We start from the raw sequence: 72,089 nt of genomic DNA, 5'->3' as shown, positions 1-72,089 counted from the left end.
GAGAAATAATGGGACAAAATAAATTTTGATTCTATTTTTTTCTTTCAAATAAATCATCAAAATAAATTTTGATTATATTTTTCTTTTTCAAATAAATTAAAATATAATTAAATAAATCATCAAAATAAATTTTGGATTCTATTTTTCTCTTTCAAATAAATTAAAACATAATTAAATAAATCATCAAAATAAATAAGTCTAACAATGAAGCTCTAATTTTTCTGTAAACCTCACACAGGAAAGATGAGTTTAATGCTATAAGGCCCAGTGTATAATTTCTGAGAGAGGCTGGAAACAAAAATTGAAGAACACTTCTCAAAGAATTTTTCAGAGAATAGATGTGAGTGATTATAGATCAAAGAATATTTTCTAATTTTTTTTTTTAATATGTTTACATTAGAGGCTTTGGTATATATAATGAAACTTATAGTCGTTGTATTTATTTGAATTTATAGTCATTTATAGTCTTTGTATTCATTTGAATATCTTTTACTCCATCATTACTAATTTGAATATCTTCCACTCTATTATTACAAATTTGAATATCTTTCACTTGAACCTTTTGGCCCTTTTGGCTTACTGCTGTGCTGGGCTGTTTAAACTTTTGTTTTGAGCTGTTTGAACTCCTGATTTAATTAAATATTAAATACATTCTAACAACATTTAGAATAAAGGTTTAGGTGAGAAATAATGGGACAAAATAAATTTTGATTTTATTTTTTTCTTTCAAATAAATCATCAAAATAAATTTTGATTCTATTTTTATTTTTCAAATAAATTAAAATATAATTAAATTGATCATCAAAATAAATTTTAGATTATATTTTTCTCTTTCAAATAAGTTAAAACATAATTAAATAAATCATCAAAATAAATAAGTCTAACGATAGATTTTTAAAATTTAAAATTGGATATTGAGAGGCAAAAGAAATGTTTTAACTAAATAAATAAAAATTAAATTTATTAATTTTATCTGTTTGTATATATGATTTTTTTGTTATATTATGCTATAATATATATATATATATATATTTTTTTGAATTGATGAGAGAGATTATGATAGAGAGATTATGAAATATTTTTGTAATCTTCCCATTTGAAATCTATAAATTAAGGGATAATTATTATTTCTAAAATAATTAAATGAATAAATCAACCAATATGTTTTTTTAATCTATTTTACAAATTAAAAAATCAATAATTTTAGAAAATTGATTAATTTGTTTCATTAAGTGATTTAAAATTTTGATAGACATACATCAGAAAAATAGATAATTATATTACTAAATCATAATTCAAGTTTAGATATTGTCATGGTTTTTTGAGATTCATATCTAAATTCTTATCATTTTTATTTTTGTGTGGTTTCTATTTGTTCTTTTTTTTTTTTAATTTATTTAAAATGGAGTTGTGGGTTTCTATTTTTTTTTAATTTAATTTATCTGTGATTTCTATTTGCTTTTAATTATTATTATTTGGGTAAGTTATGATGTGAGTTAGATATGTGATAGACATGTGAGTTTTATTGATTTAAAATATGATAGTGGGAGATATTTTCAAATCAGATTTGTTTAGATAAACTTTATGGATTTTTAAAATTTAAAATTGGATATTGAGAGGCAAAAGAAATATTTTAACTGAATAAATAAAAATCAAATCTATTAATTTTATCTGTTTGTATATCTGATTTTTAATTTTTTTTTTATGTTATAATATAATATATAAAATATAGATAGATACCCACAACTTTCATGAGAAATATTATCTGATTTTTTGGAGGAGAGAAAAAGAATGCAAGTTTAAATTTTTGTTTTTTTGAAAATTTGTTACAACCCTGACCTATGATTAGCCGATTAACCATAATTAATTATGCCTAATGACTAATTAAGAGGAAATTCTGAATTAATTACATGTGCATTGCATTAATTGTGTTTATACCTGTCAGCAGTAGGAATATCTGTTTGTGTTTCTGTTTTGTTCTGCGAATTGAAGGCCTTATCGGTATCCGATCACGAAATTGACTTATGTGTTAGTTGGAATTTTTAAAATTTTATGGTAGGTTTAATTAAAATTCGATTCGGAACGAACTAATTAGAATAAATAAGACCCATTTGCTTAATTTAAGCCAAATTTGTTTAAGTCTTCTTAATTAAACCTATATAAGGCTTCTTTGTACCACCATTCATCTTTTTCTTCATCACATCTTTGAACCTACACAACAAACTAACGTGAGAGAGAGAGAAGAGGAGAAAGTTGAGATTAAACAAAGAATTACTAGCATTTGGGAGGAACCTTAGACATTTGGCCTTCAAGCTCAAAGAATTAGCATTCTAGAGCATAATTGAACATCTAAGGTAAGAATTCAATCTTTAGGTTTGAGTTTAAGTTATTCCCTACATGAATTCTAGAGAAGTAAGCTAAGTTAAGCAAGAATTGAACTAGGAAGTAGAAACGAAGAGCATCTCATGCATGCATATACATTTCATGGAGTTTAGAAGTTATTGTCAAGCTTTTCTCTCTTGCATGTGGTAATTATAACATGGTTTTACTAATTCATAACATTTTTCACCATTGGACCTCATTTGATTATGTTTGGAAGTTTTGAACCCAAGTCAATACATGCATGGTATGTATACACATAATTCACGTTTGAATTCGAAGAATCCACTTACTTTTGGGATTTGATTTCGAGTATTGATTCTTAATCCATGATTTTTTACAAGTTTCCAAGTGTTTTCTCAAATTTTGAGTCCAAATCATGAGTGTTGAGGCTTTGAATTTGAAGTTTGCATTATGTATAGCAATATGGAAATTTCAAATTTTGCTTCTCTGCTCGAGCGACAGAACCTGTGCTCGAGCAACCCCTCTGTGTTTTGCACCTCCGCTCGAGCGACCAAAAGGTGGCTCGAGTGTAAAATCCATGCTCCCAAAAGTTTACATGTTTTGCAGATCGCTCGAGCGACAAGAGTTGCACTCGAGCGAATGCATAAGTCTCACGTTTGAGCGAGCGTCGAGCAGAAAAATCAAGCAACCAGCACTTTTGTAGAGTTTACAGGCTGCTTGAGCGACATAAGTTGCACTAGAGTGACCATTCACATTTTGTATGTCCGCTCGAGCGAAGGAAGTTATGCTCGAGCGGGACCCCTGTTTTCAGCAAATTTTGTTAAGTGTTTCCAAGTGTATTTTAGCATCTTCATTGCATCCTAGGCATTCCTAGGCCGAGATTAAGACATAATAATGAGGATAAAAAGTAGAAACACACCAAAGAACTAAGTTAATGATTTTGGGTGTGTAATTCAGTACGTATTCATTTTGTATCTGTGTAGGTCACACGCCACAAGATTTTTGATTTGCCTACTCCATTTGTTTGCTTTGGAGCCAACTGTGAGTTATAACTTAGTAAAGCTATGTTTAACTTTACTTATTTTCTGTATATGGAGTAAGATCTGTTCAGTGAAATGTTATGTTTGTACTATGAATGATTGTCCAATTTTGACAAGTATTCGTGGCAACAATTCTGTGGTACAAGTATGTTATCTATTCCCGGTTCGAAGGTTTCTTTATGGAATTGACAAGTTATCCGTTCCTAGTTCAGAGGTTCCTTTAAGGAACTGACAAGTTATCTGCACTCGGTTGGAGGTTCCTTTATGGAACTGACAAGCTATCTGCTCTCTGTTCGAAGGTTCCTTTATGGAACTGACAAGTTATCTGTACCCGGTCGGAGGTTCCTCTATGGAACTGACAAGTATGACCTTTGATGCTTTGTATGTGATCTGTAGCGCTAACAGACGTAAAATTAAGCATGAACTCAGATTTCTGTATATGATTTGAACAAGAAAACGAACATGAATTTGTCTTTGATATGAACTGTGATTTCTGAATTGGTTTTGGGACATCATTTATTTAGCCATTTACTCCGTTATTATTCATTGGGCTTTCGCTCACCACTTATTATTATGTATGTAGGTGAGCAGGCACGCGACCAGGCTTAAGGGGATGCCTGAAGAGTTTTGTGTTTGTCAGCCACCCTTGTATGCCTCCCGATGAGGTTCTGGATTAAGTAAAGTCTTGTGGCCACGTTTTATAAATGTTTAAGACTTTGTTTCTTTTGGTGTACGATCAAATTTGTGTTTATTTGTACGTGGGGTGACGTGTAACTACTGTATCTTTATGACGTCACATGTATGCTTTAAAGTTTAAAATTATCTGTCCCATGTAAATCTGCATAGCTCGATGGACTATGTATATTTTATATATATATATTTGCTTCCGTAGCCCCTTATTATGAGATATTTTGTTCAGAGGCCTTTGGTAATCCAATGATTATTGGCCGGTTATGATGCTAAACCTATAGGGGCGGGTTTGGATTGTGACAAAATTAGTGAGAGAGATTATGATATATTTTTGTTATTTTTCCATTTGAAATCTATAAATTAAGGGATAATTATTATTTCTAAAATAATTAAATAAATAAATCAACCAATAGTTTTTTTTAATCTATTTTATAAATTAAAAAATCAATAATTTTAAAATGAGAGTTTGGACCTCTTAAGAGACTTCTTATTAGAAACCCTATTTTCTTTATATAATATACAGATAAAAAGCCAAAGGCCATGTTTTTTCTTCTCTCCTATCTGCTCTCTATTTGTTATTAAAATTACATTTATATTTATTTGTCATACTTAATTTACTATTTTATTTATTATAATAGACTGATAACTGATATAAGTAATGTAATTCATTGAACCAACGAAATTTTATAAACATGAGAGGGTAAATAGAAGATATGTAAATATGATTATGTAACTCATTTAACTAATGAAATTTTGTAATATGAGAGGAAAAATAAAACATGATCTGTAAATGTAGTCATTATATCATTATTCAAACATATTTTTATTTATTATGTTTTGTGGTCATTGTACTATTATTTTACCAAAATATGAAACATTGCATACGATGAAGTTGATCAACAATAGCAATTGATAGTGATCATGAAAATGATCAAATGATGATGGAGATGATTGACATAAATAATTGATTTCACTGAATCTAAATGAAAAGAATTAATGATAAATTTGTTCTTTGATAGAAAATTTTCTTGTTACATGTTTGATACATTTCATGATAAATTTTTTATTTAATTTTATTTCTTTTGATGAAAGTGAAGTGTTTGTGATGTGTTAGGTCACTTTGTAATAAACAAATATAAGATGTGCACCTTTAAAATAATGTTATGAATTTAGTATAAATGTTATGAATTATTTTAGTGCGTAGAGTAATGACTTAGGGTGATGTTTGTTACAAAATATCATAATTATATTATGCATATTATGACACATTTTTTAAAATGCATACCATAACAACTTCATTTAAATTATAATGATTTTGGTGTTCTATAGTTTGCTATGAAGCTGTTAAGTTGTGTTTGTCTATGTTCCCTCCCATGTGAGATATATATATATATATATATATAAATTAATCATATATATACAACTTTTATCCATAAATGGTAGTAGTGGAAGTCCTCTATCAAACAAAACTAAGAACTCACTAGTTTGACGAAAAATGTCAAAGGTATTGAAATCAGCTCTCTTTCAAAATCTCTCATGACGGCGCTCATAAATAATATTGTCATATTCCATATTTTAATAAAAATATAAAAAATGTAATGTTTGAATTTGTTTATGTATTTGAAAGTACTCTTTAAGAATGACAGTTTGGCCCAATAATAAGATTTGCTATTAATGTTTGTGATGGCATGCATTTGAATTACATAAATAGTCTCTCCAAAATAAGAGTGAGACAATGTACATTTTACCATATTTAAGATCCCGCTTTAGCGAAAATGTAACAACCCTCACTTTGCCTTAGTCATGCTCACATACATTTATATGATTTTGTCTTGTTAAGTTGCATTCATGAAATCTTGTTTTGTTTTATCTAAGTGTTGTTGCATGCTTTGTTCCTTGTTTAGTGTGTGTTTAGTCGAGGTCATCTTAAGCCTAGGTCACACCTTTGAATCTCTTATACCTAGGACCATCTTGGAACCACTTTGGTTGACCTCCAGCTTTGCCCTGGCATATTGGCCGAGATGTCGTCATCTAGGCTGAGGTGTTCATCACCTAGGCCGAGATATGCATCATCTAAGCCGAGATGTTATCCTTTAGGTATTAGAGATCTTTGATCCCTGCACCTGGTGATCTTGTTCCTGGACTGGTATGACCTAGACCGAGGTGTGGCACATCTAGGCCGAGGTGTGGCACAGCTAGGCCAAGTGTTGTCCTTCTTAGCCGAGATCATTGAGACCTTACTTGCAGAAGCCTTGTCCCAATCCGAGGTCATTACCCGCCGGAGTGCCCTTGTTACCTTGCTTGTCATACACACTTTGTCATAGCCTTGTCTTTTCACTCAGTCACCTTTTTGAGGAGATCCAATCAGCCGTTGTCACGTGTCCTAACAGAGGGTTAAGTCAGCCGGCAGAGTTAGAAATGTATCATTTTGTGTCATATCTCTTGCATGGTAGAGAGAGAAGCTCTAGGAAGAGAAAGGGAAGTTAGAGTGAGAGAGCTAGATCCCAAGCTTGATCTTTAGAGTTTGAGCCGTTTAATTCGTGTTTTGAGGTTAGAATCTTGATTTACTCTTGTTATTCTTTATGTTGATCCGATTGCATTGCATGATCTAGCATGATTCATGAGCCATGCATTGATTTAAAGTTGTTTTAGAAAGAGAATGATGTTCTTGTGTTCTTGAAGAAAAATCATGTTTTGATCCGAAAGTTTGTATCAAGATCCATGTTTTTGTGTTTGTTTTCTTAAGATCTTCAAGTATGGGTACCAAGGTCCATGTTTTTGAACTCATAGCATGAAATCTCAGATTTTGAATAAAGAAGTTATGATTTTAGCATTCATGTTCTTTATGTTCTTCATGTGCTTCAAGGAAGGAAATCCAGATTTCCAGACTTCACCTTTCCCTAGGTGTGGTCACCAAGACCACTCTTTCCTACATCTCACACTTAGGCCAAGCATCGTATCTCATCTTGGCCTACCTTGCATGATCACTTGCACCATTAGTCTATCTTTCATGAACACCCCGACAGACCGCCGTTCGCCGAAGCCTTGGTAACCACACCTCGGCCAAGAGGTGTGGGACCTCGGCAAAGACCTCGTTGGTACCCAGCATGTTTTCCCCGAGATGAAAAACAGTGTTTTAACTTCCAGCATGTTTTGCTTTGACTTGACCTAGTCTTTTAGGAAATGTCGGGATTATTTGCATTCATGTGAGGCTTGTCTTGAGAGTGCATTTCATATCCATCTTTGAGCATCTCTTCTTGTCTTCTTGAAGTGCATTCAATAGACTTTATTATGTATTTTATAGCGATCCTGGTTTTGCCACTCTTTATTTATTGTATTCCGGATTCGGTTATGTAGATGTGCAGTTGTCTCATTCTCATTTCCATCCTTTACTCTTCGTATTTGAGTCTTGAGTTGTGTTGGGCAGGTTTGAAACATGTTGGTTGTGCTTTGAAACCAACAGTAGTTGTCCAGATTTTGGCCTTCACGCTCGAGCGGGGATTTTGACGCTCGAGCGAGCCCTTTATTGTTGCTTTTCCACTCGAGCGGGAGTTTTGACGCTCGAGTGTAAATTTCCATCTCCTAGTATTTTTCTCTGTAGTGTTTGACGCTCGAGCAGGCGTTTCGACGCTCGAGCGTGAGTTTGTGTGTGACGCTCGAGCGAGGAGTTTTACGCTCGAGCGGGGACCTGGTTCTGCAAAAGTTCTAGAAGCGTGTATTCGGCCCTCGAGCAAGGGTTTGGACGCTCGAGCGTGACTCTGTGTCTGACGCTCGAGCGGGGAGTTCCACGCTTGAGCAGGGAGACGTGTATATCACTCCGAGATTTAGCTTTTTAGATCACTTTTTCAACTCCATCTCTCTCTTACTTTTCAAAACAGCCATTGGAGAGCTTCTCTCACTAAAACCTCCACTTCTCTCTAGGGTTTGATCTAGTTAGAGTAATCTCTCACCCTTTGGCCTTTGTAAAAAGTGTGTTGATCGTCGAGGGCTACATTTTGATCCGAGAATTTAGGGATTTGGAGCATCTTCGTTTTCTTCATCTCCTTCGTTGGGTTTCATCTTTTGAGGTAGGGATTCCTACTCATCTTTATGGGTTTTAACCTAAATGTTGGGCTTTTGTATAAATGGTTTGGTTTTGGGATGTTAAGGTTTGAGATGTATAATGTTTAAAAATGAGTTTTGTTTATTTGGCTCGTACGTATGTGTTTTGATTCTGAAAAAGGGATTATTGTAGTTGTTGATAATATTTGGACCTTTGGGTCAATATTGAGAAGATGGGAAAAAATGCCACATTTGGGTATATTTGGGTCATTAGTGTAATTAATGACATTTGTTATGAAATTGAGTTGGGGTATGTATTATCTGTTTAGAAATAACTGCTTTGGGCTATCGGTGGAGGATAGTCTTGATTGTTGTAAACACTGCATGATGATTAGGAAAATTGAAACTAATCAAGTTGTGTATTTGAATACATGGGTGCCGAGTCCTGCGGACGAAATTTTTGTAAAATGGCAATCCGAAAATATCTATACATGGGTGTTGAGTCCCGCGGATGAAATTTCCGTGAAATGGCCATCTAAACATCTATACATGGGTTCCGAGTTCTGTAGATGAAATTTTCGTAAAATGGCAATCCGAAAATATCTATACATGGGTGCCGAGTCCCGCGGATGAAATTTCCGTAAAATGGCAATTCAAACATAATTATACATGGGTGCCGATCCCGCGGATGAAATTTTCGTGAAATGGTAGTTTGTAGTATTGTTGGTAGAGATGTAGTCTTATTTCAGTTCTTTGGCCAGGTTCTGAGCCATGTTTATAAGTTGAGTTTTTTCAAGCTAAACATTTATCAAATGCTAATGTTTTAGTTATTACTCATGTTATGTTTAGCATATCTCTATTGGGCATTGGCTCACCCTATATGGGACATCATTTTCAAGTACAGGTAGCATGCCACCTCCAAGGACGTAGCTTGAGAGGCTTAGTGGCTGGGACATCTTCTGTGATTACACTTTTGTATTACATGTATATCAAGCCAAAGGCTTCTTTTGTGTAGAGTTAGTACTTTCCTTTTGTAACCAAGTGTTGACTTGGAAAGTTGTAAGCCTATAAGGCATTTACTTTTGTTGTCAACATATAATACAATTTGTAATGAATATTCTGATGAAATGTGATTAGGCTTCATTCTATTATGTTTAAGCATGTCCAGAATGTATGATTTATGGGTTTATTTTGAGGGCGTTACAACTTGGTATCAGAGCGTACCGGGTTCAAATACTTTGGGTACGCGGGAAGTGGTTAGTACCACAATGGGTTCGTCTCGCTTGATAGAGACTTAGATGTAGTGTTATATGCTTATGTGATAACATGTTTATGTGACTATTTGGGTATGAGATTTAGTTTCTAGGATGATTGATTGGATCCTTGGGTTTCTATGAGTCTTGTTGGAAAAGCACTTGATCAATGCTGTTTCTAACCGGAACTCTAGTAACTCATTGGGACCATCATTATCCGAAAATGAAATTAGTAGGTGCTTATGTGATTACGTGCTTACTTGGAGTGAATTACAGTTGTCCATTGCATTAGGACGCGAGTGTTTTAGCTTCGGCACATTTGTGAATGTGCTAATGTTCTTCGTTACCTTTATTAGGATGTCAGGACGAGGACGTGGTGGTAGGTGAGGCAGGCCTAGGAGGCAGGAAATGCCTATACTGGATGATATTCCGACGCAGTAGGAAGGGGTTGGTCAGGCCAATGTGGCCGAGCCAGCAGGACAGCCGGCTATGGGCGCCTTAGCCCGTGGGATAGTAGATGCTTTGAGGGAATCCATGGGTATTCTCAGAGCTGAGGCTCCAGTTCAGGCTCCAGTGTAGGCCCAGGTTGTTGATGCAGGGCCTTCCTTTCAGAAGAGGGAGTTCTTCCGGTCTAATCCGGAGGAGTTTGTTGAGGATCCAAAGGAGCCACTTAAGGCGGATGAGTGGTTAGAGCAGATGACCAAGACGTTTGACATGATTGGTATCGAGGATGGGGTATTAAAGGTGACCTTGGCATCTTTCCAACTTAAGGGAGATGCGGGTCAATGGTGGAAGTTCACGAGGGGCCGTATTGTTGGCACTTGGGAGACTTTGTAGATGCTTTCCAAGAGAAGTATTTAGCCCCAGCTATCAGGGAAAAGTTGAGGGACCAGTTTTGCCAACTCAAGCAGCTAGGTTTATTTGTGGCCGAGTTTGAGGCCACCTTTAGCAGTTTGTCCAGGTTTGTACCTAAGCTAGTGGCGTCGGAGGAACGCCGTTGTATTGAGTTCGAAAGGAAGTTAAGGCATGGCCTCAAGATGAGGGTTGGGGGATCCATGATCCGGGAATATGGGCGTCTTGTGGATGCCGCGACCCATATGGAGTCTATAATGGAGGAGGAGGAAAGGATGAGGGGCTCCAAGAGGAGTCAGAATGGCCAGGGGGATGACAGGAGGCAGAGGGGTTCTAACCTTCAGCAGTCCCAGAGTGCTTTAGCGAGATCTACCTTTCCAGTACCGGGTTCGGTTTCTAGGAGAGGCACCCAGGGAGACTTTACCTGCTTCAAGTGTGGTTAGCTGGGCCACAAGTCTCCAGCTTGCCCATAGAGGGGAGGAGGTTAGGAAGCAACTTCATCTTCAGCTCGACCTCAGAGCCAGAGTCAGGGCAAAGGCCGATCGTCCTCTTGTTGTTAGTGTGGTCAGGCAGGACACCTGAAGAGGTTCTGCCCACAGTTGGGTGGTACACCCGGTGCGTCTGGTTTGAGACAGATGTAGAGTTCACAGCCAGCACAGTCTGTTCAGGCCTCGAGGGGCAATCAAGGGGCTTCATCATCTCAGTTTGTGTATCAGTCCTTTGCTCCGAGAGGAAAGCAGGTGGATCAGGGGTCTACAGGGCGCGTGTATGCTATTACCGCGCAGGATCTTGTATCGGCTCCATCTATTGTGAGAGGTGCCTTTTTGTTTTGCAACTTGGTTGCCAATGTGTTGATTGATACTGGTGCATCTCATTCCTTTTTATCTGCTGCATTTGCATCTGTTTTGGGATTGGAGTTGGCACAGTTAGTATCTCCTATGTGTGTTATATCTCCTGTTGGGGGCGAATTGATTTTGAAACACGGATGTAGAAGTTGTGACATAGAGGTTGCCGGCCGCCGACTTCTATTTCCTTTGGTAGTTATGCCTATGTCGGGTTTTGATGTGATTCTGGGTATGGACTGGCTATCGTCATACCGGGCTGTCATCGATTGTTATTGCCAGAGAGTCACAGTATGTAACTTGAGCGGGAAATGTTTCCATTTCTTGGGGGATCGGGTTGGTAGTGTGTTACCATCGGTGTATGATCTGCGAGGGCGGAGTGAGCTTAGTGGTCTTCTTGCTAGCCTTTTGAGTAGTGAGTGTGATGAGACCGGAGTTGAGTTGCCGAGAGTGGTTTGCAAGTATTCGGATGTCTTTCCCAAGGACCTTGTTAGTTTACCACCTCATCGAGAGATAGAGTTCTCTATTGACTTAGTGCCCGGCACGGCACCGATTTCTATGGCACCTTACCGTTTTGCTCCAGTCGAGTTGAGTGAGTTGAAGATTCAGCTCCAGGAGTTGTTAGATAAGGGTTTTGTTCACCCCAGTGTTTCATCGTGGGGAGCACCGACCCTCTTTGCTAAAAAGAAAGACGGTGCCTTGAGACTTTGTATCAATTACCGAAAATTGAATCGGGCTACGGTTAAGAGTAAGTACCCTATGCCCCGTATAGATGACTTATTTGACCAGTTAAAAGGGTCCCGTTGCTTCTCCAAGATAGACTTGAGATCAGGTTACCATTAGTTGAGAGTCAAAGAGGAGGATATTCCGAAGACGGTATTTCGTACGCGGTATGGCCACTATGAGTTTCTGGTGATGCCATTTGGGCTCACCAATGCACCGACAGTGTTTATGGATTTGATGAACTGGATATTTTGGGAATTCCTAGATCATTTTGTAGTCGTTTTTGTGGACGACATCCTGATTTATTCATATTCTGAGGAGCAGCACGAGGAACACTTGAGAGTGGTGCTTGAGTTGCTTAGAGCCCATAGGCTGTATGCCAAGTTTGGGAAGTGTGAGTTCTGGCTAGGAGAGGTCAAGTTCTTAGGCCATATGATTTTCGGGGAAGGAGTATCTGTTGATACATCCAAGATAGATGCAGTGCAGCGTTGGGCACAACCTAAGAGTGTTTTTGAGATCCGCAGTTTTCTGGAATTAGCTGGGTATTATCGCCGGTTTGTGAAAGATTTCTCCAAGTTAGCTTCATCGTTGACTAGATTGACGCAAAAAGGGGTGAAATTTGTATGGAGTGAGACTTGTGATGAGTCGTTCCAAGAACTGAAGGTTAGATTGACCACCGCTCCGATTTTGATTATTCCGGAGAGAGGTTTGGGTTATGTGGTTTATTGTGATGCCTCACGAGAGGGTTTGGGTTGTGTGCTGATGCAAGAGGGAAAAGTGGTAGCTTATGGCTCACGTCAGTTAAAAACACACGAGAAGAATTACCCTGCACATGACCTAGAATTAGCAGGTGTGATTTTTGCCTTGAAGATTTGGAGGAACTACCTTTACGGTGAGAGGTTCGAGGTATTTTCAGACCATAAGAGTTTGAAGTATCTGTTTACATAGAGAGACTTGAATTTGAGGCAGAGAAGGTGGATGGAGTTCATAGAAGATTATGACTTTGAGTTGCATTATCACCCGGGAAAGGCCAATGTTGTGGCCGATGCCCTTAGTAGGAAATCCATTAGTGATGTTGCCTGTATAGCCATCCGGAAGTGGGAGATGTTAGGTGCACTGGGCGAGTTCGATTTGCTTCTGGGTGAATCCATTGAGGCTGCGGCCTTGTTTTCTGTTGTTGTACAGCCTACACTTGTGAATCGAGTGTTAGAGGCACAGAGAGGTGACCTTGAGGTAGAATCCCTTCGAGATAAGATCTCTAGTGGGAAGGTTGAGAAGGGTTTGACTGTATATCCCGACCAGAGTGTGAGATACCGAGACTGTCTGTTTGTGCCGGAGTCTTGTCGAGAGGACGTACTCCGAGAGTTTCACCATTCGCGCCTTGCGGTACATCCGAGAGGTACCAAGATGTATCGTGATCCAGGTCGTCAGTTTTGGTGGAGGGGTATGAAGAGAGATGTGGCAGTTTTCGTATCGAAGTGCCTTACTTGTCAACAAGTGAAGGCTGAACATCAGAGGCCAACGGGTTTGTTGCAACCCTTGCCTATTGCCGAGTGGAAGTGGGAGCATGTCACCATGGACTTCGTTGTAGGTCTTCCGAGGACTCAGCGGGGTAGTGATGCTATTTGGGTGGTTGTAGACCGGTTGACTAAGTCAGCGCACTTTATTCCTATGCGCGTGAGAGATTTGGTAGATCATCTTGCTGACTTGTATATTCGAGACATAGTGAGGTTACACGGGGTCCCAGTATCGATCGTCTCTGATAGAGATCCTCGTTTTACTGCAAGGTTGTGGCAGAGTTTGCAGAGTGCCTTGGGCACTAAGCTGACCTTTAGCACAGCTTACCATCCTCAGACTGATGGACAGTCCTAACATACAATTCAGATCCTTGAGGATATGCTTCGAGGTTGTGTCCTTGACTTTAGTGGGATGTGAGAGAGGCACTTGTCCTTGATGGAGTTTGCCCACAACAACAGCTTTCAGTCTAGTATCGGTATGGCGCCGTTTGAGGCCTTGTATGGCCGACCGTGTAGGTCTCTGGTTTGTTGGGCCGAAGTGGGTGATGCACCTTTGTTGGGCTCGGAGTTGGTAAGGGAGACGACAGAGAAAATTGAGCTTGTCCGTAAGAGGCTTGTTACAGCTCAGAGTCGCCAAAAGGGTTACGCCGACCGTAGGAGGAGGCCTTTGGCATTTGAGGTGGGTGATCATGTTTTCTTGAAAATATCACCTAGGCGGGGTTTGATGAAGTTTGGGAAGAGTGGGAAGTTGTCCCCTCGATTTATCGGTCCCTTTGAGATCCTTGAGAGGATTGGGGAGATTGCTTACTGTTTAGCTTTGCCGTCGCAGTTGTCCGAAGTGCATGACGTGTTTCATGTTAGTATGCTTCGGAAGTACGAGCTGGATCCATCGCACGTGTTGGATTGGACCGACTTAGAGGTAGACGAGGATGCCTCGTATGAGGAGAGGCCGGTGCGGGTCTTGGATAGGCGGGATCAAGTCTTGCGAGGCAAGACTATCCCCTTGGTAAAGGTTTTTTGGAAACATCACGGAGTGGAGGAAGCCACTTGGGAACGTGAGGTGGATGTCTGTGAGAAATATCCGGACTTGTTTGTAAATGTTTAACCATGTGTTGGGATTTTGTAATATTGATGAACTTTAAGAGCATTAAATATGTCTTAAGTTGTAAAACATTGTGAATGTTTTGGTTTATGGGAATATTGTGGAACTTGCCTTGTAATGGAAGTTTATTTTGACATTGCATATATTAACTCTGTTTTAGAAATGCAAATATAATTTTGGCATTGAATTTGTTTTGTGATGCATGTTGATAATGCATGTTGGAGAATATGTTAGAAGTTTGCTTGTTGAATAGAGATGGAATGACCGGTAATGGGTCAAGTTATTGAATTTTATATTGTAATAATGTTGGTAATCGAGAAAGCATGTTTTTGAAAAACCTGTACTTAATTTCGGGGACAAAATTCTTTAAGGGGGGGAGGTTATAGCGATCTTGGTTTTGCCTCTCTTTATTTATTGTATTCCGGACTCGGTTCCGTGGATGTGTTGTTGTTTCATTCTCATTTCCATCCTTTACTCTTCGTATTTGAGTCTTGGGTTGTGTTGGGCAGGTTTGAAACAGGTTGGTTGTGCTTTGAAACCAATAGTAGTTGTCCAGATTTTGGCCTTCACGCTTGAGCGGGGATTTTGACGCTCGAGCGGGCCCTTTATTGTTGCTTCTCCGCTCGAGCGGGAGTTTTGACGCTCGAGTGGGCCCTTTATTGTTGCCTCTCCGCTCGAGCGGGAGTTTTGACGCTCGAGCATAAATTTCCATCTCCCAGTATTTTCCTCTGCAGTGTTTGATGCTCGAGCGGGCGTTTCGACGCTCGAGCGGGCGTTTCGACGCTCGAGCGTGAGTTTGTGTGTGACGCTCGAGTGGGGAGTTTTACGCTCGAGTGGGGACCTGGTTCTGCAAAAGTTCTGGAAGCGTGTATCCGGCGCTCGAGCGGGGGTTTGGACGCTCGAGCGTGAGTTTGTGTCTGACGCTCGAGCAGGGAATTCCACGCTCGAGCGGGGAGACGTGTATATCACTCCGAGATTTAGCTTTTTGGATCACTTTTTCAACTCCATCTCTCTCTCTTACTTTTCAAAATAGCCATTGGAGAGCTTCTCTCACTAAAACCTCCACTTCTCTCTAGGATTTGATCTAGTTAGAGTAATCTCTCACCCTTTGGCCTTTGTAAAAAGTGTGTTGATCGTCGAGGGCTACATTTTGATCCGAGAATTTAGGAATTTGGAGCATCTTCGTTTTCTTCACCTTCTTCGTTGGGTTTCATCTTTTGAGGTAGGGATTCCTACTCATCTTTATGGGTTTTAACCTAAATGTTGGGCTTTTGTATAAATAGTTTGGTTTTGGGATGTTAGGGTTTGAGATGCATAATGTTTAAAAAGGGGTTTTTGTTTATTTGGCTCATACGCATGTGTTTTGAGTCTAAAAAGGGGATTATTGTAGTTGTTGATAATATTTGGACCTCTGGGTCAATATTGAGAAGATGGGAAAAAATGCCACATTTGGGTATATTTGGGTCATTAGTGTAATTAATGACATTTGTTATGAAATCGAGTTGGGGCATGATTTATCTGTTTAGAAATAACTGCTTTGGGCTATCGGTGGAGGATAGTCTTGATTGTTGTAGACACTGCATGATGGTTAGGAAAATTAAAACTAATCAAGTTGTGTATTTGAATACATAGGTGCCAAGTCCTGTGGACGAAATTTCCATAAAATGGCAATCTGAAAATATCTATACATGGGTGCCGAGTCCCGGGGATGAAATTTTCGTAAAATGGCCATCTAAACATCTATACATGGGTGCTGAGTCCTGCGGACAAAATTTCCGTAAAATGGCAATCCGAAAATATCTATACGTAGGTGCCGAGTCCCGCGGATGAAATTTCCGTAAAATGGCAATTCAAACATAATTATACATGGGTGCCGATCCCGCGGATGAAATTTCCGTGAAATGGTAGTTTATAGTATTGTTGGTAGAGATGTAGTCTTATTTCAGTTCTTTAGCCAGGTTCTGAGCCATGTTTATAAGTTGAGTTTTGTCAAGCTAAACATTTATCAAATGCTAATGTTTTAGTTATTGCTCATGTTATGTTTAGCATATCTCTACTGGGCATTGGCTCACCCTATATGGGACATCATTTTCAGGTACATGTAGCATGCCGCCTCCAATGACGTAGCTTGAGAGACTTAGTGGCTGGGACATCTTCTGTGATTACATTTTTGTATTACATGTATATCAAGTCAAGGGCTTCTTTTGTGTAGAGTTAGTACTCTTCTTTTGTAACCAAGTGTTGACTTGGAAAGTTGTAAGCCTATAGGGCATTTACTTTTGTTGTCAATATATAATACAATTTGTAATGAATATTCTGATGAAATGTGATTAGGCTTCATTCTATTATGTTTAAGCGTGTCCAGAATGTATGATTTATGGGTTTATTTTGAGGGCGTTACATATTTGTAGGTCTTGGATCCTTGCCTTAATCCCTACACCCGAAGAGCTATATGAGTGGTATTTTTAATAAAGCTATGTTATAAAGTTTTGATAAAGCTTTGCTTCGTTTTAGAAAAGTATTTGATTAAGCATGAATGATTATCTCTAGTTTTTTTGTATCAAGTATTATATTTGTTATGATGATATTCTGGAAAAGTCCTTAGTGCTAGGGGATTATAATGCAACTGCACCCTTGTTTTGAAAGTCATTAGTGCCAGGGGACTATAATGCAACTGCACCCTTGTTTTGCCACTGACGGTTTTCCGCGTGGGTTTGTTTGTTCAGAATGTCATCCTTTGGTATTATGTAGATGCTATTAACATCCAAGAAGCTTTGAAAGATTTGATAGATGAACTTGGTTCATCCCTTTGATTTGTAAAGTTATGATATGTATTGTTTTGGAAAAGATCTCGGATATCATTCATTTAAACCTTTATTACTTATACCATTCACTGAGTATCCAAGCTCACCATCTCCTTATATATATGTAGGTGTTGAGCAAGAAGGCGGTGACGCCTAGGTGCATTTTCCAAGCTTGTTTTGGATTCATACTTTTGCTAGCATCTTGAAGATCATGCTTCTTGGCTTGTAGTTTATTTCTTTTGTTTATGTCGGCTTGAGAAGCCTTTTGATCAAGATGTATTATGTATTTATTTTGATTGTATTCAAGTTGTAAAACTATATTAAAATGTATGTCATTTCATTTAATCTATGCACAGCTCTTATGGACTAATTAGATTGAATTTTATTGCTTTCGCACATGTAAGCCCCATATGTATACTCTGATTGTGTGTGAATCCTTGTAAGTTGGCCTTTGGTAATCTCGGATTACTGGCCATCACGGCACCATTCTACTAGGGGCGGAGTGGGGTCGTGACAGAAAATCTCATGCATTGAATGGTTCTTTATTTGGGAGTCCACTTTGGTAATTAAGCACAAACTCTAAAACTTGGAAAAATAGTGATTTGAAGTTTTCTCTAGGCTATTGGTTGTTTAAATAGATTGCTTGTTGGAGCTAATATGGTGCTGAATTTAAATTGATCTGTTACTCTTGTTTGATGCTGATAAGCTGAAATTAGGATCACAATTCTATAAAAATATGAAAGAAAGTTAGTTAGTGGTTCGATCGTTGCACAATGTGAATGTTGTTCATCTACCAACACAAGGTGTAATAACGTGTCATTGAGGGCTTCATTTGGCAAGAACAACATTCTTTTTTTTTAATAGACTCAAACAGTTATATTGCTTCCTCAATGTATCTATTTTTGCAAAGCCCAGCCAGCATATACACGTAAATCTAGAGAGAGGCCAACTCTTCCTATCTGGTATAGTGCTCCGATTAGTGTGCTCATGAGAACTAGGGCTAATGAGGGTGGTAAAGAGAGAACAAGGAAACAGAACATATAAGAATGAGGAGGAGGGATGATTAATTCTAGAGTGATCAAATAATATTGTACCTTTTAGTAGACAATTGTAATCAGCAATTCCTCTTCGTCCAATAATGGAAGAAGCATAAACTCTTCCTGATATCTTCTTCAAGCTGTGTATTACTGTACGGGGAGCAAATATCCGATACCGCCCGTACTCCTCATGTCCAAGCTCCGCTTCGTTCCGACTAACCTGCGAACACAACGGCGGTGAGCTACCTGCCGGTGTGTTGCCAGAAAACCCGTTCAACGGTCAAGTTAACACACACTCAGAAAGAGAGAAGAGAGAGAAAATAATGTGCTAATGTTTCTCTTACTAGAAGATGTTCCATCCCCCAGCATGGGGGGCGCAGTCACGTTTATATACTATCTGCGCGTACCTCTGCGTCCATTCGTCCTTTGACGCGTGGACCTGCTCTCATATCTCACTTTCCTACGTGTTAGCGCAAATACAGCTAAACACCACCTAACCAAACTGCCAAATGGTGTTGGCACGAACGGACAGCCCGGCGACGCTGCCCCATCTCCCCATGACCGTACAACCTCCGAGACAAGCAACGCTCTGAGACAAGCTCCGTTATAATCGAGCTTAGCAGCTCTTCATCATGACCAAGCTCTTGCGCGGTTGGGCCGGTCTGTGGAGGATCTTGCACGCCGATTGCAACGATCAAACAACGTGAACCGGCCTGGCAGAGAACTTATCCCGGCCAAATCTGAGATGGGCTTTAACCGTGCGCACTGTTCTTGGATTGGCCCAACCCAGCTCGGCCCAAACATGCTCGAACTAATTTTAGCTTGGTCATTACCATGGCCCAAAGCTGGATTATGAAATCTCTCTCTCAATTGCCCCTTAATTCCGTCCGCACTAGCGTGACTGGGATTATATGCTCCGGCCAGGGTCAATCCTCAGCCTGGCCTTACATCGCAAGATGTTCACTGCGCTAAATCCCATGTCGGTCTTTTGACTTGCTCGGTCGGCGCCTCGACTTACCAACCTGTCTTTTTAGTACTGACGCCGCCGTCATTACAGACACGTGTCGTCCATTCAATAGCCTCGAGCAGCCAACCCAGCCGCCTCCCGCTGCCTCTTCATATTCAAATTTTGGTGCTTCTCTTTCCTTCTTATACCCGTCGCCCTTCCTTTTATTTCCCTTCCTGTTCTGTTCATCTTCATTATCAAAACCACCTTGCGAACTAGAGCTCTCGCCCTCGCCAATACTATTAAGATCAGAGCATACTCGCGAGCCCATTCTACACCTTCGCCGTCGTTGGAGGCCCTGTCCCACCACTTCAAGCCACCATCCGTGCCCTAGTCTGTAAGTCCTTAACCCTCCATTGCTCTTCATTTGTTATTTCATGTTTTCGTTGTATAGTTGGGCTTGTGATTGTCATAGTTGAGTTTAGGGCACAATGGCAGTAAGTTTTAGGACTTCGAATAAAGTTAACTTAGGATGTAGCCCCAAAAACCACCTCTGCCCCTTCTCCCTCAACTGTTCATCATCTTCTGTGATGAACACGCGAGGATCTGGGACAGACCGGGCTCCAGGTCTTCATTTGATCCCAAAACATACCAAAACCGAGTAAGTTGCAAGTTTGTGAGACTTGGGTGGGAACCGAGCTAAAAGAATGTGAGGCCGCTTGACTGGGCTAATATTTAGTCCGCTTGAGCGACTGAGCTACCGAGTAATGTCGCACATCCAGTGTCCGGGCTAAAGTCGAGCTCATTTGCGCAACCGTGCTATCACTTATACTTTCCTTTTACTGCAGAGTCCTAGGAGACCAGACACCAACCCCAGGGCTCTCAAAGGCCGAGCAGCCATCGCACGAAACTCTGCCAAACCAACATAGCCGTGCTGAAACCAGCCGGCTTCACATGGGGCGTTACCGCTTCCTCATTAACATGCCGGGCGCACTAGCCGTGTTCTGGGAGGAATATGCCGTTCCTGCAGACGTCCACCTTGAGCTCGATGTAGAGGACACCACCCCATGGGGTAGACTGGACCAATGCCCCTTCACCATGTTGTCTATAGTCGAAGGAGGCTTACATTTCCCGATTTAGCCTCTAATGTGTGAGTTCCTTAGGTGTACTGGGCTAGCGCCAACACAAGTTTCGACAAATACATTTAGAATAATAAACGGGGTAGCCGAGCTGAACAACCGGCTTGGCCTGAACCTAGGATTGGCCGAGATTTTACACCAGTACACCCTTGGGCACACAGCCGATGTGTTTAACTATTATTTGAAGATTAGACCGGGTAAAGAAAAACTGGTAACTGGCACCCCGGATAAAGATATGCATGACAACGACTTCTTTTGGGTATCTGGGAATTATGAGACGGCTGATGTGCCCAGCTGGTACATCAGCAAGAACTTCGGTTCGACATGTAAGCCGTGCTCACTGACCGGTCAAATTACTTTCCTTTACTGTTTTGTACTAATTGCTCTTTTCCTTGCAGCTATCGAAGCCTTGCAAGCGAATTACTTTAACCCAAACGAGGCTGCCATCAAAGCTGTGTTGCGGTATCGTCATCGAGATTGCCATGACCTTCTTGGTTACGTACCAAGCTATCGATACACGGCTCCCCGCAGAAGTAGAGTCACAGACTTTCTACGAACACCAGCCCCACCGCCTGATCTAACACTACCGAATGTGTCCCTAATCTAGCTAACCGAGGAAGAAGAAATGGCCAAACGGAGCCGTATCAAGAATCTCATCACCGCTACATCCACCAAGTTGCCGAGCATCCCCCCCCCCACGCCTCTACTGCCGGTCAAACATCTGGGATTGTGATTGCACTAGAGTCGACCACTACGGCGCAGGCTAGCAAGGAAAGTCGTCGAGCCGAAAAAAGGCCTCAGTCCGCTGATCTAATAGCCGAGCTTGTGGTCGAGTTGAGCACCGAGCAATCGGTGGAGGAATCTGAGCCAACGCCCCCATAGCAACCACAGTTGAAACACTGAGGTAAGGAGATCCCGGCCAACGCCTTAGCCAAGGGCGATAAAGAACACCTCCTGGCTTTTGATCTGACAAAAGCATTGCTTTTGCTGAGTGACGTAACCGGCAGTGACCACGTGCCCGACACCCGCCTTGTGAAGTCCTCGGTTAAATCCATGACCAGGGTAAAAGCTCTGCACGTTTACTCAAATTTGGTCAAGTGTTTTCATGGCTAATCTTCTTATTTGAACTGTAACACGTCCTCTTACAGGCCATCCAGAAATAGCATCTTGTGATGGACCGAATTTATAAACTCCAGCAAAAGGTGACCGATGCCTCCAATCAGGTCAAGCATCTGGAAACCGAGCTAGGGAGGTCTAAGGTTTCGTTGGAGATGGCCAACGCGGACAACACCAAATTGCTCGGCCAACTTGGATCTGCCGAGAAAGAAAGAGACGCTCTCCGGGCCGAGCTGAAAGTGTTAAAGCAATCAAGAAAAGATGAAGTGGACGTGGCAAACAATCTCGATTTCATGGAGGCCGAAGATAGCTATACCAAGCAGGTCGAGGCCACTAAGGACATATTCTTTAAGTCTGATTGGAAGGCTGCTTGTGAATAGCTCAGCTAAGGATCTGGAACAGAGGTGTTTACCTCTCCCTCCGCTGCCTTTCTGCTGACCTACATGGTGCCATACGCGAACAAAGTCTTCAATGCGCTGCAAGAAGAGGCCGAGGAAGAGGTCGGACATGTCGCCAAGGAGGATACCGAGGAAGAAGGCCGCTTAAAGGAGACCGGCCAAATGGAGTCCGGTGTAAGAGAAATTTCCTCCACGGTTGATCTGGAGGTGGCTGCGGAGGGCGCCAGGAACGATTTCACTGATCTCTCCTCCTTGGTTTAATTAAGAGTTCTCTCTTTTTTATTTTTCTTTTTTATATGTAACCGGGCTACTTGTCCCACCATATGTACTACATTTCTCTATCAATGAAAAGTTTGTATTTCACTTATATTTCTGCTAATGTTTGCTGTTGTTCATCTTGCAACCGCACTATTCTTGCCCGGCATGTTACAGACTGATAGAGCCGAGAAAATTACCTCGGTCTTGAAAAACGAAATCTTCTAGGCGTTGTGTAAACAAAGTCACCAATGCATATAGCCGGGATGAACATCTCGGTTAAAATCCCCAAATTGAATAAGTTATAAACTCCACTAGCCGAGATAAAACATCACTGTTAAACAAAATCTCCGCTCTTCTAGCCAGGATAGAACATCACGGCCATAATCCTAGAGTTGAGCAAATCCTCAACTTTTATAGCTGAGATAAGGCACTTCGACTGAAATACCTTAGTTGAACAGATCATAAACTCTTCCAACCGGAATAAAACATCTCGGCTTAAATACTAAAGTTGAGCAAATCATCAACTCTTCTAGCCGGGATAAAGCATCTCGGCCAAAATTCTAGAGTTGAGCAAATCATCAAATCTCTAGCCGGGATCTCGGCTTAAATTCTAGAGTTGAGCAAATCATCAACTTTCTAGCCGGGATAAAACATCTTAGCTAGAATTCTAGAGTTGAGCAAATCATCAACTCTTTTAGCCGGGATAAGGCATCTCGGCTTATATATTAGAGTTGAGCAAATCATAAACTCTCTAGTCGGCATAAAACATCTCGACTAAAATTCTAGAATTGCACAAATCATCAACTCTCTAGCCGGGATAAAACATCTTGGCTAAAATTTTATAGTTGAGCAAATCATCAACTCGTCTAGCTGGAATAAGACATCTCGGCTTATATACTTGAGTTGAGCAAATCATCAACTCTCTAGCCGAGATAAAATATCTCGAGATAAAATATCTTGGCTAAAATTCTAGAATTGTGCAAATCATCAACTCTCTAGCCGGGATAAAACATTTCGACTAAAATTCTAAAGTTAAGTAAATCATCAACTAGTCTAGTAGGGATAAGGTACCTCAGTTTTAATTCTAGAGTTGAGCAAATCATCAACTCGTCTAGCCAGGATAAGGCATCTCGGTTTATATACTACAGTTGAGCAAATCATCAACTCTCTAGCCGGGATAAAACATCTCGGCTAAAATTCTAAAATTGCGCAAATCATCAACTCTCTAGCTGGGACAAAACATCTCTGCTAAAATTCTAGAGTTGAGCAAATTATCAACTCGTCTAGCCGGGATAAGGCACCTCAGCTTTAAAGGTGGTTGCCCCTGGTGCACTACAGTCCTTCAATGACAACATACTTTCTATGTAAAATAATTCATTTCTATTACATATTACAAATGACTGAGGGGATTACATTAGTAGACAGAGGGGAAAACTTGCGCCTTTTACAAAAAATTACACACAAAAGATAAAGACTAAAAATAGTATAGCTTGAGGTTGGCCGCATTCCATGGCCGGGGTACGCTTTTGCCATCCAAAACCTTTAGGTGGTATGCTTCCTTGCCCGCTAGACCGGTTATCCTGTAAGGCCCTTCCCAATTTGCCCCTGGCTTGCCTTCGCCAAACACCAGTGTGTTTCCCATCACCTTCCTTAAAACCCATCCCCGACTTTAAGCGGTCTGGGGTACATTGTTTTTTTGTACTTTCTGGATAATTCTTGTTGATATGCAGCCATGTGGATTAACGCATTTTCTCGGCGTTCGTCAGCGAGGTCCAATTCCAGGGCAATGGCTTCAGAGTTCAGCTCGGGCTCAAAAGTTTCGCTGCGGATGGTAGGCATGCTGATCTCCAATAGAATAACCGCCTCCATGCCGTATGCCAGGGAAAAAGGAGTCTCCTCGGTCGAGCGTCTCGGGGTCGTTCGATATGCCCAGAGGACACTAGGAAGTTCTTCGGCCCACTTGCCTTTGGCTTTCTCTAGTCTTTTCTTCAATCCATCTAGAATGGTCTTGTTCGATGCTTTAGCTTGGCCGTTGGACTGAGGGTAGGCCGGGGTGAAATTATAGAATTCTATTTTCAATCCCTAACAAAATCCTCTAAACAGCCGCCCGTCAAATTGGGTGCCATTATCAGAGATCAAAGCCTTAGGGACACCAAACAGCGTTATCACGTTCTGCTAAACAAACTGTTCGACATCCTTTTCTTTGATGGTCGCTAAGGGCTCGGCTTCAACCCATTTGGTGAAGTAATCTGTTGCCGCAATGAAGAACTTCCGGTTGCCTAGCGCTGTTGGGAGTGGTCCCACTATGTACAGCCTCCACATTGCGAAAAGCCAAGTACTTGTGAGGGGGAGAAGTTCTCTGGCCGGTTGGTGAATTTGGTGGGTGAACTTTTGGCATTTTTCGCATTTTCTAACATATTTTTGCGCATCTGCTTGCATGCACGGCCACCAGTATCCTTGCGAAATATCACGGTAGGCCAAAGATCTCCCCCCGACGTGACTTTTGCAAATGCCTTCGTGGATCTCGTAAAGGAAAGTTTCTACGCTGTTTGGATGAACACACTTGAGGTACAGACCGGCGAATGACTTCTTATATAAATCGCCAGATGGAGAGAGCCAAAACGGCTCTGACTTCACCCGGACTTTATGTGCTTCCTTTTTATTGGCCGGAAGGGTCTGTTCTTTCAAGAAAAGGATGATAGGGTCCATCCAAGAGAGACCAAGCTCGGTACAGAATACTTTTTGTCTGCTCCGAGTCCTCAATACTAGGTCTTGGAAGAAACTTAATCAGGAGAGGATTGGGAGTTAAACCATCGAACATGGAAGCTATACCGGCCAACTCGTTTGCTTGCTGTTTTCTTCACGGCCAATTTGCTGGACTCTTATCGCTTGGAATTCCTTGATGTGTTCTCTTACTAGAGCTTGGTATTTGGCCATTCTGTCATTTTTGGTTTCGTATTCTCCAGACACTTGGTTTACAACGAGTTGAGAGTTGTTGTAAACCATCAGCTCGGATGTGTGCAATTTGAGGGCGCTTTTAAGTCCGGCCAGCAATGCTTCGTACTCAGCCTTGTTTGACACAGGGAATCCGAGCATGATGGTGTGCTCGATGGTTAGATCATCCGGTGAGATCAAGATTACGCCCAGCCTGGCGCCGTGCCGGTTTGAGGCGCCATCTACAAAAAGTTTTCACATTTCTCTAATGAAAAGTTTCCAGCATTCCGAGGGATCCTGGGAGGCTTGTAGGTCGAGGTGATCACGGTGGCTCGACTGCTCGGCTATTTCTACCACAAGCTCACAGCTGACGATTTTAACAGACATATCTTCAACCCCCCTGGGCGGTGTGGTACCGGATCCAACAGGTTGACCTGTTATTCCTAAATCCAACGTCGCACTGCCGGGCTGAAATACACCTCCGTCTGAAGGATTTGTAGACAGGCGTGCAAATTCCACATCGCTGACATCACTCTATTGGGCAATTCCCGTTGCACTTACCTCCTTTACCCCAGCTGCCGCGGTAAAATCCACCGGGCATTCTATGTGAATTCCAAGCGAGAGTTTAGTAACAAAATCGGCTAATGCTTAGGCTTTGATGGCAGTTCAGGGTTGAAACTTGATGTCGAATTGCCCCAATTCGACTGCCCACTTCAGAATTCGGCCGGAAAAATCCGCCCGTTCAAATAGGGCTTTTAGAGGGAATTCGGTCAACACCACGATTGTGTGAGCATGAAAGTAGTGCGCCAATTTCCTAGAGGCCATCATTAGTGCTAAAGCAAGTTTTTCCAATAGCAAGCACCTCGACTTTGTCGATAGTAAGGTTTTGCTCACGTAAAAGATTGGGAGATGTTGGATACCTTCTGCCCGGACGAGCACTGCACTAATTGCATGTTGAGAAGCAACCAGATAAAGGTAGAGTGCTTCACTGAGCTTGGAGGTCACCAAGAGTGGGGCGGAAGACAGATACGTCTTGAGTTCGGTTAAGGCCTTGTCACATTCTTCGTCCCATGCAAATTTGGACTCCAAGGCTCGAAAGAAAGGGCGGCAACGATTTGATGACCGACTTATGAATCGGTTAAGCGTGGCTGCCATACCGGCAAGATGTTGCATGTCCTTCGCCGAGTTGGGCTCCTTCAATTCTTGTATGGTTTTGATTTGTGAAGCGTCCGCTTCGATGCCTTAGTTGGTGACTAGGAAGCCTAGGAATTTCCCTGACCCTACACCAAAGGCACACTTTGACGCATTTAGGCGAAGCTTGTGTTGTTTAAGAATAGCGAACACCTCGGCTAGGTCGGACAAGTGGTCGGCCTGCTACTTGCTTTTGACCACCATGTCGTCGATGTAAGCCTTCATTGTGTGGCCTAGCAAAGGGGCGACCATCTTGGTCACCATCCTCTAGAAAGTCGCCCCGGCGTTTTTCAAACCAAAAGGCATGACTCTATAGCAGAACAATCCCCTTGGCATCGTGAAAGAGGTTATCTCGTGGTCGGGTGCATGCATGGCGATCTAGTGATAACCGCGATAGGCGTCTAAGAAACTGAGCCGGTTGTGTCCGGCTGTAAGATCCACCAGTTGGTCGATTATGGGCAGAGTAAAGCTGTCTTTAGGAAAGCTGTCTTTAGCTACATGCATGGCGATCTCCCTCTCAATTACTATGTATGAAAGGCAAGAAATGAAGAGCATCGTGAAGATTCGAATTGTGTCGTTGATTGGTTATTACTATTACAATTCAATTTTTGACATCATCTTCTTTTTCTTCTTCAAACATATTGTGGTGTGAGCATGAGTTGACTTTCTTTTTTTCACTTTTATTTTAAATTATTATTGTTATTATAATTTTAAAAATAAAATATTTCTAAAAATCTATTTAAAAAATTCAATAAATACACAACAATATGAAAGTGTATATAATTTTTATATTTTTTTGTCTTTAATAATTTTTAATTTTTTTTATAAATATTATATTTTGTAACTGTATCTAAGTTAAGTAAATTTAAAATGTAAAAAATTACTTAAAATATTTAAAGATTCATAAATAACAAAAAAAATCTAATTTTATAAAAAATGAGTTAAAATAAGTAAGGTTATTCTGCTGAGGAACCAAAAATAAAAAATTAAATGTCAGATTTTTTAGTATTTTTAATTTTGTGTTTTCCTTTTTTTTTTTTGGTTCCCATTCTTGATAAATTGCTTCAATAATCTAGCCAAACAAATCAATCAATAAATAAATAATGATGAAATATTTCTTTGATTTGCCATCATTGAAAATACCAAATTGAAAGGATAAGCTAATTTGAGCAAATGAAACTTTAACTCAAAAACCAATTTTTGATGAAAATCTACAAGGTAAACCTGAGGACATTTGGTAGTCTCCGGAATTTTCTTTTTCCTTTTCTTCTTTCGAAAGACATGTCTCGCACAACCATTGTGGTTCATTCTCACACACACATCCAAAATTAACCAAAAAACACACTAAAAAAATGACAGGCAACTTTAAAGTTGAAACAACTTTAAAAAAGTCAAAAAAACATTTCTTTTTTTTTTTTTTTTTGGGTGAATAACAAAAAACATTGAAACATTGAAACAACTTTAAAGTCATGTATTCATCCAATGACATGAGAGTATGTAATCATTTTTCACCCCTTAAAAAAAAAAAGTCAAAATTCACGTCACCACACGTAATTGGATGGATGGATATAATGGCTACACTAAAATTCACCTGATATTTTTTTCCCTCAAGCCACCCTCGGTCAATCAAAAAGGGCGTAGAAGGTTGAGTAGAATTTGTTCGTTAGTAGCAGATAAAGGCTTTAGAATAGGGTTAAGTTTGTTAAGCAAACTAGCTACACTATTTGGCTCTGTTTCCTAAAACAGAGTAAGGGTCAAGGCAATTATTTTGTTAAGAGGAAAGAGTGCTCATTTTTGTATCAGCGAATATAAATAGAAAGTTTTGGAAGTAGAGCTTGCCATCCATCCGAAAACATAACAAAAATTCATTCATAAAGAGAAAATTCTTATAAAAAATAAGAGAAAATCTCACCAAGCATTTGAGAGATCATAATTTGCTGCAAACAGTTTAGGAAAAAGAAACTTGTAATGATATTCCTGGTAACCTGAGTGGTTCAAAGCTTCATTGGGTACCGAGATTGTAAGAATACCAAGTATATAGTGTTTCTACCAAGGAAAATAGTTACATATAGAATCATTGCAAATGCGAAAGGTTTGAGTTACTCCCATGCACCCTGTAAGATAAATTAATAGAGAGAGATACAGAGAATGAATTATGTATATTGATTTATGTATTGAATGTATTTTGTACAATGGTTCAGGAGCTCCTTATAAAGGAGAAGTTTACAAACAATGCACCCAAAAGCAACCAAAAGCAAAGACATTATGATCAGCTAGGACACACTTTACAGCTAATAACAACATAGAATACACTAACAATATAATGCACTAACAGCCCCCCTCAAACTCAAGGAGGATAGGCACAAACCAACTTGAGTTTGAAGAGAGTAACAAAATAGAAAAATAAACTGACAAATAAAATAGGATAGGAGACACTGTATGGTCGTGTCAGACCGTTGTAGAAGACTGTATGGTTATGGCAGACAGTTTATGGGGTCATGTCGGACCGGTGTAGAAGACAGTTTACGGGGTCATGTCGGACCGTTGTAGCAGGACAGTTTACGAGGTCATGCCGGACCGATGTAGCAGGACAGTTTACGAGGTCATGCCGGACTGATTGTAGCAGACACTGTGTGGTCGTGTCAGACCGATGTAGAAGACAGTTTATGGGGTCATGTCGGACCGTTGTAAAAGCTGACCGGGATCAATGTCGGGACAGTTTACGGGGTCATGTCGGACCGATGTAGAAGCTGACCGGAATCAATGTCGGGACAGTTTATGGGGTCATGCCGGACCGTTGTAAAAGCTGACCGGAATCAATGTCGGGACAGTTTACGGGGTCATGCCGGACCGATGTAGAAGCTTGTGGTGGTGCACCAAGGGGGCGACTTAGGGAGTGCGCCATGAGGTGGCTTGAGTGGTTCCCATGGTGTATAACCATGCTCACCAGCTTGGGTGGTTCGCATGGTGTGTAACCATGCTCACCATGATATAGGTGGTGCACCAAGGGGGCGACTTAGGGAGTGCACCATGAGGTGGCTTGAGTGGTTCCCATGGTGTATAACCATGCTCACCAGCTTGGGTGGTTCGCATGGTGTGTAACCATGCTCACCATGATATAGGTATAATCCCCCCTTCAAACTCAAATAGGTGTGAAGATAAAAACCTATTTGAGGTTGAAACAAAGGGATTGAAAAAGTGGAGCAGAGCAACTCAACACAGAGTGGAGATGTTATAAAAAAAAAAAAAAGAATAATAATAAAAATGGTAGAAAGGGTTTTTTTTTTTTTTTTTTTTTTTTTTGGGTGGAAAAGTTTGATCGGGGTGGATTCCCGATATGAATAAAACAAAGGTGTTGTGCAAACCCGAAGGGTAGGAAGGACAGGCAGAAAAAAAAAAAAAAAATCAAGTGGTGAGAATGTTTTTTTTTTTTTTTTTTTGTGGTGATAAAATATATAGATTAGTGGTGGAATGAGGAGGAGTGCCTAAGGTGAAAATATTAAAATATATGTATAATAAAATAATATACAAGTGGATGAGGGGACAAAAGTGATGAATGGTGGTGTCGGCGGTTGTTAATATATATATATATATTCTATAGACCTAGTGGGATGAATGGTGGGTTCTGTGTAGAGAGAGGTTTGGGTTTAAAGTAATGGAATCAGAGAAATGATGAAAGTGGGTCTAGTGGAGAGAAAAACAAGGACCAGAGGTATAATGGGTTGAATGAAAAAAAAAAAAAAATGTTATCATAAAGTGCATGTGGGAGACCACGGGAAGTGAGAGAGAGAGACATTGGATGCATGTCTCAATGTGTGCTGTCCGTGTGTATGGTGTCCCATGTACCTGTGTGTGTATGGCAGCCTTTTTTTTTTTTTTTTTTTTTTGGTACTCCAACCCTCTGCCGAGAGAGAGAGCTAGAGAGAGGGAGTTGCTGCCATGCATATGTGTGTGTATGCCGAGAGGGAGAGGTGATGGGTGTGTGTGTGAGCTGCTGGGTTTGTGTTAGAGAGAGAAGAGAGAGAGAGAGAGCTAGTGCATGTCCGTGTGTAGGTGTGCATGGGTGTCTCTTAATGGTTTCTTCTCCCTCTGCCTAAACCCGTGTGTGCATCTGTGTGTGTGAGTGCTCCGTCTGTCCTCCTCCGACCCCAAAGAGAAGTGTATGTCTGTGTATCAGTGTGTATGCATCTGCTGGGTGTCCCTCTTTGGTGTGTATGGATCTTGAGAGAGAAGAGTGTGAATGGTGTCTATGTGTGGCTGGTCTGTGTTGGGTGTGCTGGGTGTGTTCTGCCATGTGTTGGGTGTGTGATGGGTGTGTCTCGTGAGAGACCCAGCTAAAGAGAGGAAGAGAAGAGAGCTAGTGTATGCATGTATCTGTGTGTGATCAGGGAGAGGATTGAGTTGCGGCTATGTGCAGGGGATTGAAACCAGACGCAAGGAAGGCCGGTGTCGCGACGGAGCTTCGGCAAAGGGACATCGACGTGCAAGTGGCGGCGGTCTCCGGCGACTGAACAGTAGTGCACTCAGCAGGTTGAAGAAAGGAAATTTCAAGGTATGTGTAGAAAATTCGAGAGGACTAGGTTGAGGTCCGGCGGCCGGCCAAGGCGAGGTTGCCGCCCGCCCGCCGGAAGGCGAAGAACACCAAGATCTTTAACCTATAGCTCTGATACCATGTAAGATAAATTGATAGAGAGAGATACAGAGAGAATGAATTATGTATATTGATTTATGTATTGAATGTATTTTGTACAATGGTTCAGGAGCTCCTTATAAAGGAGAAGTTTACAAACAATGCACCCAAAAGCAACCGAAAGCAAAGACATCATGATCAGCTAGGACACACTTTACAGCTAATAACAACATAGAATACACTAACAATATAATGCACTAACACACCCACTGATTGATGGTCAATTAGTTTAGTATCATTCCTTGTTCTCCTATTTGTGTAGAAACCCGGGAACATTTCTTTACAAGACAGAGCTGTTGAAGGATAATGCCATGAAGCATTTATCAACACCAACCTGGAAACATCAATTTCACCTCTCTTACCTGCACAAAATAAATGTATGTTTTCAGGCGTTAGCTGCATCTATATTTAATGAAGTATCAAGTGAGCATTTGCATTGAACATGGCAATCTCGTAGTGGAGAATAAAGAAGAAGACTACCATATTTGCAATTACAAACAAACATACAGGAGTTTAGCATGAAGTCCACTAGCTCTGAGTCAAAAGGGTAGCTAATAAAGATCACTTTTTTATTGTTTGTTTTTTAAGTGGCCAGCAAAGTTATCTTTAAGCCATTCACAACATTATTGCATCACAAAACCTCTATTACGAAGGAAATTCTCACAATTAGACACATATTGACTGGACATTGAAATGAAATCTTAAGGGGTTTTATTCATCTCTAGAACAAACAGGCCATACTTTATGGTCTTTAACACCTATAACTAGTAACATAGTTCAAACCAAAAGCGATACGAAAGATGAGGAAATGCCAAAAAGAGCTAGGATTAAGGAGATCAGAAGGTGCATATTGTTTACAATCCACCACAGGGCTACTAGTTCACAACTAGTCATCAAGTATACCTATCTAAGAATTGCAATAATGGGTTCGTGAAGCTCACTTAATAGATGAGGTATGGCTTTGCTTGTTGAAAATTTTCAAGTAAAGAACAAGTCAGTGTATTTGCTCAACTAGGTGAAAAATAAAAGGGTGATGATACAAAATAGACTAGCCATGAGACTTTCATTTTTACTTTTTCCATTGACAGGTAGTTTTGTGCATTAATCCAAGCTAAAACATATTAAAGTTGGTTTTCTGGAGTGCACATTTGGTTGTTGAGATTGCTTAACATGCAAAGGTCTCACTTCAACAACAAATTCATCAAGACTCAACACAAGTTCATGCAAATATTATACACTAGATTTGATTTCAATCTCTATAGAAAAAACAAGTGGTTGTCTAATTTGATATGCCTTTAGTGTAGCTACAATCAAAATGTCATTACCTTTTTTTTTTTTTTTCCATGTTTTGTTCTTGCACAAGTAGGAAATATCATTTGTCACAGCTAGAGGACCAAGGAAGAAAAACAAGTATATGAATCAAGTGAAAATAGTTCTCCAATGCTATATGCACTGTAGGATGTTCTTGAGGACATTACAATTATCTCTTTAAGAATCAAGTGAAAGAAGTAAATTTTCAGAGTTTGTTGTTGGTTGATCAAAAGGGTAAGCCTGTACATTTCCTTCTTCTACTTTTCCCTTTTTGGTGGGGACAGGTTGCAAACAGGGGGATTTGGGATCAAATATATTCACAAGAATTATCCCTAACAGGGCATACATTTACAATCTCTTATAGCAACCAGTGACTTGTTGAGATAGGAGAATCATTAATACTAATTTGTAAACCACTACTAGGACAGAAACCTATGTTTTTCAAGAAATGTTTTCTCTGTTCTTACCAGTACAAAAAGAGAGAGATCAATTGATGCAACATCTATTGCATGGATAAATAAGTACGATAGGTTGTGGCAGCCCAACATAAAGTCTAAAGGTCTTATGATCGTCAAGAAGCCTTTTTGGTCTAAATAGAAGTGTCCATGGTAGTATTTAGTAGTTAAGGGTAATATAGTAATTTCAATATTGCTGGACATGGGTTGTAGGATTGCCCATGGGTTTTATTTTGGATCAATTTATTAAATGGGTCATTACATGTGTTTTATTATATAGAATAATCTTAGTGGTCATTAAAGTTTCTTATTATGATTGAAGTAGAATTGGAAGTCATAGTTGGCTTAGAATATTAGAAGTTGAGAGTCTTTAGCTTATAAATATATGTATAATCTCAATGATTCAATAAAAGAGTTAATATTATGAAAATTTAATATTGTGTTTGTGTGATTGGCCTACCTCTTGTGAATCTCTAGCAAGGTTATTGTTCACATCACTGTTCACAGTGCTTAGAACAACCACCCAACAACCCTTAAACACTTGTGTTTTCATTCCCAAAACCCTACCATTTTCAAATCCTTAAACTTCTGTTTTTTAAATACTTTTGCAACCACAAAATCCCACTAAATCCAGCCCTATAAGCCTATTATTGCTGCTGTCAGTATACTTAACCCGGTCTTACTACTTGTGGGAAAATAATCTTTACTTGTCCTATATCATCAATTTTCTACATACATGGACTTTTTCTAATAGCACACAAAATTGACTAGAACTGGGTTTCAATCTCTACAAAAAAACAATTATGCCTTTGGTGTATCTACAATCAAAGTGTCAATAGCTTTTTTTTTCTTTTTCTTGTACAAGTAGTAAATATTAGGGACATTTACACACAAATTCTAATTTATGAACTCATACTCCATTAAGTCCTAATTAAGATTTTTGGACCTTCAAGTCTCATTAAATTTTTAATAGTCAAAATTGCCCCATAAACAATAATTGTTCATTATTTATGATTACCTGTAAAAGAATATGATGATTTGACATTTATTTTGATTTTCAAAACTTTAAAATATTAACTTTCAAATTGAAAAAACTTTTTAAAAAAAATGTGCAAAAAATTTAAAAAAAAAATAGAAAAAATTTAATTATTTTTTGGTAAAAAAATGAAAATTTTGTATCTATAAAGGAGCATGATAATGGAACATTGATGTGCAAAACTGAAAGAAAAGAAAAAAAAAACTTTAAAATTGAAAAAACTGATAATATTCTTAGTTTTAAAACTGAAAAAAAAAACTAATAATATTTTCAGTTTTATTAGATAGTTGAATCAATCTAATAAGTAGAATGGCAAAAACGTTTAATCTCATGCTCTGTTTTTTTTCATCAGTTAGTGAAACAATTATCTAAAATATTACTATGTAAAATTGATAATGTTCTTAGTTTTAAAAATTAGAAAAAACTGATAATATTCTCAATTTTACTAAATAAGACTTCTTGATTCAAAAAATCTTAAATAGAATCTGAGCTATCATAATATTTGTAAACAAGACTTTTAAGTTATTAACTCTAAATATTATTTGTCATGCTTAGGACACGGAAAGAAAACAAATGCTTGAACCTATCCTCTCTCTCCAGTGCAACATATACCGCAATTATTTCTTGAAGAATTTAGTGGAAGAAGTGATTTTCAAAGCTTGTCTTCGGTTGATTAATAATGTCAGCCTATACTTTATCTTCTTCCCATAGATCGCATTTGCTTCATTTTAATGAATTAAGGCTCATAATCAAAATTATATAGCTCCTTTGCATCTGTCGCAAAAAACAACAGGTAAAATATGTTCAAAAATTAAAAATTAGTGAGCAACATCATAACAGAATCTATAAATTACTAAGCAACATCCAACTATTAATAAAACTCAAAGGCAATTCCAGAGAAACAAAAAATAAATAAAATGAAGCTTTATGGTGTTGACTAATGAAAAAGGCAGCAATCCCCTATGTTACATGGACTCGGGTATGGGTGCCGGGTGTGGATATATATTTAAATGTCAGACTCATCAAATTATAAATTTAAGGGTATGAAGATTCGGCAAAAAAATATCATATTTTTATATTTTTAATCAAGTATGTGAGATAAAATGATACTATGTAAAACTTACAGCGTCAAAAAGATATTTATAACAATTATATGATAACACGTACATATAATAATAGTGTGATATACCCCCGTACCAGTGGGAGACAGCAAAAGGGCAAACTCCGAGTACATCTGTTATTGTTTGTTGCCCAGCAACAGATGCATGATCCCACCTTCGGTCTCGTTGGATAGGTAAGATGGAAAAGTGGTTTGCTCATCAAGTTGATTACATGCCATTCTAAATGAAAGTTGCACGTTGCCAATTTAACTAGCCAAAGTGTTTCCATTCCTGGGACATCTGTCAAATTTCATGTGGGTCATTGCAACCCTCTCTCTGTCTCTCATCAATCAGTCCAGGAAACATTTGCTAGCAAGACACTATGCAAGCCATGGCCTCTGCAGATTGCAGCCTTGTGTTCTGCAGCATTACAGCCCAACAATTGGACAAATTGTCCACAGGTTGGCCTCCTACAGTTGCATAGCCACTAGCAACTTTGTTAGTGCTTGTGCCTTGATAATTCACTTCCACTCCAGCTATGACACAGTTCAATATCAGTGTCTTTTAAACTAAACAGCCCCAATAGCAAAAGGATACATACCAGGAAACTTTTAAAATCACCCCAAGGGTCATGTGAGAACTACCAAATTTGTAGTTAGCTTAATAAATGCAAGCTATATATAACCGAATCTTATCATAATACCACATAGCAATACTAGAACCCCTTAGTTGCAAACCTATCTTTCCTTCCAAAGAATCCTTGATTGGTAACATCAAAATATGGGCTAATAAACCAAGTAAACTACAAACCCAGTCAATCATTTTAAAGATACACTAGCAAAAATGGTTCACTAAGTTATCTTAATCCATCTTAATATGCATTCCATTAAAAAAGAGCGATGTTTGAAAAGAATGAAACATGTAACTTTGAAAATGGTGACTAGCAAAACTGTATCCATGTTATAGACCTAAAGCAATTTAGGTTAAATGCTTCTGAAGTTGGGTTTTCTGACTTGCACATTGCAAAAAGAATTCAAAGCTAGTAGAAGCCAAGCTTTATGTATATTCGAGTCATTTACTGAAACAAGACAATGGCTCTGTCTTCTATTTCATGCAAAGAGCAACAAATATAGCAATGTAGGAATTACACAAGGAACAATTCCATGATCAATCTTCTTGCTGACAGAGATCAGTGTCAACCCATTTAATTTATAACAATAATTTCATCCTAGTGTAAGAGAAGAGGTACAATAAAACATAATCAATGTCGTTAATATCATACCAGTCAATGTACTGCATTTGTCATTAGTGCAGTACATATCGGTACAGACAAGATTCAACATCTATACATGTATTTAAAAGAGTTTCACCAAATAACAAACATTTTATGAGCATAAAAGGCTATATGTTTTAGTATAATGTACAGCTTAAGAAATTTACTCATTCTCTTGCATTCCATGACTATCTTTGGGCATGAGCTTCTTTATCAGTTCTTGGACAGCAGGATCTTGTCCTTTAGTTGAGAGTATATCAACGATCAAGGGAAAAGTGGATGCATCTGCTGAAAAACCCCTTCGAGCCATTTCCTCAACGAGTATTAATGCCTCATAGCACTTGTGTTGTCTAATAAATCCTCGGATAATAGTGTTGTAAGTGACATCATTTGCCAAGCAACCATTTTGTTCCATTTTAACAAACAACTCTTTAGCTTCATGTAGTAGGCCTTCTTCACAAAGACCTTTTATCATCATAGTGTATGACTTAACATCAGGTTGTAATCCCTTGGAAGGAAGGTTATGGAAAAGGGCCCTTGCAGTATCAAGCTTTTTATCCTTGCAGAATGCATCAATAAGAATATTGTACATAACAACATCAAGATGTAAACCGTTGCTTTCCATCATGTGGAATAAGGACAATGCTTCAGCAATGTTCTGGTTTTTGCACAGCCCATCCAACATGACACCATAAGTTTGAGAATTCGGAATTATGCCTACAGCTTGCATCTCATTAAAAAGTTCTTGAGCAGCCGAACATCTACTTGATCGAAACAAACCCTGTAACATAGCAGTGAACGTTTCAGTGTTAGGATTCAACCCTGTCTGAGGCATTTCTCGAAAGAGATGCATGGCCTCATCTATTTTCATCTTCTTGCAATATCCATTGATTAGAATGTTATAGCTAAAAATATTAGGGTGAATGCCCTTGTCCACCATGTTATTGAACACTCTAATTGCTTCATCCATGTGGCCTTGAAAACAATATCCATCCATTAGAGTATTGTATGTGACTACATCAGGATCCACACCTCTTTGTATCATGACTTCAAGTACCCCCTCTGCCTCGTTCATCATCCCTTCCTTGGTACATGCATTCACCAACACATTAAATGTATGAACATTCGGAGCAATACCACTATCCAACATTTCTCTTAACATTTCTGTAGCCTCCTCCCACCGGCCAAAATTACATAGTCCGTGAATCAAAGAAGTATAAGTGACAACATCTGGGAAAATACCCTTTTCATTCATTTCTGTAAAGAGTTTCACAGCATCATCCACCATTCTATCCTTGCAAAGACTATCAATGATTGTGCTATAGACTACGGTGTCAGGTTTACCACTCCCCTCTTCCATCATCCTAAGCAAACTAACAGCCCTGATAGTGTTCCCGGTTCTGCAGAGCCCATTAACAATGGTTCCATACATAATGACGTCGGGTTCAATTTCTTTAGTTGTGATTAATTTCTTAAATAACTCTACAGCTTCAGGGGTTTTATCTTGCAAAATAAGTCCATTAATCAGAGTGTTGAAGGTAGTTGCATCAGGTGTATAACCACGTTTGAAGAGGGAACCAAACAGAGAGAAGCCGAAATGGACTTGATCAAGGCGGCAGCAACAGTTAATAGCAATGTTGAAGGTGTAGATATCGAGCTGAATGCCCTGGAACTGTTGCAGCTTGTTGAGAATAAGAGAAAGAGAGATGTCGTAATGACCCATCTTCGTAATAGGTCCTAAAGCTTTGTTGAATTGAGAAATGGGGGGCAAAGGTCGCATTTGGAGCATGCGATTGAACGAAATCAAAGCAGATTGCAGATCTTTGGGACCCAAATTGCGTCGTTGTTTGGGTATTACAGCAACAGCAGCAGGAGGAGGAGAAGTAGGGCTAGTAGAGAGAGAACGAAGCAAAGGAAATGAGGATGGAGGATTATTAGTTAGGGGGGAGGAGACAAGTAGCGGCGTACCTTTTAATAGCCAATTATAAGCTATTGCTCTTCTAATAATCACTGATACATCAATTGTTGACATCATCACCATCATCTTCTTCTTCTTCTTCAAGCTCTGTATCTCTGGTGCGCGCGCGCAAGAGAGAAAGAGAGCCCTTTGTAACCAACGCAGTGTGGTGTGAGACTGAGGTGACTTTTTATTTATATAAAATTTATATTTAAAATATTTATATACTTGTAAGAAAATAATTTCTGATTTTTTTTTTATTTTTTATTTTTCAATCTTTTAATCTGTTTTCGATTTGAACTATTTATTTATTTTATTGATCCCAAAACGTGTAGGCTCCTCTGAGGTGAACATGATCACTTCTAGTGATCTTATAGGCTTAAACACAAACCTGTGAAAAGTCCAATCAGCATAATATAAGCAGTAATTGATCCAACAAAAACATTTGCCTCCGTTTGGGGTGTGGGTTGATTTTTTGACTTTTTGATTATTTTTGATTATTTTAGTTTGGGTTAGTTTAGCTTGGTTTGAAAAGGATTTTTTGACTTTTTAGTTTTTTTGACTTTTTTTGTGAGAGATGATTGTAATGATTATGGGTTGAATTTGATGTTTTGTTTTTTTGTAACTAAAATAGTCTATTTTGTTTTTTGTGGCTATTTTAGCCAAAAAAGTCTGGCTTTTTTCTTCCCAAACGGAGCCATGTTTGAGAATTTAGGAGGAAAAAAAAAAATTATGATTTCTCTCTTTTTTATTTGGATAAAGAAGAAATAAAAGAAAAGAAATGATTGTGATTTCTCTCATTCTTGTTCGTTAGATTTCATTAAGAGAAAAAAAAAGAAATTACTTTATGTTATATTACCAAAATAACCTTTTTATATTTTCAATCATTTTATTTCTTTTATTTTTATAGAGACAAAATTAGTATTATGAAAATAATGATTTCTTTTCTCTCCCAATCTCTCCACTTTTGGGAAGATTAAAAATGAGCCTCATAAGAGAAATGAGTTTCTCTCAATTTCTCTTCATTTCTTTCCATTTCTCTCTACTTAAATTATCCAAACAAGTAAGAGAAACACATTTCTCTCTATGAGTAATGATTCATCCCCCTTTCCCCCCACCCCCTTTGACCCCTTCTCTCTCTCATTGGCTACCTTTTCTTTTTCTTTTTCTTTTTCTTTTTTTTCCTGCTCCTCCAATCACCACCTGCCACGTGGCAAGGGGGGTGAGGGGGTGACCCCCAAAAGGGGGTCCCAAGCATTATTCTTCTCTCTATTTCTTTTATTTTCTCTCCAAATCACTTAATCATACATAGGGTTAGAAGAAATGCAAAAGCAGATTCTTTTCTCACACAGAATTTAATTAAAAATTCTGAAGAAGAAAAGTATATTGTGGCCATATGAAGAACCCTCGACTGAACAAATTCTAAAGGCCTGCCTATGTAGAATTGGCTACCAAACCTTTCTGAATATCAGCTATACTACATCAAGGACTATATCCCCTTTCTGATCATGCAGACCACGTGCTTTCTCACTCACCTTAACCCATGTTATTTTCTTGGTGGCCTTTCTCCTGTTCTAATAACAACTTCCTTGCAAATCAGATTACTTCTTATTGCTAGTTTAATCAATGGTTGCACATATAAAGAAAAGAAAAAAAAAAAAAAAAAAAAACATCTGGTTTCTTGTTGATGCAAAGCCTTAATAGAATGTTATTAGAAAGACTTTGATTTCCCAATTTATAATTTCTCATATCGCCAATGCCCATCCTGATATCCTCAATCCAACTACACAGATTATATAGATACCTTGGTTTTCTTTTATGGTTCTTGTTGGTAAATAATTAAATAAAAATTTATGTACGAGTTTTTAACTGGTGTGTAAAAGACAAAATTCTAACATGTATTTTGACGTCATTGAGTTCTTAAAAGAATCTGAGACATACAGAATGGATAGATAGCAAGATCCCCCAATGACTATATTGACAAAATTAGCAGTGGACTTCAGTTCTCCTATTTCAAACATGTTTTGCAACAGTCAGACCACTTGCAAACCTTTTCAGTACATTGATGGCTTGTATTGCACCCAAAACACCAACAACTCCATCGTACTTCCCAGAATAAGGAATTGCATCAATATGAGAACCTGTTGCAACTGCAGCTAGCCGTGGTTCATAGCCCTCCCTGCATAGAAGCAAATGAGACAAAGCGGTTGAGCACTAATGAATATGTTTAGATAAAATCAGCACAACAAAATGAAGAAAAAGTAATTCCTAGAATTAAGGTAACTCAACAGAACGGAAAAGGTTACCTGTTGACTCAAAATTGCATGAAATATACACAAAATCTAAAGATTGATTTGGTGAAAAATTGAATGCTTCAATCCTCACTTAAACATTCCAAGCTTATCCACAAAAACTTCTTTTGTCAAATTTGGTGAAAAATTATAAATTTGGATAAGGTTTGGAGATGCTGTAAGTGTAGACAAATAATAAACATGTTAATATATAATATATAGTACATTGTAGCTGTAATTGTAGCTGTAAAGACTATAAAGGTAGACACCCACAACCACACCTTTAGCTTTAGCTTTATATTGTTTAATGTGCCCTTTATGCTTTCGGTGCTCCATTGTATCCCTCTTCTCTCTATAAAGAGAGCTCATTCTATTTGTAAACTTACACACATAATTAATAGATCAATACAGAGCTATTCAGTTGCTCTCTCTCTCTCTGACTCTCTCAAATTATTATCACATGGTATCAGAGCACAGTAATACATTTCTGGCATTCTTCAATTTTGGTGCTTAGTCCCGTACACGGTGGAACTACACCAAACAGCTCGGAATCTCCTTACGATTCCAACGGCACCAAGCCCGTCACCAGAAACGCTCTCACGCGCTCCCACGCGCCGCCCTTTTGCTCGGTGCGTCTCTGCTTCTGTTGCCACGCTCACACGCGCCTTCCACTCTGCTCTTTCGTGCGCTGCGCCTGCTGTCGTGCACCCGTGTGCGCCATCGTCTACTGTAAGTCGCGCGTGTGCCGTTCCGCTATTGTGCACTCGCGTGCGCCATTCTACTACTGTACGCCGCACGCCCTATCTGCTACCGTGCGCCGCATGCCCTCTCTGCTAACGTGCGCTGCTGACATCATTTTCCATCCTGCTAACATCATCTCTGCACAGCCCACCTTTCCTAACTATTTTCGACCTTTCGGACTCACTGGTACACTCTGTTTTACCTAATTTTGCTCCTACAGGTCTATTCCTATCAATTTAGCCCTACTCAACTATTATTATGGATCGTCATGATGCCTCCCATCCCATTTCCGTTATTTTGAATGGTTCTAACTATGTTCTATGGGCCCAAGCCATGTCTTCCTTTCTCAAAGGAAAGAAGCTTTGGTGAATTATCACCGGGGATATGACCCAACCGGTGAAAGACACTGCTGAAACCACTGTTTCTACTGCTACTCCTACACATGAAGACCGACTTGAGGAATGGGACAGTAAGAATTACCAAATCATTACCTGGTTTCGAAATACTTCTGTTACCTCTATCAGTCTTCAGTTTGGTAGTTTTCAGCTTGACTCTGTCACTACTCCTGCAAAAGACATCTGGGATTTTTTGAAAGAACGATACCAGACTACTGGTCTTGTTCATCAATATCAACTTCAGAGCCAACTTCATCGGATGTGCCAAGAATCTAGTCAGTCCATCAATGACTTCCTTTCTTAAATGTACTCCGTTTGGGACCAGCTTGCTCTTTCTGAACCGACTTGGCCTCATCGAGAAGATGCTGTCTTATTTACTGTTTATCGTAATCAGCAAAGGTTGGTGCACTTTCTCATGGCTCTCACTTCATCTTTTGAGCCCGTACGTGCCTCTCTTCTTCATCGCCATCCCTTGCCTACTCTGGAACAAGCTATTTCTGAGCTGCTATCAGAGGAGACTCGTCTTGGTACTCTCCAAACTCATCATGTGGACTCTGTTCTTGCCACTCCTCCGTACCGGCCATCATTCACCCAGCGGACCACTGCCTGTCTCTACTGTCAGAATCGGGGCCTTCCTTCAACACATCTCCTGGTCAATTGCCCCGTCAGAACCTGCCGATACTGCAACAAACTTAGTCCTGGTCATCTGCAACAGGATTGTTTTCGCAATCCATCCCGCTCATCCTCCAACAACCACTCTTCCCGCGGTGGTTCTTCCCGAGGGAGCTTTCATCGTTCCGGGAATCAGTCTCATTACACTGCTGCTGCTGCCGCTGAGGGTTCTGAGTCTCCTGCTCCGTCTACCCCTCTCTTTTCTCCAACAGATGTAGAGGCCATGTTCAAACACCTTCTCTCCCCTTCTGGTACACCTCCTCCTACTGCTTTGTTTGTGATTCCAGGTAACTCTTCTTGGTATTTTGACTCTGCCTGTTGTAATCATATGACCTCCAGTTCAACTATATTTTCTTCCATCTCTTCATCTCCTCATATTCCCTCAATTCAAACTGTTGATGGTTCTCTCATGACTGTCCGTCATATTGGTACTGTTTCCACATTTTTTTATCTTTACCTCAAGTTTATCATATCCCTGCTCTCACTTTAAACCTTATTTCTATTGGTCAATTATGTAAACTTGGTCTAACTGTCACATTTTCTGCTACTCATTGTTTGGTGCAGGACCCTCAGACGAGGCAGACTATTGGGATCGGCCGTAAGCACGGACGTCTCTATGAGCTCATTCACCTTCATGTTCCTGACTCTCCTCAGATCGCTGTTCCTACATCTGCTTCCTTATTATCTCATTTTCATCTTTGGCATTGTCGCTTGGGGCATATTTCTGTTAATCGCTTAAAGTCTTTGGTTTCTAGTGGACAATTGGGCCATGTAATTCCAGATACTTTCGATTGTATACCCTGTCAACTTGCCAAACAACCTGCTTTATCATTCAATAAAAATACTTTTTTTTCTTGTGCACCTTTTGATCTTATACATTCGGATATTTGGGGCCCCTCCCCTACTACTACTATTGGGGGATCTCTTTATTTTGTTGTTTTTATTGATGATTTTTCACGGTTTACTTGGATTTTTCTCATGAAAACTCGGTCTGAACTCAAAACCCTTTATTATCGATTTGCCCAAATGATCCACACCCAATTTTCCAAATCCATTAAACTTTTTCGCTCTGACAATGTTATGGAATATCGGGATTCAGATTTCCTTTCTTTTCTTCAGAGTCATGGTACACTGCCTCATCGTTCCTGTGCTGGCACGTCCCAGCAAAATGGCCGTGCTGAACGGAAACATAGGCATATTCTTGACACTACTTGCGCGCTCCTTCTTTCTTCTTCTTGCCCTGAAAACTTTTGGGGGGGAGCTGCCCTCACTGTCGTCTACACTATCAATTGTGCTCCTACCCCTGTCATCCATAATCAAACTCCCTTTGAACGTTTGCATGGCACTCCCCCTCCATATACTAATCTTCGGGTTTTTGGCTCTGCCTGCTTTGTTCTTCTTCAATCTCATGAACACACCAAGCTTGAACCTCGTTCTCGTCTTTGTTGCTTTCTTGGGTATGGAATTGAACATAAAGGTTTTCGCTGTTGGGACCCTCTCTCTAAACGTTTTCGTATCTCCCTCCATGTCATTTTTTGGGAGCACCAAATGTTTTCCTTCCTATCCTCCTTTCACTTACCCGCACTTTCCACTAATGTACTGTTTACTAATCCTTCCATAGATCTATTTTCTGATGATTTTGATACAGGTTCCTCCTTCATTGAGACGCCCTTGCTCACTCCGGCTCCCGACCAGACTGCTCTCCCTAAAGGACCACCTCTCCATGCACCACCTCCTTCTCCACTGGTTCTTCCTCCCACCGATCCTCCTACGGGTCGACCACACCGGGTAACTCAACCTCCTATCTACCTTCGTGATTATATTGTTGGGTCTGCTGCCTTTTCTACTTATAAACCTACCTCATATCGTGAGGCTTGTACTAATCCTCTTTGGCAGCAAGCTATGACTGATGAACTCCAAGCTTTGGACAAAACTCATACTTGGGATCTTGTTGATCTTCCTCCTGGCAAAACTACGATTGGCTGCAAATGGGTTTACAAAATCAAGACTCATTCTGATGGCTCTATTGAACGCTACAAAGCTCGTCTTGTTGCCAAGGGTTTCAACTAGGAATATGGGATTGATTATGAGAAAACCTTCTCCCCTGTTGCTCGGCTTACCTCTGTTCGCAGTTTACTGGCTGTTGCTGCTGCTCGCCACTGGGAGCTCTTTCAAATGGATGTCAAAAATGTTTTCCTCAATGGCAATCTTCTTGAGGAGGTCTATATGCGACCTCCACCTGGGTCCACTTTTCCACCTCATAAGGTTTGCAAATTACAGCGTGCCCTCTATGGTCTCAAGCAAGCACCCCGCGTTTGGTTTGCTAAGTTCAGTTCTACCATTCATGACTTCGGGTTCACCTCTAGCTCCTATGACTCTGCTCTTTTTATACGGACTACTCCTCATGGTACCACTCTTCTCCTTCTGTATGTGGATGATATGATTATCACTGGTATGATGCAGCTGGTATTCTCCACCTCAAACGTTTTCTCCACCGTCAGTTTGAGATGAAGGACCTTAGTACTCTTAACTACTTTTTAGGCCTTGAAGTCTCTCATGATTCTACTGGTTCTTATTTATCTCAGGCCAAATATGTATCCGATCTTCTGGCTCGTGCTGGTCTTACTGATTGCAAAACTACATCTACTCCAGTTGATCCTCAGATTCGTCTCACTCCTCTCGATGAGGCTCTCCTTAATGATACTACTCTTTATCGCCAGCTCGTCGGTAGTCTTGTCTATCTCACAGTGACTCGTCCTGACATTGCCTATGCTGTTCACATTGTTAGTCAGTACATGTCAGCTCCTCGCACTCCCCACTATACTGCTTTACTCCACATCCTTCGATACCTCAAAGGCACTCTGTTCCATGGCCTTCACTACTCTGCTTCCTCCTCTCTTGAACTGTGTGCCTTTTCTGATGCTGATTGGGCTGAGGATCCTACGGATCGACGCTCCACCACGGGATTTTGTTTCTTCTTAGGGGATTCTCTTCTTACTTGGCGTAACAAGAAACAATCCCTCGCTGCCCGTTCTAGCACCGAAGCTGAATACCGAGCTCTTGCTGATACTACTCAGGAACTTCTTTGGCTTCGCTGGCTCCTCACTGATATGGGTGTTTCCTCTTCTGGCGCTACCTCTCTTTATTGTGACAATTAGAGTGCTATTCAGATTACTCACAATGATGCTTTTCATGATCGCACAAAGCATATTGAGATTGATTGTCATTTCATTCGACAGCATGTTACACGTGGTACTGTTCATCTTCTCCCTATTGCTTCTGCCGATCAACCTGCTGATATTTTCACCAAGGCTCATCCTCCTGGGCACTTCCGTGATCTTGTTTCCAAACTCAACTTGGTCGATGCCTACCCTCCTTGAGTTTGCGGGGGGCTGTTAATATATAACATATAGTACATTGTAGCTGTAATTGTAGCTGTAAAGACTATAAAGGTAGACACCCACTACCACATCTTTAGCTTTAGCTTTATATTGTTTAATGTACCCTTTATGCTTTCGGTGCTCCATTGTATCCCTCTTCTCTCTATAAAGAGAGCTCATTCTGTTTGTAAACTTACACACATAATTAATAGATCAATACAGAGCTATTCAGTTGCTCTCTCTCTCTCTCTCTCTCTCTCTCTCTCTCTCTCTCTCTCTCTCTCTCTCTCTCTCTCTCTCTCTCTCTCTCTCTCTCTCTCTCTCTCTCTCTCTCAAATTATTATCACAAAACAAACTTGGAATCCAGTAGACTAAATAAAATCTCGTATAAAACAAAATGGATTCGATCAATTTCCGTGAGAGTTTCAAAACACCCATACTGTTAAATTTTTCAAAACAAAACAAAACATCCAGTTCACGAATCATTGGCACAACCAAACCTATATTACAATCAAACTCAATAGTTCGATCGCTAAAACAATCTTTCTGACAAAACCAAGTTCAGAGAATACACACAGAGAGAGAAGCAAAGACAAAGATATAGAGAATTTGTATCAATACCTGTTTCTACAAACTTTGGTTATCCATTGATAGTAAAGATAGTGGATTTTGGGAGTGGGGTTCGTGAATTCGGTATCCAGAGAAATGCTCCATAGTTTTGGTTGTTGGGTCTTCTTCATCTTTGTGAGCTATGATTTCAGAGAAGCAACAGAAGACAAATAGAGGAAAAATAAAGAGAAGATAGAAATTCAGAACCATCTTATTCAATTTGGTATGTTGTTTGGTGTTCGATGGTTCGCTATGAAACTGTGTCTGTCTGTGTCCCCTCACATGTAAGATATATATATATATATATATAAATTAATCATATCCAACTTTTATCCATGAATGGTAGTAGTGGAAGTCCTCTGGCAAACAAAACTAAGAACTCACTAGTTTGGTGAAAAATGTCAAAGGTATTGACATCAGTTCTCTTTGAAAATGTCTCACGATGGGACTCATAAATAATGTTTTCATATATGATGTTTGAATTTGTTTATGTATTTGAAAGTCCTCTTTAAGAATGGTGGTTTGGCCCAATGATAAGATTTGCTATTAATGTTTGTGGTGGCATGGATTTGAATTACAAAAACAGTCTCTCCAAAATAGGAGTGAGACAATGTACATTTTAACATATCTAAAATCCCGCTTTAGCGAAAATCTCATGCATTGAATGGTTCTTTATTTGGGAGTCCACTTTGGTAATTAGCACAAACTTATTTATCCAACAATAGAGTAATCTATTGATTATCATGTATGTGTTATATACATCTAGTGGTATGCAAGTTTTAAAGTTTTAAACTCCAACAGTAATGCCCTACACTTTCTGCAATGTTAATCCCTTTTATTACTACATACTGAATCTTATTCTCTGAAACTTAGAAAAATAATGGTTTGAAATTTTCTCTTGGCTACTGGTCGTTTAAATACATTGCTGGTTTGAGCTAATATGGTGCCGAATCTAGTTTGAGCTGTTACTGTTGTTTAATACTAATAAGCTGAAATCAGGATCACAATTCCATAAAAATATGAAAAAGACAGAACAAATTTACAGAACTAATGGCCAGCTGAACCAGGTTTTGCCAAGTGAAACTACAATACAAGAAACAGTTGAGTGCTCAAACTGAAATACACTATGATGGCTTAGCAGAAAATTCAAGATCTATGATTTTGTGGAAATTAGTTTACAACCACCGTAGCAGACGTGAAAAACTGCTTGGTGAAGTAGTATCCTTCTTTTGGCATACACTACACAGATTTTACACGAAACAAATCCTTTTGGAGAACATTAGGAAGTCGCTCAACCGTTGCACAATGTTATTCATCCACCAACACTAGGTGAAATAACATTTCACTGACCGCTTCATTTGGCAAGAAGTTTCTGTTACGCATTTCTCCAAAAAGATGCATTGCTTTATCGATTTCATTTTCTCTAAGAAAACCTTGAATGATGATATTGAATGAAATGGAGTCCGGTGAACAACCCTTCTCTTCCATTTGCAAGAACAATTCGCAAGCCTCAGATAACATCCCTTTCTTGCATAAGCCATTGATCATTATGTTATATGTTACAACATCAGGGACCAACCCTTTCTTTGATAGCTCATCAAATTGTTTCCTTGCTTCCCGTAGTTTACCATTTCTACACATTCCATTAATGAGAATGCTCACAACTTCAATGTTAGATTCAAGCTCAGTACTTTTTACAGACTCAAACAGACATATTGCTTCCTCAATGTGTCCGTTTTTGCAGAGCCCAGCCAACAGAACAGAATATGCATGTAAATCTGGAGAGGCGCCACAAACTTGCATGTCCTTAAATAGTTTCTGTGCAGTCCTAACTCTTCCTGTCTGGCACAGTGCTCCAACTAGTGTGCTGTAAGTCACACTCGTGGGCTTCAAACTCTTGCAATGCATTTCCTGAAAGAGTCGGAGCGCATCATCAATCATCTGATGTTTGCAATACCCATTAATCAATATGTTGTAGGAAGTAACGTTGTGCTCTCCACCCTCATCAACTATCGATTTGAAAACCTTTTCTGCGTCGTCCAACTTGCCTGACATACAAAACCCATAAATGAGTGAATTATAAGTATAAATATTTGGTTCCTTGCCAAGTTGAATCATCAATTCAACTAGCTTGTAAGCTTCTCCGACCTTGCCCTTTTTGCAGAGACAATCTATCAGTACAGTGAATGTTACAATATCAGGAGAAACACCGTGTCCAACCATATGGTTGAATATTCTTGTAGCTTCTTTCCAGAAATCCAACTGGCAAAAACCATGAATTAAAGAATTATATGTGACGACATCTGCTGAAATTCCTTGGCCTACCATTTTGTTGAAAAAATTCATAGCTTCCATCAATCTGCCTAATTTACACAACCCGTTAATCAAAGAACTATAGACAACAACATCAGGGGAAATGTTTACGCTTTCCATTTCCAAAAACATTTCCAGTGCCTTGGTGATTAACCCGTCTTTGCAAAGCGAATCAATGATCATGCTATAAGTAAGCACATTTGCCTTGCCAATCCTCTTCAACATCTTCCTATGCAACTCAACAGCAAGACCCGTCTCGTGAATTTTACAAAGCCCATTGATAAGAATTCCATATGTGAACACATTCCCTTTAACACCCTTCTCAGTCATTTTATCAAACAGGTGAACTGCACTCAAAACCTCACCCACCATACACACCCCCTTAACCAGAGTACCAATAGTAATCGAGTCAGGCTCGAAACCCCTCTTCAAAATCTCCCCAAACACACAAAACCCACAATCTACATTACTCAAATGGCAACAACAATTGATCAAAATGTTCAGTGTACATAAATTAGGTCCAATTCCTAAAAAACTCAAGTTTCTATGAATTGAAAACACATCTGAATAACATCCGAGTTTCGCCATAGAACCCAATATATGATTGAATGTATCGATTGACAATGTTGATTGAATTTGAACCAACTTACGAAAGTATTGTAAGGCGTCATCAAGCTTAATTTTACCTGATTTACATTGCTCTCTGACGAAGTATTCGAACTGGCTCGGATGACCCAAAAAGTTTTTTCTTCGACAAGTGTTCCTGATTTGGGATTTTGAGATGAAAATCTGAGATGGGTTTGTGAATAGAGAAGCCAAAAGAGTACGAGGATTTACATTTCTGAATTGCATTTCTTGAAAAAAAAACACACCAAAAAAACAAAAGCAAGTATTTTGTAACATCAAAGTTGTCACTCTTTAAGTTGGACATGAAATAAAACATCATGACCATGTGTTTTTTTAAAATTTCCCTCTTATCTCTTTGATTAACTTTTTAAATTTATTTTAAGCACTTTACACTCTTATAAATCAAAATTAGTTAGAAAAATTGCATGTCATTTTAGATCAAAATATAATCATTAACACCATTAATTATAGATATAAAATAATTATAATACTTTGAAATTTTTTTTATTTTTTTCTCTGTCTCTCTCTCATCTCTCATATGCATAATTTATAATTTATAACATTAATTTAATTAGATCACAATTAATTATAAATTTTTAATTATTTATTTTAATTCTTAAATTTTAATTTAATTATATTTTATGTCAAATTAATCCTAAATATTTAATTATTTATTATCATTACTAACTTTTTTAATCTAATTTTAATTTAATATTTTAGATCACAATTAATCTTAAATTCTTAATTATCTATTATAATTCCTAACATGTTATTCTAATTTTAATTTAATTATATTTTAGTTCAATTCTTAATTCTTATTTATTTTATATTTTATTTAATTATATTTTATATTTTAGATCAATTCTTAATTATATTTTAATTTGATTTATTTTATTTTAATTAACATATTAATTTAATTTTAGGATTAGAGAAGATAGAGATAATTTTTTTTTTCTTGTATTAATTTCGCTTTAATTTTTCAGAAAATTAAACCACTCTCAAAAGTGGTGTGTGAAATATCCCTTTGTTAGGTTGGATCGAAAAACTAACGGTAGCACTTAAGTCTAAAATCACATCAGGTCTTTTCGACTATATTTGAATAATTGGGGGTAAAGTGTTCCAACTCCCAACCACAAGGGGATAAAATGAATTTAATTATTTTTTTAATCTCTAATGCTTCACCTTTTTTAATTTTCATCAAATTTAAATTTGTTGAATTCTCAATTTGATGAGGAAAAAAATGACTATTATTTGATTTGATGAACATTTGATAAAATGATTGGAGATGTTTTTTGAGCATTTTTTTTTATCAAATTTAAATTTGATGAGAAAAAAAGGTGAAGGATTGGAGATGGTCTAACCTCATCATTTTAATCTCTTTGTTAATTTTTAAGGATAAACTGAGTTTTTATTTTTTCCAATTTAAATTGTAATTTCTTTTTCAATATAAATCACCTACTTTTTGTTGATTTTTTTCTTCATGAAAACAGACAAAAAATTTGGATTGAAAATAAATCAAAAATTTAAGTTTTAAAAATTTATTTTATTATAATAGTCAGGAATCTTTTTGTAATTACCTCAAATTTTATATGTATTTTTTTAACATATATTTGAGTTTGTTATTCATTTGTTTTTTTAATGGTACTCTTTATTTTATGATACATTGCCAATATTTTAATATCTGAAATGTTATAATTTCTTCAAAGAAATCATTTTCTTTTTATTAAAAAAAAATTAAACTATATTTGATTTATAGATTTAAATAAAAATTTGAAAATAGAAAGGAAAAAAATGTGTGAAAATATAATTATATTTCATTCATATTTCACCTATATTTTTTCTTTTCCTTTCTAAATCCGTTACCAAGTTCATGAACTAAACACAACATTAAAAATTTTAAAATTTAAACACAACATCTTTGATACCTAGACAGAGGAAAATAAAATTACTTATATAACTTACTAAACATTAAAATAAATTTTTTTGACAAATTTATATTCACATCCTTCTCACTTTACAAACATAACCAAAATCAACAGAAAAATAGAAAAAAAAAAAAAAATTATGCTAGAAATCTCTCGACAAATATAATATTCAAACACAATATTAAATACTGTGAGTGAAACCAATCTTTCCAATTACAGCAACTCCTCAGCTTCATCTTGGACTTCAGCAACTTTCGTCTGCTCTGTTCTGACCTGCACTACACAAAAACAAATAGATCAATTTTCAGATACATGGGATTTTTTTTATTAATGGTAACAAAAGCAAAAAAAACATGATATTTTTAGAAAGAAAAATGTTGTGGAGCTCTAATTTTTGAGCTCTAAAGCCACCTCTAATGAGTTGCCAATGGACCCCACCCACTCTGAAGTGATGTTTTGGTCTTGGTTTGTTTGTTTTTTCAACAATGATTCATCCCACTAAAAACATCACCACTAATAGCACTAATGCATTAAAAAAGTAAAAAAAAAAAAAAAAATACAACTCCAAGACCAAAACATCACATCATTAATGGCGGGACCCACTGCCACCTAATTAGTGGGAGCACTAATTAGTGCTCCCAAGCATTTTTCTTGTTTTTTTTTTCTTACCATATCATTAGTGCTCCATTAGAGCACTAAAATTAGTGCACTGAATCATTGTTGTTTCAGAAAATAAAAATGCAATTTATCTGGTAGATCTACACAACAAAAATTGATGAGGGTAACTGGAGCCTCACAGAACATTTGTATTTACAACTTTCTTTATAGCAAAGACTAGAAAACTTCTCTCACAACAAAGACAAATTTTACATCTACCATGACATATATTCCTTAACCCAGCAAGATCCCAGTTGCATAAATCATACATACAAGTAACAAACATGTCACAAGAGCAGGGCCTTCATTAATTCATATACTTACTCCTTCATGCATTTGATTTTATCCCACACACAGAGAGAGAGAGAGAGAGAGAGATTGTGTACTAAGGTTTACCATATTTCATCATATAGAGGAGAAAAGGGAGGAAGGTAGCAAATTGAAGCAGCACTGCAACAAACAAGAAAGAGGAATATGTGAGAGCAATAAGCAAAACAATAAACGATAAACAATAAAATGGAACACAAGGGGTTAAAGGAGGTAAACTAGTGCAATCCATACATAAGGGAAGAGAATGGGTGACAAGCGCAGTCTCTGCAATGTTCTTTGCTGAATAGTTATTCCTGGCAATTAATGCTGATAAGATAATTCAACAATGCAAGGAGATACGGATGAAGAGAAAAGAGATAATAGACTTAAAGTAGTGCATCTCACAATTGGTTGAATGGTGGGCGCCACGGAAAGAAAACAAATACCTGAACCTATCCTCTTTCAACATGTATTGTAGGATATTTTAAGGACATTACAATTATCTCTTGAAGAATTAAGTGGAAGAAGTGATTTTTAGAGCTCGTCTTTGGTTCATCAACAGGGTCAACCTGTACCTTATCTTCTTCCCATAGATTGCATTTGCCTGATTTTAATGAAATAAAGCTCAAAATCAAAATTGTATAGCTCCTTTACAGCCTTCGTGAAATACAACAGGTAAAATACGCTCAAAAATAAAAAATTATTTAGTGAACAACATCATAACAGAATCTATAAATTACTAAACAACATCTGACTACTAATAAAACTCAAATGGCAATTTTTCGAAAACAAAAGAAAGAAAAAAAAAAAAGAAGCTTTAAGGAGCTGACTAATGGAAAAAGGCAGCTATCCCCATACCAGGGGGAGACAACAAAAGGGCAAACTCCCGGTACATCTGTTAGAAGTTACCCAGCGACAGATGCATATATTCCCACCCTCGGCCTCATCGGATAGGTAAGCTGGAAAAGTGGTTTTCTCATCAAGTTGATTACATGCCAACTAAATGAAAGATGAAAGTTGCACGTTGCCAATTTTACCAGCCAAAGGGTTTCCATTCCTGGGACATCTGTCAATTGTCACTCTGTGTGTGGGTCGTCGCAACCCTTTGTGTCTTTCATCAATCAGTCCAGGAAACAGTTGCTAGTTAGACACTATGCAATCCATGGCCTCGCCAGACTGCAGCCTTGTGTTCTGAAGCATTACAACCCAACAATTGGACAAATTGTCCACAGGTTCGCCTCCTACAGTAGAGTAGCCAGTAGCCACTTTGTTAGTACTTATGCCTTGATAATTCACTTACACTCTAGCTATGGTACAGTTCCATATCAGTATCCTTTAGACTCAACAGCCCCAATATCAAAGGGATACATACCAGGAAAATTTTAAAATCACCCCAAGGGTCATATGAGAACTACCAAATCTGTAGTTAGCTTAATAAATACAAGCTATATATAACCAAATCTTATCATAATACCATATAGCAATACTAGAACCCCATTGTTGCAAACCAATCTTTCCTTCCAAAGAGTCCTTAATTGGTAACATCAAAATATGGGCTACTAAACCAAGCAAGCTACAAAACCAGTCAATCATTTTAAAAATACACTAGCAAAAAGGGTTCACTAAGTTATCTTAATCTATCCTAATCCGCATTCCATTAAAAAAGACTGTTGTATGACAAGAATGAAAGATTTAACTTTGAAAATGGTGACTAGCAATAATGTACCCATGTTGTAGACCTAAACTAATTTAGGTTAAATGCCTCTCAAGTTGGGTTTTCTGATTTGCACATTGCAAAAGGAATTCAAAAACTAGTAGAAGCTAGGCTTTATGTATCTTTGAGTCATGTACTGAAACAAGACAATGGCTCTGTTTTCTATTTCATGCAAAGAGCAACTAATATAGCACTGTAGGAATTACAAAAGGAACAATTTCATGATCAATCTTCTTGCTAATAAAGATCAATCGCAACCCATTTAATTTATACCAATAATTTCATCCTAGTGTAAGAGGAGGTATAATAAAGCATAACAAATGTCGTTAATTCGTACTAGTCAATGTACTGCATTTGTCAATAGTGCAGTACATATCCGTATAGGCAAGATGCAACATCTATACATATATTTGAAAGAGTTTCACCAGACATTTTATGAACATAAAAGGCTACACGTTTTAGTATAATATAGCCTTACCTTCACAGCTTCAGAAATTTACTCAATCTCTTGCATTCCATGAATATCTTTGGGCATGAACTTCTTTATCACTTCTTGGAGAGAAGGATCTTGTCCTTTAGTTGAGAGTATATCTACAATCAATGGAAAAGTGGATGCATCTGCTGAAAAACCCCTTTGAACCATTTCCTCAAAGAGTATTAATGCCTCATAGCACTTGTGTTGTCGAATAAATCCTCAGATAATAGTGTTGTGAGTGACATCATTTGCCAAGCAACCACTCTGTTCCATTTTAACAAACAACTCTTTGGCTTCATGTAGTAGGCCTTCTTTACAAAGACCGTGTATCATCATATTGTATGTCTTAACATCAGGATGTAACCCCTTGGAAGAAAGGTTATTGAAAAGGGCCCTTGCAGTATCAAGCTTTTTATCCTTACAGAATGCATCAATGAGAATATTGTACATAACAATATCAAGATCTAAACCGTTCGTTTCCATCATGTGGAATAATGACAATGCTTCAGAAATATGCCCATTTTTGCACAACCCATCCAATAAGATACCATAAGTTTGAGAATTTGGAATTATGCCTACAACTTGCATCTTATTAAAAGTTCCTGAGCAGCTCCACATCTATTTGATCGAAACAAACCTTGTAACATAGTGTTGAACGTTCCTCTGTTGTGTTTCAACCCCCTTCGAGGCAATTCTCGAAAGAGATGCTTGGCCTCATCTATTTTCATCTTCTTGCAATATCCATTGATTAGAATGTTATAGCTAAAAATATTAGGGTGAATGCTCCTATCCACCATGGTATCGAACACTCAGATTGCTTCATCCATGTGGCCTTGAAAACAATATCCATCCATTAGAGTATTGTATGTGACTACATCAGGATCCACACCTCTTTGTATCATGACTTTAAGTAACCCCTCTGCCTTGTTCATCTTCCCTTCCTTGGTACATGCATCCACCAACACATTAAATGTATGAACATTTAGAGCAATACCACTATCAAACATTTCTCTTAACATTTCGGTAGCCTCTTTCCACCGACCAAAATTACATAGGCCATGAATCAAAGAGGTATAAGTGATAACATCTCCACGAATGCCTTGTTCATCCATTTCTGTAAAGAGCTTGACAGCATCATCCACCATTCTATCCTTGCAAAGACTGTTCATAATCGTGCTATACACTACGTTGTTCGGTTTACAACTTCCCTCTTCCATTATCCTAAATACTGTTCCCAGTTCTGCAGAGCCCATTAACAATGGTTCCATACATAACCACGTTGGGTTCAATTTCTCTAGTTTGTGATTAATTTCTCAAATAACTCTACAGCTTCAGGAGTTTTATCTTGCAAAATAAGTCCATTAATCAGAGTGTTGAAGGTAGTTGCATCAGGTGTATAACCACGTTTGAAGAGGGAACCTAACAGAGAGAAGCCAAAATGGACTTGATTAAGGCAGCAGCAACAGTTAATAGCAATGTTGAAGGTGTAGATATTGAGCTGATTGCCCTGGAAGTGTAGCAGCTTGTTGAGAATAAGAGAAAGAGAGATGTCGTAATGACCCATTTTGGTAATACGCCCTAACGCTTTGTTGAATTGAGAAATGGGGGGCAAAGGTCGCATTTGGAGCATGTGATTGAACGAAATCAAAGCAGATTGAAGATCATTGGGACCCAAATTGCATGGTTGTTTGGGTAAGGCTTTAGGTTCGACTCCTTGATTGGGTATTACAGCAGCAGCAACAGGAGGAGAAGTAGGGCTTGTGGATGTGGTGGTGTTAGAGAGAGAATGAAACAGAAGAAATAAGGAGGAGGAGGAGGGATGATTAAATAGAGAGGGAGATATTGAACCTTTTTGACAGTTCTTCGTCCAATTATGGAAGAATCAAAAACTTTTCTTCTTCTTGACGTCTTCTTCAAGCTGTGAAGCAACTGAAAAGGAGCCAACACTCCGTCCCTTTAAGATAAGAGACAAATATCTATCTATCTATACTATTTACTCTCCTAATGTATGTGATAGTATTTTTTATTTTTTAAAAAAAAGTTAAATAAAGAGATGGGTAAGACTTAAATTTATGACCATGAATTTAAGTATGAGGATTTATACACACATTATAATATTAATTTCATTATTATTTTTTTTTCCTACTTATTTAAATTGCACACACATCGTGTGTGCCACCCATTAATATATATATATATATATATATTACCTATAATAAAACAACAATGATTCATCCCCTCAAAAGTCTCTCCCAGGAAAAAAATAAAAAATAAAAAATTAGCCAATCAAATACAAAAGGAGTGAAGGGATGACCCCTAAAGGGGTCTCAATCTTTATTGATAATAAAAACTGGCAACGGTCTTGTTTTCTTCCTCTCCTAATTGCTCATTCATTTGTCATGACTTAGGGTGATGTTTGTTACAAAATATCACAATTTTGTTATGTATATTATGACACATTTTTTAAAATGCATATCATAACAACTTTCTTCAAATTATAATGATTTTAGTGTTCTATAGTTTGTTATGAAGCTGTTAAGTTATGTATGTCTGTGTCCCCTCTCATGTGAAATATATATATATATATATATATAAATTAATTATATATATCCAACTTTTATTCATAAATGGTAGTAGTAAAAGTCATCTGTCAAACAAAATTAAGAACTCACTAGTTTGACGAAAAATGTCAAAGTTATTGAAATCAATTCTCGTTTAAAATCTCTCATGATGGTGCTCATGAATAATATTTTCATATTCCATATTTTAATATTTGAAAGCCCTCCTTAAGAATGACAGTTTGGCCCAATAATAATATTTGCTATTAATGTTTGTGGTGGCATGAATTTGAATTACAGAAACAGTCTCTCCAAAATAAGAGTGAGACAATATACATTTTACCATCTCTAAGATTCCGATTTAGCGAAAATCTCATGCATTGAATGGTTCTTAATTTGGGAGTCCACTTTGGTAATTAAGCACAAACTCTAAAACTTGGAAAAATAGTGATTTGAAGTTTTCTCTTAGCTATTGGTTGTTTAAATGGATTGCTTGTTTGTGCTAATATGGAAGAAACTTTCATTTGGTGGTGTACCTTTTAAAACCCAATTATAAGCTATTGCTCTTCCAACAATGGCAGATGCATCAATTTTTGACATCATCATCATCTTCTTCTTCAAACGCAGTGTGGTGTGAGCCTGAGCTGACTTTCGTTTTTTTACTTTTATTTTAAATTATTATTGTTATTATTATTTTAAAAATAAAATATACGCAAAAGCCAATTTGAAAATTTTAATAAATACACAACAATATGAAAGTGTATATAATTTTTATATTTTTCTGTATTTAATAAATTTTAAAGATTTTTTTTATAAATATTATATTTTTTAAGTGTATCCAAGTTAAGTAGATTTAAAAAGTAAAAAATTACTTAAAATATTTAAAAAATTCATAAAAAATAAAAACAAATCTAATTTTATAAAAAATGAGTTAAACCAAGTAAGGTTATTGCGCTGAGGAACAAAAAATAAAAAAATAAAATGTCAGAATTTCTAATACTTTTAATTTTGTGTTTTCCTTTTCTTTTTTTGTTTTGTTTTGTTCTCATTCTTGATAAATTGCTTCAATACTGTAGACAAATTAATAAATAAATAATGATGAAATATTTCGTTGATTTGCCATCATTGAAAATGCCAAATTGAAAGGATAAGCTAATTTGAGCAAATGAAACTTTAACTCAAAAACCAATTTTTGATGAAAATCTACAAAGTAAACCTGGGGACATTTGGTAGTCTCCAGACTTTTTTTTCTCTTTCTTCTTTCGAAAGACATGTCTGGCACAACCACTATGGTTCAGTCTCACACACACACACAAAATTGAACACACAAAAAAAAAAATGACAGACAACATGTCAACATAGAAGTAAATTTAAAATCATGTATTCATTCAATGACATGGGAATATATAATCATTTTTCATCCCTTAAAAAAAGTCAAAATTCACATGACCAGGCATAATTGGATGGGTGAATATAATGTCTACACTAAAATTCCCGAACCACCTGATAATTTTTTCCTCAAGCCACCCACGGTCAATCAAGAAGGGAATAGAAGGTTGTGTAGAATTTGTTCGTTGGTAGCAGATAAAGGCTTTAGAATAGGGCTGAGTTTGTTAAGCAAACTAGTTATTAGTTGGCTCTGTTTCCTAAAACAGAGCAAGGGTCACGACAATTATTTTGGAAGAGGAAAGAGTGCTCATTCTTGTATCAGCGAATATAAATAGAGAGTTCTGGAAGTAGAGCTTGCCATCCATCCGAAAACATACAAAAATTCATTCATAAAAATAAAATTCTTATCAAAAATAAGAGAAAAGGAATCTCATCAAGCATTTGGGAGATCATAATTTGCTGCAAACAGTTCAGAAAAAAGAAACTTGTAATGATATGCCAGGTAACCTGAGTGGTTCAAAGCTTCATTGGGTTCAAAGACTGTAAGAATACCAAGTATATAGTGTTTCTACCAAGGAAAATAGTTACATATAGAATCATTGCAAATGCAAAAGGTCTGAGTTACTCCCATGCACCCACTGATTGATGGTCAATTAGTTTAGTATCAATCCTTGTTCTCCTATTCGTGTAGAAACTATTGCGGATCTTGGTCACACCAGGGGACACTCACAAGCAAAAACACAAGACTTTTAACGTGGTTCGGCAAACCGGCCTACGTCCACGGGAGCGATGTTGTTATATATCAACAAATGGAGGAGATTACACACTCTCAACTCACTGTCTCTCTATATAACACACTCTCTCACAACTCTTTGGTTCACGGTTTGCTCACTCACTTACACCACCTATTTGGCCTCTCCTCTCACCCTCCATTTATACATATTGGAGTAGGTGGGAGTGCCTTTGGGTAGCCTCCATGCTTGACCCTTGACATGGTTGGTGGCTGCCAAGCTTGACTTGGTTGGTTGCCTTCCATTGTTGACCAAGGTGTGTTCACAAGACAATTTCCCCTTCACATGGGGTGAATTCAACAAATCACCCCCTCAACCCATGTGAGGTGATCCACTGCACACACTGCTGCTAATCTTGTCACGCCCAAATTCAACAAAGTCTGCATCTCTTCACTGAGATGCTTGCACCCCCTTGCCTGGAGTGCCCGGCACCCCCTCACTGGGGTGCCATGCAAAGCTTACTTTGCATCTCTTTGAGATGGCATCTCTCCCTTCCATCCAGTCTTGGAGAGATCCCAATATGTCTCTAATTCAGGAGCAAAAGAAACTTTCTTTCCTGGGACATGCTTTGCTGTCTTGGTCTCTTTGCTCTGAGCTGTCTTTAAAATTGGCCGCAATGGCTCCGTCTTTTGCACCTCCGAACTGCCTCCATGCGTTCTTGTACACTTTGGTTGCCATGTCTGCTGGGCCCTATGTCTCTTCTGTGCATGTCTTGTACGTCTTGCCCGGTAAGTGACAGTAGCTCCGTCTGTCACAACCTTCTCCACAAGCCTGTACAGATTCCCTTCCAGTCGTCCATGTAGCATCACCGTATCTCCATGGATGACTTTGAGATTTCCTTTGCTAGATGTGAAGCTATAACCTTTCATGTCTAGCATACTTAAGGAAATTAGATTCTTCTTCAGTCTTGGCACGTGTCGGACTCCATCCAACGTGAAAATTTTTCCATCTTCCATTCTCAACCGTACTGTTCCCATGCCAACAATCTTACTCACAGTGTTGTTAGCCACTCGAACAATACCTCCATCCTTGGCTTGGTAGGTAGAAAAAAGTTTCTTATCCATGCATATATGATATGTGCTTCCGGAATCTAAGATCCAGTCAGGTTTCGTCATACTCGACGAAACTGTAAATGCATACTCATCCTTAGCATTTATTGCAGCAGCGACATTTGATGAGCTCGCCTGTTCCTTGTGTGCCTTGTCCTCCTTGAGCTTTGCACAGTCTTTTATGAGGTGATCCTCCTGATCACAGTAATAACACTTTCTCCTGAAGCCTGACCTTGATTGCGAACGTCCTCTTGATTTGGATCTACCCTGTCTATCATTGGACCTACCTCTGCCTTGCTCATTTTCTGAGGCAACCATGGCATTTTCTTCTGGGTGTTTGCTACTGCTACCTTCCTGTTTCTTCATCGACTCATGAGAAATGAGCGTAGCAATCACCTCATCCAGTCCAAGAGCATCCTTCCCGTACAATAGAGTTGTCCTGAGATGCTCATATGATGCAGGTAGAGAGACCAGCAAGATCATAGCCCGATCTTCCTCCTGGGTCTTGTCTCCAATGGTGTCCAATTCCATTGTGATCCTATTGAACTCGTCCAGATGTTCTGTGAGGTTCGCACCTTCTGGCATTCTTAGTGTATATAGCTGCCTCTTCAGAGATAGCCGGTTTGTCAAAGACTTTGACTTGTACCTCATCTCTAACTTTGCCCATAGCTCCGCCGGATCTACTTCACTGATGACTTCCCGGAGTGTGTTGTTCCCGAGATACAACTGAATTGTACTGTTTGCCAATTCCCTCAACTCCTCCCACTTGTCATCCTTCATGTCTTCCGGTTTGTTAGACTTTTTGAGAAGAGCTTTCACCAGACCTTCTCGTGTTAAAATGTTTTTCACCCTTTGCTGCCACAGGGTGAAGTCATTACTGCCATTAAAAGGCTCAATCATGAAACTTGCGCCTTTTCCTGCCATTGTAAATTTCTTCCCTTTTTAAAGAAATTCCGATTTAAGAATCTGACCGTACGGATGGGTCCGGAATATTCCAAATAGTTGGAACGCACTATTGGATCGCCAAAAAACGGACTCCAAATGGCCTAGATCTAGCCAAAAGAGTTTGAATGCCTCCGATTCAAAAAACTAACTGTACGGATGTGTCCGGAATACTCCAAATAGTTGGAACTCACTATTGGATCGCCAAAAACGGACTCCGAATGGCCTAGATCTAGCCAAAAATAGTTTCAACAGTTCAGATCTGCTGAATCTGGTGTGCCTGAGAAGCACCAGATAACTCCTCCGGTTCTGCTGACGTCAGGCTGACGTCCTCGGCTCAGTCAGCGGCTTGGTCAGTGGCTCGGTCAGCGGCTCCAGCTCGGTCAACGCGGCTCCGGCTCCGGCGGCTTGGTACGCGCGTGCGGCGCGTGTCGCGCGTGAACTCACCCGTCTTCTTCCTTCGTCCGCGCGTGGAGCGCGTGGGTGAGACTGGGACCACACGCCGGGAGTCTGAACGGCGCGTGTGGGCGCGTGATGAGACTGGGAGTCACGCGCAAACTTCTAGAGGCGCGTGAGGGCGCGTGGAATCTCTTCTGGGCTCTGTTTTTGCTGTTTTGGACTCCTCTCCTCCTGACCTTCCTCCTGGTATGCTCAAAAGTGGATTTCGACCACTTCGAAATCTGGACACTTTCGGAAAAAACTCGATTTTTCTCCACCCGGGCTCTGATACCAATTGTTGCGGATCTTGGTCACACCAGGGGACACTCACAAGCAAAAACACAAGACTTTTAACGTGGTTCGGCAAACCGGCCTACGTCCACGGGAGCGATGTTGTTATATATCAACAAATGGAGGAGATTACACACTCTCAACTCACTGTCTCTCTATATAACACACTCTCTCACAACTCTTTGGTTCACGGTTTGCTCACTCACTTACACCACCTATTTGGCCTCTCTCTCACCCTCCATTTATACACATTGGAGTAGGTGGGAGTGCCTTTGGGTAGCCTCCATGCTTGACCCTTGACATGGTTGGTGGCTGCCAAGCTTGACTTGGTTGGTTGCCTTCCATTGTTGACCAAGGTGTGTTCACAAGACAATTTCCCCTTCACATGGGGTGAATTCAACAGAAACTCGGGAGCATTTCTTTACAAGATAGAGCTGTTGAAGGATAATTCCATAAAGTTTTTATCAACATCAACCCGGAGACATCAATTTCACCTCTCTTACCTGCACAAAACAAATGTATGTTTTCAGGCAGTAGCTGCATCTATATTTAATGAAGTATCAAGTGAGCATTTGCATTGAACATGGCAATCTCCTAGCGGAGAATGAAGAAGAAGACTAGCATATTTGTAATTACAAACAAACATACAGGAGTTTAGCATGAAGTCCACTAGCTCTGAGTCAAAAGGGTAGCTAATAAAGATCACTTTTTCTTCTTTTTTTTGTTTTTTGTTAAGTGGCCAGCAAAGTCATCTTTAAGGCAATCACAACATTATTGCATCACAAAACCTCTACTATGAAGGAAATTCTCACAATTAGACACATATTGACTGGACATTGAAATGAAATCTGAAGGGGTTTTATTCATCTCTAGAACAAACAGGCCATACTTTCTAGTCTTTAACACCTATAACTAGTAACATAGCTCAAACCAAATGCGATACAAAAGATGAGGAAATGCCAAAAAGAGCGAGGATTAAGGAGATTAGAAAGTGCATACTGTAAACAATCAACCACAGGGCTACTAGTTCACAACTAGTCATCAGGTATGACCAATCTAAGAATTGCAATAATGGGTTCATGAAGCTCACTTAATAGATGAGGTATGGCTTTGCTTGTTGAAAATTTTCAAGTAAAGAACAAGTCAGTGTATTTGCTCAACTAGGTGAGAAATAAAAGGGTGATGATACAAAATAGACTAGCCATGAGACTTTGATTTTTACTTTTTCCATTGACAGGTAGTTTTGTGCATCAATCCAAGCTAAAACATATTAAAGTTGGTTTTCTGGATTGCACATTTGGTTGTAGAGACTGCTTAACATGCAAAGGTTTCACTTCAACAACAAATTCATCGAGACTCAACACAAGTTCATCGAGACTCAACACAAGTTCATGCAAATAATATACACTAGGGGATAAAATGAATTTAACTATATTTGAATCAATGGTGGGTCAAGTGTTCCAACTCCCAACCACAAGGGGATAAAATGAATTTAACTATTTTTTTAATCTCCAATGCTTCATCTTTTTAAATTTTCGTCAAATTTAAATTTGTTGAATTCTCAATTTGATGAGAAAAAAAAATGACTCTTCTTTGATTTGATGAAATGATTGGAGATGATTTTTGAGCATTTTTTTTTATCAAATTTAAATTTGATGAGAAAAAAAAGGTGAAGGATTAGAGATGGTCTAACCTCATCATTTTAATCTCTTTCTTAATTTTTAAAGATAAATTCTGAGTTTTTATTTTTGCCAATTTAAATTGTAACTTTTTTTTTCAATATAAATCATTTGTCTATTTTCATTCAATAAAACTAACAAAATAATAATATTTTAACTATTAAACTCAATGTACATGTATTTTGAAATATGTAAAATATAATTTTTTTATTAAATTTTATAATTAAAAATACTACTTTTTGTTGATTTTTTTCTTCATGAAAACAGACAAAGAATTTAGATTGAAAACAAATAAAAAATTTAAGAATTTAAGAATTTATTTTATTATAATAGTTAGGAATCTTTTTGTAATTACCTCAAATTTTATGGAAAAATTAGTCTGAGGTCCCTCCATTTTTAGTAATGGAAGAGATTCACAATATTATTTTTTAATGTCTAAGGTCCCTCAATCCACACCCATCTATCACAGAGAAATTTGATACATCTCACGCTCTCTATCTCTCTCTCCCGCTGCTCTTCTCTCGTCGATCTCATCTACCAGTTCAAAACCCTAGAGAAATTCTCATTCTTCACCATCATTACTTTTCTTCCATTTTCTTTTCCTCCAAACAAGCCTTCCCCATTACCAATACTTAAAATCTAAGCCAAAGTTGGCTTATCCTTCTCTATTCTCACAATCATGTCCCTCTTCTTCACCTCCTTCTCGCACTCCCCGTCCTCACCACCGCATTGACCGTCGCATTCCCTGTAGCAGCCGCCTCGGCCTTCACCATCTTCGACATGTTCTTGTGAAGCTCCGCGTTGAGCAAAGCGAGAGCTACCTCGGTCTCCGACTTTCTCTCTTTCAAAAGCTTCAGCTCCGTCTTCGTCTCTTTGAGCTCCAATTCAAGTCTGTTTAGGGTTTTGCTAAGGTTTTTTGCTCATCTTCGTCTTTTTTAGGTTTTCGCGGGGGAAAAGTTCCATTGTTTGGGAGTTGAGAATGGCTTCGGAGACGAGTAGATTTCGCTAGTAAGGACCTTTCGCCAAAGATGACAACAACTTCTTTGACGGCGGTGAAAGGATGCGAGGTGTCGACAGTGGATGAGTGATTCATTGATTGTTATTCACAAATTTTCATCATATATTGATTGTGATTCATTTTCACTGATCAACTAGAACCTTGTTAGATCAGTAGTGAGAACTTTATTATGGTTGTGTACTATTAGTATATATATTACACTTCTCATTCTTCCTCTTCTATTCAACTAATAAAGGATTTGGAATTTTCTCTGTTACAGGATTTTGAATTTTCTCTGGTAAAGGATTTGAATTTTCTCTAGTTTCATAGAGAAAAGATTCTACAAAAGTAAACAATTTTGTTCAAAGAAATTTCAATTTTCTCTAGTTTGATTCCAGAGTAATTCTCTACACGTAATGAGACTAATTTCTCTGATTTTGGAGAGAATTCTATGTAAAGTCCAGAGAAAATTCAAAATCCTGAGAAATTCTCTGTGAACCAGAATTTCTCTGTGAAGTTCAAAGAAAATTCAACCAGAGAAATTCTCATTGAACCAGAGTTTATCTGAACCAGAATTTCTTTGTGAAGTTTAGAGAAAATTCAACTAGAGAAATTCTTATTGAACCAGAGTTTATTTGAATCAGAATTTCTCTGTGAAGTACAAAGAAAATTCGACCAGAGAAATTCTCTGTGAACCAGAATTTCTCTGTGATTATTTGTTGCGTTGATTGGATTGATTTCTTAATTGGTTGTCAATTGTTTCTGAACCCTTCCAAGTGTTTGGTTTTTTCTTGTTAGATTCATGTAGGTTAGTGTTTATTGGATGATGAGTTTCTGGTTATTAGAGTTTCTTATTGACTGAGTAATAATGTTACTGGATTGGGTTTCTTCAATTGGTCATAATAGCATCAATTTCTCTAGTTTGGAATTTCTTTGGGCAAAGAATTTCTATGGGAAAGGCATAGAATTTTTCTAGGAAGTCTAGAGAAATTCTCTGGATCGGATTTTCTCTGAATCTATGTTGAGGAACCTTAGATATTATAAAAATATTATATATCCTTTATGTTATCCCAGATAGGCAACCCAAGAGGGGGGTGAATTGGATTATTAAAAATTTCACAATATTAAAAATAACACAATATTCAAAATTTTAATAAATAAAAAAATCAGAATAATAATTATCAATATAAAAATAGGAGAGATAGGGAGAGAAAATTAAACACTGCGATTTATAGTGGTTCGGCACGCCAGGCCTACGTCCACTCCCCAAGTAACCTCATTGAGAATTTCTTTACTATCAACTGAATAAATACACCACCAAGCTTGTGGATTTGGCACAGGACTTACTCTTATCTATTGAGTCTCACTCAACAATAAATGCCTTACCCTTACAAAATCTCTTACAAAAATAAGGAATAAGAATAAGTGGTAGTCGAACTCACTTTTACAATAATTCTCTCACAAAGAGTAGATATGAAAGTGTAAGAACAAAGGCTAGACTTAGATCTGAAAGTGAAAGAGCAGAATACAATGTACTCAGAATTTTGGAGCTTAAGAAAATTTTCTCTTCAAGTTCTTGATTTTTTCTCCACACACAACACTTCTATTTATACACAAAAATATACCCATTGGACGCTCCTTGTTGACGTCATGGCTTACATAAGCACGCTCCTAACATCATGGCTTACATAAGCACGCTCTTGATGTCATGGCTTACATAAGCACACTCATTGATTTTAAATAGTCAGCAAATGTTAATAATTAAAAAGATAAAAGTAAGACTAATTTTTTCTTTTCCTTTTGTTTATTTTTTTCAAACATGGAGCCACCGTTTTTGTAGACAATTTAATACAAAGTTCACAACTTTTAAACAAACAAATGATTTACTCTATCTATCTATCTATCTATATATATATACATATATATATATAACTCCATCTTTTTCTTCTTGTTTGATTATAATATGATATAATCAATTTAGTGAAGTGTGATATGATATAATCAATGTACTGTAAAAAGTTTAATAGCGCACGTGATTTATTCTATCTATATTATATGCATTATATATATAATGTTCTAATCAAATATTTGCATACAGAAAAATCTCTTTAATAATATTTATGATGGATCTGAAAATATATGCCCTCTTTAAAATATTGTATATGTTGTAGAGATTTTAAACTAAATATATCCTACCACTACACATTTGGATATATCACTTTTGTCAAAAGAAGACAACTCATTAATATCATATTTGTTAAGATAATACAACCAATCAATCATTTTTGTCAAAATAATATAATTAATCAATTTTAATTTTGTCAAAAAGTAAATAGTGATCAGCCTAAATTTTCAAAAAGTGAATAGTAAAGTTTTCAAAAATATTTTTATTATAATATTTAACAAATATATATATATATATATATATTTTAAAAAGATAATATTTTGTGTCAAATAATATGTATATTAAAAAAATTCAAATTGTTACAAATAATATTTTAGACATCATCAAAATTAAATAATGTGATTAACAATCTCTCCCTTTTTTGATGATGTCAATATTTGTATGGATTTGACACAAAATAAAATTAAAAAATATTTGATAACCCTGCAACATACTACAACATATAATTTTCAAAAGCAAAATCATATTTTTTCTCCCCCTTTGACATCATCAAAATAAAAGATGAAGAGATGAAACAAACACATTTGATAAAATAATCTGAGCGGCCAAAAATAAAATAATTGGCCTTCTATCTTGTCAGAATCATTGTGAGGATTTTGGAGTATTTCGAGCGCAGAAAATATTGACAAACAAAAGAATTGAGCAAATATGCATCGAGTAATGGATCGATGGAGTGTATAAAAAGTGACACAGATCATAGGCAAAGATACAAAATCATCAAGTGTTGGAGAGAAAAATTTGTTTAAGCTTCTTTTGTAATCATGTCATTCCTTACCTTATCTATCAATGAATTGGACCTGCATGAGGTGCCTGTAATGTAGGCAAATGAGAGAGTACCAGTGGTGCAGGCACATGCTATGCCTGTAAATGAGGGTTCTAGTGTTATTGGTAGTTGAAATGATTTCGATGCTATTAATAATACTATGGCTCTTAGTACACAGGCCATGATTGCAGTTTCCAATATGGCGCGACGATTACAAGCAAGAGTACAAGAAAATCAACAATGGAGAGATGAGGTGTGCTTGTTAAAACAACAAGTAGTTAATATGTGTAAGGAGAAGAAAGAGCTAAAAAGGAAAAATGCACAGTTGGAGAAGGTAGTGCATTATTATGCAACGGTGATAATGCCAAGACTCACAGAAATCAAAAATAGAGAGAAGCATATAAAAGAGGCTCGTGAAAAATTGTTGAGACAAGTGAAAAAGAAAAAATCTGTGAAGCCTTCTGAAAATTTACATGTAATCAAGTAATATTTTCTTTTTCTGAAATAAAACTGCGAGCATTTCTTCCTTTTATTTATTTATTTTTTATTATTATTATTATTATTATTATTATTATTATTATTATTATTATTATTATTATTATTATTATTTTATTTTGTCTTTGCACAAAAAAAATTTGTTTGTTGGTGCAGATAAGGAGAAAAAATATGTATATGTACTCCCCCAAAATTATGCACAAAATATACACATGCCCTTTATATATATATATATATATATATTTATAATGATTGTTAATCTCAAAATATATGAGTCTCCCCCTGAATTAATGCATTAAAAATTACATAAATTTAAAGAAACAAATTACCAATCTATAATACCAAGGACCATTAAGATCCGGCCATAAACAACTACACCAAGTGCATTAGCATAACAAGAGAAAATAAAAATAAAAACAATTTCTTCAGACAAGGTAGAAGCAACCATTATTAAATCAAAGAGAATTTGGAGCACATACAACAAGTAAAAAAATAAAACACAGTGTAACAAGAATTTCAACATGTTGATCGGTGATGACCTTGATGATCGGAAGAAATGAAGAAGATTGGGTAGATCGGTGACGAATTTGTGTAGATCGACAATGGATCTTGATGGATCAATTACGGATCTTGATGGATCGGTACTGGAACTTGATGAATCGGTAAAGATGGTGATGCAAATTTCGGGTAGAGAAGTGATGAAGTTCGGAAGATTGGTGAGGGATTTGGGTGGATGGTGATAGTGATGAAAGTGATGGATGATTTTGTGGATGGTGGATGATGGGGCTGGTTATAGGCTATGGTGAGGGTGGAGATGGAGTCGGCTGAGGGTATGAGGAAGAAGGAGAGAGCGAGAGAGCAAGAGCAAGAGCAAGAGAAAGAGAAAAAGAGAGAGTAAAGGAGAGAGCGAGTGAGAGATAGAGACGAAGCGGGTGAGAGAGAGAAAATATATGTATATAATTTTATTATTATTATTAATTTCTTTTTGTAATTATTATTAGAAACATTTTATTTAATTATTTATTATTATTATTATTTTATTTATAGTTTTTTTTTTTAATATAAACACTATATTGGAGTATTCATCATACCAAGTTTAGTTCTAATATAACAAAATTGTTCTTCATTTAGAGGCTTGGTAAAAATGTCAGCTAATTGACGATTTGTAAGCACAAATTCGAGTTCAATGTCACATTTGAGTACATGATCTCTTAGAAAATAATGCCTTATTTCAATATGTTTAGTACGTGAGTGCTGCATAGGATTTTTTGAAAGGTTAATGGCACTTGTGTTATCACATTTTATAGGAATATGATCATAGTGTAGTCCAAAATCTTGAAGTTATTGTTTCATCCAAAGTAATTGTGCACAACACCCAGCGGCTGCAATGTATTTTGCTTCAGCAGTTGACAGAGCCACTGAGTTTTGTTTTTTGCAAAACCAAGAAGTGAGTGAGTGAGTGTCCAAGAAAATGACAAGTGCCATTAGTGCTTTTTCGGTCAAGTCTACATCCCGCAAAGTCGGCATCTGAGTAACCAAAAAGTTCAAATGTGGTTTCCTTAGGATACCATAATCCCAAATTTGGAGTGCCGACAAGATATCTGAAAATGCATTTGACTGCGGTGATATGTGACTCTTTCGGTGCGGATTGAAAACGTGCACACATACAAACACTAAACATTATGTCGGGCCTACTTGCAGTAAGATAGAGTAAAGAACCAATCATACCTCGATATTTCTTTTCATCTACAGGTTTACCTTGCTTATCTTTGTCGATTTTTATCGATGTGCTTATTGGAGTTGCTGCAGGCTTTGAAGATTCCATTTCAAACCTTTTGAGTAGATCTTTGATATATTTCGTTTGATTTAAATGGATTCTATCATTAGTTTGTTTAATTTGTAGACCAAGGAAGTAATTTAATTCCTCCATTATACTCATTTCAAACTTACCTTGCATGTCTTTAGCAAACTCTTTGCACAAATTTTCATTAGGAACACCAAAAATGATATCATCAACATAAATTTGAACAATTAGCATATCTTCTTTTTTTATTTTTATAAAAAGTGTTTTATCAATTTTTCTTCTACAAAAACCTTTGTCAAGTAGAAAATTACTCAATCTTTCTACCATGCTCTAGGAGCTTGTTTCAAGCCATATAAAGCTTTTGAAAGTTTGAAAACATGATTCGGGTATTTATGATTTTCAAAACCAGGAGGTTGTTCAACATAGACTTCCTCCGAAATGTACCCATTTAAAAAAGCACTTTTAACATCCATTTGATATAATTTAAAATCTTTAAAACACGCAAAAGCAAGTAACATTCTAATAGCTTCAAATCTAGCAACTGGTGCAAAAGTTTCATCAAAATCAATTCCCTTTTCTTGATTATAGCCTTGAGCTACTAATCTAGCTTTATTTCTAGTAACAACTCCAGATTCGTCCATTTTATTTCGAAAAACCCATTTTTTACCAATAACGGGATGTTCCTTAGGTTGAGGGGTCAAAAACCAAATTTCATTTCTTTCAAATTGATTTAATTCTTCTTGCATTGCTAAAATCCACTTTTCATCATTTTCAACTTCTAAGAATGATTTTGGTTTAATTTGTGAAACAAACACTAAGTTACCACAAATATTTCTAACAGAGGAACGAGTTTTTATATCTTCCGCCGCATCACCTATGATGAGGTCTTTGGGATGGCCATGATGAGCATACTTTCATTCTTTTGGTAGATTTGAGTCACTTTCTGGAAGAGCATATATTTCTTGAAGTTTTTCCATTGTCATTTCTTCTTCATGTTCGTGTAATGGATTTTCTTCATTTTCCTTTTTGTAAATGCTCTCCATGCTTGGTTGATTTTCTACAATATCATTACTTACAAGATTCTTGGAAATAATATCGTTAGATTCATCAAAAACAACATGCACAGATTCTTCAACAAGTAGAGTTCTTTTATTGAATACTCTATAAGCTTTACTGGACATAGAATAACCAAGAAATATAGCTTCATCCGATTTAACATCAAATTTTCCTAAGTTATCTTTATTGTTATTTAATACAAAGCATTTACAACCAAAAGCACGTAAGTGACTAATATTAGGTTTTCTACATTTCCAAAGTTCATATGGGGTTTTCTTAAGAATAGGTCTAATCATGGCACGGTTTATAACATAGCATGCAGTGTTAACAGCTTCCGTCCAAAAATATTTAGGCAAATTATTTTCATAAAGCATAGTACGGGCCATTTCTTCGAGAGTTCTATTTTTTCTTTCAACCACACCGTTTTGTTAAAGAGTCCTAGGGGCTGAGAAATTATGATTTATTCCTAAGTCATCACAAAACATAATAAAATCATCATTTTCAAATTTTCTACCATGGTCACTTCTAATACTACAAATATTAAGATTTTTCTTATTTTGAATTCTTTTACAAAGTTTTGAAAAATTATAAAAAGCTTTATTTTTGTGTGCTAAAAATAATACCCATGTATATCTAGTATAATCATCAACATAACACAAGGGCATAAGAATTTTCTCCTAAACTTAATGTTCTAGATGGTTCGAATAGATCAATATGCAAGAGTTGAAGCGATCTAGGTGTTGAAACGATATTTTTGGATTTAAAAGAAATTCTAGTTTGTTTTCTGAATTGACATGCATCATAAAGTTTATCTTTTTCAAAAATAATTTTTGGTAAACCTATGACTAACTCATTTTTTGAAAGTTTGGAATTAAATCAAAATGAGCATGTCCCAATCTTCTATGCCAAAGCCAACCATTATCATTTATAGCAGATAAACATTTAATGTTAAAATGAGAAGATAAATCATGTAAATCAAACACATCATGTAAATCAAACACATATACATTCTCATGTCTATAACCTACAAATAAAGTTTTGTTTTCTAGGGTGTTTTCAATAGTGCAATGAGTTTTCTGAAAAATAACTCTATAACTTTTTTCACATAATTGACTAATACCAAGCAAGTTATGTTTTAAACCTTCAACAAATAAAACATTTTCAATAATAGGAGAGAGATTTTTATTAATACTTCCTACACCAATGATTTTACCCTTGCTATTGTCGCCAAAAGTCACATATTCGTCATCCTTTGGTTGAAGTGTGGCGAACATAGCTTTATTTCCAGTCATGTGCCTCGAACATGCACTGTCGAGATATCATCTATCATTACGGGATTTTGTATTGAAACATACCTACAAAAATTTGATTTTTCTATTGGTATCCATTTTTTCTTAGGTCCATAAAAGTTAGAATTTGATACTCTTAAACTGTCCTTAAGGACCCACATCTTTTTTATTTTAGCAAAATGATTTTTTTTAATAGGACATGAAGGT

At 37.8% G+C, this 72,089-nt stretch overlaps 2 protein-coding genes, 1 long non-coding RNA gene and 1 pseudogene across 5 annotated transcripts; all 4 read right to left on the bottom strand.

Annotated features, from left to right (window-relative positions):
* Positions 1–31,114: 31,114 nt before the first annotated feature.
* LOC114272035 (uncharacterized) lies at positions 31,115–38,216 on the bottom strand. 2 transcript variants are annotated; one of them, XM_082875572.1, is made up of 3 exons: positions 38,060–38,216; positions 36,259–37,980; positions 31,123–31,278 (listed from the first exon to the last, which is right to left on the bottom strand). In XM_082875572.1, the coding sequence occupies exons 2-3, from the start codon at positions 37,878–37,880 to the stop codon at positions 31,275–31,277; spliced, it is 1,626 nt and encodes a 541-aa protein (XP_082731698.1). In that variant the 5' UTR covers positions 37,881–37,980; positions 38,060–38,216; the 3' UTR covers positions 31,123–31,274. The 2 variants fall into 2 exon arrangements, with proteins under 2 accessions (XP_082731697.1, XP_082731698.1); XM_082875571.1 differs by having other exon boundaries at positions 31,115–31,278; positions 36,259–38,210.
* A 1,671-nt stretch (positions 38,217–39,887) lies between these two features.
* Positions 39,888–46,284, bottom strand: LOC145793093 (uncharacterized). The gene is made up of 2 exons (XR_014333604.1): positions 46,149–46,284; positions 39,888–40,227 (listed from the first exon to the last, which is right to left on the bottom strand). It is a non-coding gene; the product is annotated as an uncharacterized LOC145793093 (long non-coding RNA).
* Positions 46,285–47,110: 826 nt separating this feature from the next.
* LOC114272036 (uncharacterized) lies at positions 47,111–49,345 on the bottom strand. Its single transcript, XM_028213704.2, has one exon. The coding sequence runs from the start codon at positions 49,299–49,301 to the stop codon at positions 47,445–47,447; it is 1,857 nt and encodes a 618-aa protein (XP_028069505.2). The 5' UTR covers positions 49,302–49,345; the 3' UTR covers positions 47,111–47,444.
* Positions 49,346–50,962: 1,617 nt separating this feature from the next.
* Positions 50,963–56,097, bottom strand: LOC145793092 (uncharacterized; annotated as a pseudogene). Its single transcript, XR_014333603.1, has 2 exons — positions 54,160–56,097; positions 50,963–53,208 (listed from the first exon to the last, which is right to left on the bottom strand). The product of XR_014333603.1 is annotated as an uncharacterized LOC145793092 (transcript).
* Between the last annotated feature and the right edge of the window lie 15,992 nt (positions 56,098–72,089).

This window comes from Camellia sinensis, chromosome 6 (genome assembly GCF_055761805.1).
Source record: "Camellia sinensis isolate YWXY chromosome 6, ASM5576180v1, whole genome shotgun sequence".
NCBI lineage: Eukaryota > Viridiplantae > Streptophyta > Magnoliopsida > Ericales > Theaceae > Camellia > Camellia sinensis.
Note: the sequence above shows the minus strand (reverse complement) of the source record. Positions and strands in the feature narration are given on the sequence as shown.

Excerpts from the sequence above, each read along its gene's own strand:
- LOC114272035 (XM_082875571.1), bottom strand. The coding sequence starts at position 38,135 with ATGATGGTGATGATGTCAACAATTGATGTATCAGTGATTATTAGAAGA.
- LOC114272036 (XM_028213704.2), bottom strand. The coding sequence starts at position 49,301 with ATGCAATTCAGAAATGTAAATCCTCGTACTCTTTTGGCTTCTCTATTC.